General features: G+C 45.5%; 7 protein-coding genes across 7 annotated transcripts; 3 read left to right on the top strand and 4 right to left on the bottom strand.

The window, feature by feature from the left end:
* Positions 1 to 36,967: 36,967 nt before the first annotated feature.
* On the bottom strand, positions 36,968 to 37,348 carry LOC309562479 (histone H2B 1.1; the record flags this gene model as incomplete). The annotated part of the gene is made up of 1 exon (XM_082266710.1): positions 36,968 to 37,348. One exon carries the CDS (start codon positions 37,346 to 37,348, stop codon positions 36,968 to 36,970), a length of 381 nt encoding a protein of 126 aa, XP_082122836.1.
* A 324-nt stretch (positions 37,349 to 37,672) lies between these two features.
* LOC309564868 (histone H2A type 1-like) lies at positions 37,673 to 38,065 on the top strand (the record flags this gene model as incomplete). The annotated part of the gene is made up of 1 exon (XM_082269555.1): positions 37,673 to 38,065. One exon carries the CDS (start codon positions 37,673 to 37,675, stop codon positions 38,063 to 38,065), a length of 393 nt encoding a protein of 130 aa, XP_082125681.1.
* Positions 38,066 to 39,573: 1,508 nt separating this feature from the next.
* On the bottom strand, positions 39,574 to 53,868 carry LOC309564688 (histone H2B 1.1-like; the record flags this gene model as incomplete). The annotated part of the gene is made up of 2 exons (XM_082269353.1): positions 39,574 to 39,897; positions 53,515 to 53,868. 2 exons carry the CDS (start codon positions 53,866 to 53,868, stop codon positions 39,574 to 39,576), a joined length of 678 nt encoding a protein of 225 aa, XP_082125479.1.
* A 324-nt stretch (positions 53,869 to 54,192) lies between these two features.
* LOC309564585 (histone H2A type 1-like) lies at positions 54,193 to 54,585 on the top strand (the record flags this gene model as incomplete). The annotated part of the gene is made up of 1 exon (XM_082269234.1): positions 54,193 to 54,585. The coding sequence occupies one exon, from the start codon at positions 54,193 to 54,195 to the stop codon at positions 54,583 to 54,585; it is 393 nt and encodes a 130-aa protein (XP_082125360.1).
* Positions 54,586 to 55,991: 1,406 nt separating this feature from the next.
* On the bottom strand, positions 55,992 to 56,303 carry LOC309564562 (histone H4; the record flags this gene model as incomplete). Its single annotated transcript, XM_082269208.1, has 1 exon — positions 55,992 to 56,303. One exon carries the CDS (start codon positions 56,301 to 56,303, stop codon positions 55,992 to 55,994), a length of 312 nt encoding a protein of 103 aa, XP_082125334.1.
* A 2,956-nt stretch (positions 56,304 to 59,259) lies between these two features.
* LOC309564521 (histone H3.2) lies at positions 59,260 to 59,675 on the top strand (the record flags this gene model as incomplete). The annotated part of the gene is made up of 1 exon (XM_082269152.1): positions 59,260 to 59,675. Exon 1 carries the CDS (start codon positions 59,265 to 59,267, stop codon positions 59,673 to 59,675), a length of 411 nt encoding a protein of 136 aa, XP_082125278.1. The 5' UTR covers positions 59,260 to 59,264.
* Positions 59,676 to 61,737: 2,062 nt separating this feature from the next.
* On the bottom strand, positions 61,738 to 62,382 carry LOC309563099 (histone H1B-like; the record flags this gene model as incomplete). The annotated part of the gene is made up of 1 exon (XM_082267414.1): positions 61,738 to 62,382. The coding sequence occupies one exon, from the start codon at positions 62,380 to 62,382 to the stop codon at positions 61,738 to 61,740; it is 645 nt and encodes a 214-aa protein (XP_082123540.1).
* Between the last annotated feature and the right edge of the window lie 9,707 nt (positions 62,383 to 72,089).

Below are 72,089 nucleotides of genomic sequence, written 5' to 3'. Positions count from 1 at the left end.
CAGCAGTCCAGACTTCTCGCTATTCGGCAGTTCTTAAGTCAACATTCCCCTTCTCCCCTTGCGGACGATGTGCTTGTGGCTCTGGATGCTCCCATTAAATCGCAGGAGGTCCTCCTGGCACTGAAGCAATCTAAGCCGGGCAAATCCCCGAGCCCGGATGGCCTCCCAGTAGGCTATTACAAGACCTTCCAGGATCTCCTGGTGCCACACATGGTGAACGCGTTCAACGCTTTCCCTGACATGGATTCCCTTGGTCCGGATTTCCTGGAGGCACACATTGCAGTTATCCCTAAACCGGACAGGGATGCCTCCCTAGTCCCCAATTATCGACCTATATCCCTCCTTAACGTGGACGTCAAATTGTATGCTAAAGTCCTAGCCAATCGCCTCCTCCCTTCTGTCCCTGGTGTTATCTCTCTTAACCAAGTTGGGTTCGTCCCCGGTCGAGAAGCAAGAGATAACACCACCAAAGCCCTTCATCTCCATCACTGGCTCACCACTACCAACACCCCTGGCTTTTTCCTCTCGTTCGACGCGGAGAAAGCGTTCGACAGGGTTGCCTGGGATTATATGACGGAAACTCTCAAGGCTCTGGGCTTGACAGGCCGATTTTTACAATATGTCTCGATCCTTTATTCTAATCCTACGGCCAGAGTTCGAGTGAATGGCACCCTCTCGGACGCCTTCTCCGTGTCGAATGGGACAAGACAGGGCTGTCCCCTGTCCCCCTTGATTTATATTCTCACCCTGGAACCTTTGCTACGCCAAATCCAGGAGGACCCAAACATCAAGGGAGTTTCTCTCCATGGGAAAAACTACAAACTAGCAGCATACGTGAATGATGTCCTTTTGTTCATCACTGAGCCCTTAGTGTCCATCCCCAATCTCCTCTTGGCCCTTACATGATTTCGCACTCTTTCCAACTTAAAAATTAATTACTCCAAATCCCGTGCCCTTAATATTTCCTTGCCCCCATCGCTCTTGCGACTCTGCCAAACCAACTTCCCCTTTCAATGGGACCCCCGTGCCATCACATACCTAGGTGTCAGACTACCCAGTAACCTTGCAGACTTGTACGCTCAGAACCACCTAGCAATTCTACAATCGGTCAAAAGTGACCTCTTGTCTTGGTCGCCGGGCTCTTTCTCTTGGTTTGGCAGGGTCGCAATCGTGAAAATGAACATCCTCCCCCGTCTACTCTACATCCTGCAAGCTCTCCCTATACATGTCCCCCCAGCCTTCTTTAAATCCTACCAACGTCTCTGCTCTGACTTTGTCTGGGGTTCCCAGAAATCGAGGCTTCGATGGGACACGCTTACCCGCCCCAAATTAGAGGGAGGAGCGGGACTACCTCACCTGCTCAAATATTACTGGGCATGCCACCTTTCTCGCATAATCGACTGGCACGCCCATGCGAAATCCAAAGATTGGGTAAACTTAGAGTCTGCGATTGCCACTCTACCTGCACGTAACCTCCCTTGGGTGACTCCCTCTAACACGCCAGGCCCGATCCTACTTCATCCTGTTACCGGAGCAACTCTACGCCTCTTCCAAGTGATTCGTAAAAAACTAGACCTCTCACCGAAGTTTAGCCCGCTCTTATCATTATGCTCTTCCCCTGATTTCCGTCCGGATCTTCCGTACGTCCCCTCCACTGGTCCTTCCTCTGAGATACCCTTTCAAGCACGCCACTTTTTCACGGATTCCCGACCCCTTTCTTACCAGGACCTCCGCCTTAAGTACCCTTCAGCCAATATTCCTTTCTATAGCTTCTTACAAATAAGACACTTCCTTCACAACACGCAGCCCGTAGGGGATTGGACCCGATCCCTCACAGCTTTTGAACGACTTTGTGATGTTCCGGGTCCGCATCGCCATTTAGTGTCGATACTTTACACCATGCTCTTCCCGACTGCCCACGCCCACACTGATTTACTCCGCTCTCGTTGGGAGGGGGACCTGGGGCTGACCCTCTCCTCGGAGGACTGGGATAACATATATTATCACATGCACAAGGGATCCTTGAACGTACTTGCCCAAGAAACGGGGTTCAAACTTTACACCAAATGGTACAGAACACCTGAACTACTACACAGGTTTTCGACAACCAACTCTCCCAATTGTTGGAGATGTGGCTTGCATAGAGGCTCCCTTCTGCATGTATGGTGGGAGTGTCCCCTCATCCAGCCATTCTGCGCGGAGGTACACTCCATAATTCCCCGCATTACTACCTACACACCTGACTTTACCCCGGCGCAATATTTGCTTCACCACACCTCTTTATCCTTCTCCAGCTACAAAAAATCCCTTACTTTACACCTCATAAACGCAGCCAGGATGTGTGTACCCTGCCGCTGGTTATCCACCGCCCCTCCCACAGTCGCCCAATGGCTGAATCGAGTGAAAAGGGTTGCAGAGATGGAAGACATTGTTGCCCAGGCCAAAGACACCACTGACAAATACTACAAATCGTGGGCACCTTGGATACATTTTACGACCCTACCAGAATTTCAGAGTCTTAGTGCTGCCCCATAACCCGACACCACCGCCTGCTGCTTGCTTCCCTAAATCGGTATTTGGTATTCTCCCCTCAGGGTTAGCTGCTACAATTTTCTATATTTCACTGTCAGCTCCTCTGTAACCCTTTATTCCTTCACACCCCTTTTCAACCTCCCCCCACCCAGTTCTCCCTCCCTCAGTTCCCCCCTCCCATCTCCCCTCTCTCCTTTCCTCCCCCTCCTCCCTCTCCCCGCCCCTCACTGACAGACCCGTATCGCTTATGGGCCGCCAAGCTTTACCCTCACTGATGGTCCCTACCGGCCGGTTCTTGCCGATCAGCACTAGCTTGGGTACTATACCTGAATGGTGACTGCCCCCTGTGCTCTGACACAGCAAGTTCCCCGTTGGGGGTGTCGGTACACAGGTGGCACCGCCGCCGCCCGCATTTGCTCTAATACCCACTGCCTCCATGTTCCTGCGGAGGTTGTCGCTGCTGTGGCCCAGGGGACAAACCCTTAGCCCCAATCAGTACTACAGTCACCCACATGACTTCAGTACGATTGTGGTCGTACCATTGCAAACTCATAACCGTCATGTATGTTTCTGTGGTTTTGTAAGCGACCGAGTTCGGGTCTGTTTCACCCCGTCTCGTCTAGCACCATGTTCTTCTAACTCATGTTATTGTTCCTTCATTTAATGTGTGCTTTCCGACTGTCCGATTATCTGATGTTTTGTACATTTGCTTTACTGAGATTTCAATAAAATGTTTTTCCCTGCCTTCCTTCCCCTCCCCATGTTGTCCTTTCCCCCCCGTCCCCCCTAGACCTAACCTCATATTAGTGCTTTTGGGGCAACTCCCCATATTCTACACTTAGGGGTGATTTTCGTGCTCAAATTTTGCTATCTTTTGTTTTTTGTTATGAGGGTGCCGGGCTGGTGCCCTATGGCCGGAGAGGCTTTAATGTGCCTCCTCCTGTCAGACGTTAGATGATTTCATCTGGCCTCCCTCAGGGAATGTGTCCTGACTAGTTCAGGACGCATCCTTACACGTGATGCGGCTTTCTCATCCCTTGGCAAGTCTATGGACTTGCTACTTTCTTCTTCCTCTGGTGTCTTCTTTTTTCTCTTTTTCTCCCTTTACTGGTGTCTTTTTCTTCCCCTTAGGTTCCTGCGGTCCTTCTGGTTCCCTGTTGCTCCTGACAAGCCTGCTGACGCTGTGAATAGTCTCCTCCGAGGATGCTCTCGGGATCCCGCCGGATCACCTACACCAGCGTGCCTCCTCCCCGCGCAACATGCAGCCTAATGTGAGTACGGTCTCTTCTCTACAGGTGGCATCACACAACACCCAGGGCTTAAATTCACCTGTTAAGCATAGAAAGGCATTTCAACATTACCATTCTCAAGGATTGGGGGTCCTCCTGCTTCAGGAGACTCACTTCCCGGAATCCTACCAACCGACATATGTCCACCATAGATACCCCTTGTTTTACCTAGCCAATGCCCCCTCCAAACAGAGAGGGGTGGCCATATTTTTTGCTAAATCCCTTCCCTTCTCGCACCTGCACACCGTAAGGGACCCTCAGGGTCGATTTATTCTGGCCACATACAAGGAGTGTTATACACATTTATTTCTTACTATGCCCCTAACAAAGGTCAGGCGAAATTCCTCTCTGAGATGTTTCTCCTTCTCTCTCCCCACTTCGAGGGCCGCGTTCTCATTGGAGGGGATTCTAACTTAGCCCTCGACTGCTCCCTTGATAAATCCCAATCCTCCGGTGGTAAGCTTCGCCGACCATCGAAGCAAAGCCTTCGGGTGGCTAGATCGCTCCATGCATTGGGTCTGATAGATATTTGGCAGGAGTTGAACCCATCTACTCGAGATTACACACATTTCTCGGCCCCTCATGAAACGTTTGCGCGGATTGACCACATTTTCATCCCCACGACTGATATCCCTTCTGCCTAGAAGTCTAAAATTAGAGACGTCCCTTGGTCGGACCATTCCATGGTCACACTTCAGCTCTCCTGCTCTCTATTTCCCTGAGGCCCCTCTCCATGGAGAATTAATGAATCTATTCTGAGCGATCCGGCTAGATGCTCCATGATAGACACTGCACTTCGCGAATACTTCACGCTTAATGATCTCCCAGACACGTCCCCTACTACCTTATGGGGGGCCCACAAGGCTGTCCTGCGAGGCTACCTCATCCAGCTGGGGGCGAAAATTAAAAAGGAAAGACTAGTTGATGTCACCCACTTGGAGTCAGAATATACTCGCCTCCGTAGAGCCCACAAGCGCTCCCCTAATCCTTCCTCTTGCCAAACTGGATGCGATTAAATTGTCACTTAACCTGGCCCTAACTTCCAGGGCCGAAAAGGCCTTGCGCTGGAAAGGGGCTCGCGCTTATGCTTTTAGAGATAAAATGGGTACGAAATTGGCATCGAAGCTCTCCCCTCAGTTTCGGGCGATTTCCATGCCCAAAATAAAATCCCCCTCTGGTGTTCTTTCGAGCAACCCTACATCCATCATGGATTCCTTCCACTCCTTCTATTCCCGACTTTATGCGGCCCCCACCCCCCATAAGGGGGACGATCCTGACTCGTTCCTAGATAACGTGCCTCTCCCCCGCCTCACGGATACGCATATATCCCTTTTGGAATCCCCTGTTGACGAACGGGAGGTGCTGGAAGTGATCAAGTCTCTTCGACCCAATTCCACCCCAGGTCCTGACGGTTTTTCCAATTCCTATTATAAGACATTTGCGTCGTTCCTGTCTCCTTATCTGGTCAGGTTCTTCAATGCCCACAGGGGCGGAGCTCGCCTGGATGAAGCCTCTAATAAAGCTTACATTTCAGTTATCCCCAAGCCGGGGAAGGATCCCTCCGATGTGGGCAATTACAGACCTATATCTCTCATTAATAATGATCTCAAGATATTGACCAAAATTTATGCTAATCGCTTATCCAGCTTTATTGCCAAATACATTCATAAGGATCAGGTGGGGTTCATTCCGGGTAGGCAGGGACCTGACCAGATAAGGAGGGTAGTTGATGTCATCTCTCTGCTAAATTCAGGGTGGGACGGCGGCCCTTCCCAACCTGGTTTTCTCCTGTCATTGGACCTACAAAAAGCCTTTGACTCCTTTTCATGGCCGTTCCTCTTCCGTACCCTCGAACAATGGGGTTTTGGTCCCTCTTTCATTACTACACTACGAGCCCTTTACTCCCAGCCGGCAGCTCAGGTCAGAATGCAGGGATACTACTCTGCAGACATTCAGATCCAGAGGGGAACGAGACAGGGATGCCCCCTCTCCCCGCTCCTTTTCGCTGTAGCCCTTGAATCTCTTGCTTCGGCGATCCGTCTTCACCCTGATATACATGGCATACAGTGCGGGTCCAAGTTCCACAAATGCGCGTTGTTCGTGGATGATATAATGCTCTTTGTTACGGCCCCTATTGATCTCTCTTCCCAATATTGTTTCCCTCTTGGACACCTTTGGGGCGGCTTCTGGCTTGCGAGTAAACATAACTAAGTCACTGGCCCTTAATATCACTCTCCCTGGGCCACTGGTGGATCGTCTGAAAGACCATTTCCCCTTCTCCTGGCAATCAAATTATATTCCTTTTTTTTTTTTTTTTTCCAAAAAATTTTTATTTAGAAATTGTCAGAAAGTATACAGAACATACAATCTCTTCTTATAAGAAACAAGAATTTGTCAACAACTTTAACTTTAACTAGCATGGTTTCCATGAGAAAGACAACATGTCATACAAAGAAAAGCAGTATATCATGAATATTGCTTAACGAGCTGAAACAAAGTAGGTAACAATAATATTCTGCCCTCCATAACTCTTTAAGCCTACAAAACGGAGGATCATGAAACCATTCTTTCAAGGGCTGATTTCCCGTTCAGTTTTTAAACAGAACAAAACAAAAAGGGTGAGTATAGGCATTCGGTGTCACGTCTAAGCGAAATTGTTGCGGGGGTGATTCATCCAATAGGCGTATAAAAGTAACGTACTTATTTTAAACAGAGATTCCTGATGGAATTGGGTGTGTGGGGTTTGGAAAGGTTAGAATCGTAAAGAAAAAAAAAAAGAAATCATTAATATGATCACATGAGAGAAAGTATGTTCCCATAGGGAGTTGGAGTCTCCTATGATCAGGGTCCAACTTCCTACCAGAAATGGGAAGTGTTGTGTGAATTGATGAGGAGAGGGGGAAGAAGAGTGGGGGGGAGGGAGGAGGGGTAGGTAGAAGAGGATGAGGGAGTAGTTGGGTAGGGTAAAGGGGGAGGGAGGGAAGGCATCGGCGGTCCCTGCCTCCGAACCAAAGCGGTTGATAAATCTGAGGATGACCAAATCAAGCAACTGGTGAATATCAAGGTTAGTAAATTATCAACTGAAGACGGATCCGAGATCCACTCCCACTACTTCCCTTGTGTAGGGGCGGGAGGGATCCACGGGCCCGAGTCCAGTCGGACAAAAAGGGTTAGCCACATGTTTTCCTAAGGATCCCTATGAGATGTGGAGCAATCTTGAAGGGTTAACAGCAGGAGTATCATTAGTTATTATTCATAGGCTGGGTCGGTATTCCATGTATGTTGGAAGAAGAAGCTTGAGAATAAGACCCACGGAACAAGGTCCAGGGAGCCCATATTTTAGCATATAAATCTGTTCTATCACGGGCAATAGCTATCAACTCTTCTAATTTAGCAATTTTATCCATTCTATTTAGCCATTCCTGTTTTGTAGGCAGATTGGTTGATTTCCAATGGGGCGGGATACATGCCTTGGCTGCATTAAGCAGATGAGGTATGAGGGATTTGCAGTATCTATGAGGAGGGGTTTCAGTACAGTGTAGTAGAAACTGGGCGGGTGAGAAGGTGATATCTATATTCAGATCTTTAGTGATTGTGTCACGGATTGAGTTCCAGAAAGGACGGATCTTTGGACAGGTCCAAAAGATATGGAGGAGGGTTCCCGTGTCGGAACGACACCTCCAGCATGTGTCTGGGATGTTAGGATTAAATTTGTGGAGGAGCGCTGGGGTTCGGTACCACCTAGTTAATAGTTTGTAGCAGTTCTCCTGTGTGGAAACATTAAGTGAGGCTTTATGTGTGATCTGAGACATGTTTTCCCATTCTTTATCAGAGAAGGAGATGTTGAGTTCTGTTTCCCATCTTGGTTTTGCTTTGTTGATATTACCTTGTGGATCTGTAATCAGGAGATTATATGTGATAGAGATGAGATGGCGCTTGGGTGAATTGTGTAGACATAACTTTTCAAATGTAGAAAGGTCTCTCGACAGTTCACCAGATTGGTTATGTGAGTTGAGGAAATGTCTGATCTGAAAATAAGACCAACTGGGGATGGGGGCGGATAATGCATTAGATTTAATTTGAGCGCGGTCCAAAAATGTTCCCTTCTCGAAGAAGTGAAAAGCAGCAATGTGTTCATCATGCCATATATTATTCAAAAATGAAGGAGACATCCCTGGGAGGAAGTCCGGGTTTAGTTTAATCGGGGTTAAAGGACCAGGAGCCGAAGAGATCGTTGTTAGCTTACAAGCGTCCCTGAAGGAAGATAGAGTTGCATGTATGAGGGGGTGTTTTTTTAGTGATAGGGGGGCGTGATCTTTTGCAGACCAGAGAATAGTACGAAGGGGTAGAGTACAAAAGGATTTTTCCAGAACTACCCAGTCCTTGTTGGGTTCGTGTAGGATCCAGTCTAGAACTCTTGTCATATGACAGGCCCAATGATACTTCTGGAGGTCCGGAAGACCTATACCACCCTCTGCTTTCGATTTAGACAGAAGGGCGAGAAAGAAAGCCTGGGATTTTTCTGAAACCACAGGAATTTAGTGCAGAGGGATTTGAATGAATTAAAAAAAGTTTTGGGAATTTTAATTGGGATGGCCTGGAGAAGGAAGAGTAAACGTGGGAGAATATTCATCTTAATGATGGCAGCACGGCCAAACCAAGAAAAATGCGGTTTGGACCATCTCTTAATATCATCTCTAATCGTTTGCAGTACTGGGAGAAAATTTGTGGGGAAGAGGTCAGTCAAATTGTTAGTAAGATGGATACCAAGATATTTAATTGAAGAATGTGTCCATTGGAAGGGGAAGTTGGATTTACATTGGTCTACCAGGGTTTTGGGTAAGGATATGTTGAGGGCATTCGATTTCGAGAAGTTGATTTTAAAATTAGAAATTTTTTGGAAGAGTTTGAATTCCTGCAGGAGGGAAGGGATGGATATAAGAGGATTACTAAGAAATAAGAGAATGTCATCGGCGAAAGCCGCTATTTTATATGTGCGATGTGAAACAGTTATTCCTGATATGTTTGGGTTTAACGCAAGGGATCGTAAAAAGGGTTCCAGGGTTAAAACAAATAGGATCGGGGACAAGGGGCACCCCTGTCTCGTCCCATTTCCAATGGAGAAGGCGCCCGACAGGCTCCCGTTGACCCTCACACAGGCCGAGGGTGTAGAGTACAAGGCAAGAATGAGGGTGAGCAAGCGGTCAGGAATGCCTACATGTTTTAAAACACCTGCCATATAGTTCCAGTCGAGCCTGTCGAACGCCTTCTCGGCATCGAGAGAGAGCATGAAACCCTTTAACTTGTTTGAAGTTATCCAATGGTGGATATTGATGGCTTTAATCGTGTTATCACGAGCCTCACGTCCAGGGACAAAGCCCACCTGGTCTTTATCTATCAACTGGGGGATCAGGGGGAGAAGTCTGTTTGCTATGATTTTGGCAAAGAGTTTTATGTCGACATTTAATAAAGAGATAGGCCTGTAATTGGACACACAGGATGGGTCTTTGTTTTCTTTGGGTATCACGGAGATGTGAGCGTCTAATAGTCTATTGTGAGGATAAGGGGGAGAAGCCAGTGCGTTGAACGCTTTCAGCAGTGGTGTGGAAAGTAAGGTTGCGAAAGTCTTATAATAAGGGGCTGTGAATCCATCCGGGCCTGGGCTCTTGCCCGCTTTAAGTTGGGAGATTGCTAGCTTGAGTTCTTCTTCCGATAAGGGGTTTTCTAAATCACTAGTTTGTGAGGAATTAAGGGTTTTAGGGCACGCATTCTGGAGGAAGTCATGAATGAGGGAATTTTGTGTCTGCTCGGGGATTGCGCGGTCTAGGTTGTATAATTGGGCGTAATACTTCTCAAACTGGTAAGCAATGTCAGGAGTTTTAACGTAGGTATTTCCATGTTTGTCTCTAATTGAATGAATAGAGGTCTTGGCTTTTTTCTCTTGAAGGGCTTTGGCCAGGAATTTGCTACTTTTATTCCCGAATTCATAAAATAGTTTCTGTTGAAGAATGAATTTGCGTTTAACTTTAATATGTAACTCATCAAGTAGTAGCTGTCTATTGTGGACTAGTTCTAGATACGTGTGCTGGGCTTTAGTGCTTTTATGTGCTTTTTCTAAATCTCGGATTTTGTCGATTAGGGATCGGGTGTGGGCTTCGAGGGCTTTCTTCTTAGACGATTTAAGAGAGATAAGTGAGCCTCTCATGACACATTTGTGCGCCTCCCAGATAGTTATGGGGGATACTTCATCGTCATTGTTAACCGAGAAATATTCAGTAAGTTTGTGCCTTATGTATTGGATGTCTGGTTCGTGGGTAAGAAGTGAGGAATCCAATCTCCAGAATTTGTTATGTGAAAAATCTTTGGGGATTGATATTGTCAAGGATACGGGGTGGTGGTCTGAGATCAACATTGGCTCAATTGTTGGCTTCCTGATCAGGGGTAGATCTTTTTGAGAGAGGAAAATATAATCTAGTCTAGAATATTTTTGGTGGGGCGGGGAGAAGAAAGTGAAATCTTTGGCCGAGGGATTCAGCGTTCTCCAGGTGTCATGGAGAAGTAGATCATGGAGGGACTGTCTAATCTGTTTAAGAGCCTTGTATGGGAGAGATGTTGTTCCGGAAGACGAGTCTAAGATTGGATCTAGTGCCACATTAAAGTCTCCACCAAGTATCGTGATTCCTTGCTGGAAGCCTGCTAGTAAGGATGATATTTTCCTGAAAAACGGAACTTGTGCCGAGTTGGGACTGTAAATGTTTGCTAATGTGAACGGTTTTTGCGAAATGGTACCCTTTAGGAGGATATATCTACCGTCAGGGTCAACAATAGAATCAATGCATTTCCAGTCTAGGTGTTTGGACAGGAGAACTGCTACTCCTTTAGTCTTACCTAGTGGGTTGGTGGCCAGGTAGGATGTGGGATAACGAAGGTTGCCAAGTTTAGGAGTGTTTTGTGCGTGGAAGTGCGTCTCTTGGAGGAATATGATATCAGCTTTTAGCTTGTGCATTATGTCTAGTACTTGGCTGCGCTTCGCTGGTTTATTTAAACCCTTGACATTCAAAGATACGATCTTGAGTGGAGAAGATTTGGGGGAGTCTGAAGAGGACGTCATCACAAGAAAAGTTGCTGGTCCCTCAAAACGGGGGACGTAAATGTGGTGGTTTTGAGAATATAACCAAGTTAGCACAGGAGGCAGAGACCGCCGGGAATGGAGAGGATTAAGGGGTACGAGAAGGTTGGGGGAATGTAGGAGGGGGCAGTAAGAAAAAGGAAGGGTAAGGTAAGGGTAAGTAAGAGGAGTTAAAAACCGAAAAATAGGGTATGAAAACGATTCACACCCTAACTGGATTTACAATAGTCGGAAGAGTTGACAGGAAGAGTGTTGAATACACTCAACCTATCCTGTGGGGTAAGTGGTAAGTATCAGAACGAGATAACAAATATATTAAAAGGTACTGCCGGCCGGCATGTGGAGGGTGATTGTGGTGGGGTTAAGTGCCCCTCCAATCGTGACAATTAGTGTGAGAGGATTGGATGATTGAGGAGATAGTTAGGGAGCATAGCTGATGTATGTGGTTGTGAGATAGGCTAGGGATAATGATCTACAGCTAAGGAATATGGGAAGAGTATATCCTACCTTAATGGGATGTTCGGGCTATGGTTTAGAAGCGAAGAGCAACAGAGGTTTCCGGGGAATGAGGTAAATCAGGTATGAGAATAGGACGGTGAATATTGAACATACAACATAAAGTTAAATGTAAGAAGGTACGTTGTTTAGGGATAGATTGATATTGGAGTGGTGAAAAGCAGGGTCGGAGGATACATGTTAAACATTACGTATACGTAGATAATGCTTTGGTCGGGCTGACCGGATCTTCCCCATAAGAGTTGAAAGGGGTCTAGAGATCCCAGAGTAAATCCAAGCTATATTTTGGAGAGACATCACATTGTATCAATCTGGATTGGGGTAGTAATTTCGCTTGTTTCTTAATTGGAATGTTGTGTATAGAAGATCTCAATCTTAAAATCATTCTTCCCTGTCCTCCCTCTCCCCCCCCCCCCCCCGTTTCCTCCCATAACAAGATTGATTGCAACCATGGGGGAAGAAGGTATAGATAGATCCGGGCAGCCCGCCAGAATTTGTAAAGGCGTTAGAGGGTATATCCAATACTTTTTACGTTGGTATCAAGGGGGAGGAAAAAAAAAAATAAAAAAAAGAAAAGTCCAAGTGTCTCTGGTTGCTCAGTCAAAGTAGTTGGTGCGAAACTACTCTGAGGGAGGGTTGCATATGTGGTGCTAGATACATTACCCAACCAGGTGAGAAACGAGTCCTGTCCTCGGGGGGACGACCAGTGGAGAGGTTCAGTTCGGTTCATCAGCAAGATCTTCACCTGTGACCAGGGATGTAGAAGTCCGGAAATCTGTGAGCTTGGAAAGGGTGATGTATTCTAGCATATGGGAAGACATCAATGTAGATCAGAGTCTGTGGGAAAAAAAAAACATAAGGGGGCAGGTGGAGGAATGTCTTGTGGGGGGGATACAGTGAGACAGCGAAAAAGTAAGAGAAAAGGGGGAGAGGGGATGCAGAAGTATATTCAGCACTTGAGGAGTGTAGGACTTGAGATATCAATCTTGTCTCGGACGCCGGTGAACCGGGGAAGCGGTTGGACTTTGTCTATCTTGCATCGTGCTTCGGGTGGGTATTGCAGGTCCAGGAGATGCGGATCTTGGACGTCTTATATGGAACTCATCTCTCTCCGGAATTGCGTCGGTGGAGTTGGATCTACGGAGGGACCGAGAGTTGAGCGGCCTGTACCAATCTGGAAGCTCTATATAAGGTATGTTAAGTGTATTGCAGAAGTTGTGCAATTCTTCTGGGATCTTCAGATTGGCTGTGCGTCCGTTCGCCGAGGCAGACAGGCAGAACGGGAATTTCCACCGATACTGGATGTTTCTTGCTCGTAATAGATCAAGTAGGGGTCTCATGTCCCGTCTACGTTGCAGAGTTATTGGGGACAGGTCTTGGAAGATCTTAATATCAGATCCCTGATACAAGAGGGTGTGACGGTCTCTTGTCCTCCTTAATATATCTTCCTTCAATTTAAAGTTGACTAAACAACAGACAATATCCCTAGGGGGATCAGTGTCTCTCGGTTTAGGCCTGAGGGCCCTATGAAGGCGTTCAACCTCGATTGGTGCTTCAGGTGGCCTGCCTAATGCATCATTAAAAATGGCAATGGTAGCTTTTGTCACCTGAGCTTGTTCCACTGACTCTGGGATGCCTCTCACGCGCAGGTTATGGCGACGGCCTCTATTATCCAAATCCTCGAGTTGCCTTTGCATATCCCTGAATTGCGAGTCATGGGACTGTACTGAGTGGGATAAGGTTTGGATAGAATCTTCCTGGGAGAGTACTTTGTCTTCTACTTCAGTAACTCTGGTGTTGATAGAGTTAAAGTCCCTCCTAAGATCAGCTATAGCCATAGCCCAAGAGGCCTTTAGCTCATCTGCTATGGAGCGCATTTCAGGGAAGGTGACTGGCCTCAAATGTGAGGGATTTTGTGGTGGGGCAAGCGTATCCATAGCTGAGTTTGGGTCACCTTGCTGCATGGAGCTAGGATGGTCAATTACAGACTGCGGGGCGGAGGTACCTCGGAGCACTTCCGAGTAGGCCTTGGTCTGAGCCGGGGCCTCGCGTACCTGCTGAGGCTGCCGGAAGAGTTCCGGAATGCTGCGGGTGCTACCGGAGTGCTTACCGCGGGGTGAGCGCGATCTGGAGGGTGATGAGTGGGTACTAGCTCTCCCCGTCATCTTTGCTAGGCTGTCGATGGAGGGGAAAGGCTAAAAATCAGCTTCAATCTCACACGCCGGCCGGGAGCTGAGAGATCAAGCGGCCATCCACGTTCCGCGCCAAGCCACGCCCCCTATATTCCTTACCTTGGAGTCTCCTTGACTCCCACCATAGATAAAATCTATTCGACCAACTATCCGCCCCTGATACAACGACTAAAACGGGATCTCTCTGACTGGTCTCGCTGTCACATTTCCTGGTTAGGGAGAATCAATGCAGTTAAGATGACCCTCTTGCCACGTATTCTTTATTTTTTCCGGTCGCTCCCAATCCCGGTGCGGAAATCCCACATCCAAAACTTACAAGGACACATCTTTAAATGTATCTGGGGAGCGAAGGGATATAGAATTAATAGACTTACGCTTCTACGCTCCCGGAAACAGGGGGGCTTAGGAGTTCCGGACCTTTGGAAATATTATCTGGCAGCACAGTTGACTCAGTTTTCCGTCATTTATTCCAGAGGGGGGAAGCCTGACTGGTACTTTATGGAACGCCAAGCAGTCCCTCGACACACCATTGACTACCTGCTTTGGAGACCTGCTCAAGCCCGCCCCCCAGTGCTGGCCCCTACCCTTTCACATTCTTTATCCATCTGTGATCGCATACACAAAACACATAAAGTCACTTCGCCTTGGGCTCCCCTCACTCACCTATTCCATAATCCGGCCTTTCCTCCAGGTGAAGACATAGGGGCATTTAAATGGTGGACTGACAAAGGCATGTACAGAATTGGCCACTTTTTGGATAGCTCGGGTCCTATCACTCTTTCTCATTGTACCACAAAGTTGAAGATGCCGCCTGTAGAGAAATTCCGTCTTACCCAAATTTCACACTTTATTAACTCTCTTAGGTCCAAATTCTCTGAACCCCTACGGGTAACGCCTTATGAACAGTGGTGTGCTCAAATTTCTGATGTCAAGGGGGGAATCTCCCTCATTTACGCTCTACTGAACGATGCACAAACCAAATCTGCCTATATGTTTAAATGGGAGCAGGACCTCAAATTAGACTGGGACCTCTCTAACTGGCACGCTAATGTTGGGCGCTCTTTCCGGGGTATTCATAATATTGGTCTCATGGAAGCTAATCTTAAAGTTCTCTTGAGGTGGTACATGGTGCCGGCCAGATTGGCCACCATCTTTCCCTACCTGCTTCCGGGGATGTGACCTGGCTGCCACCATTCTCCACATCTTTTGGGAATGCCCCAAACTAAGGTCGTTTTGGCAGCGCATTTACGGTATTGTTCGTCGGATTTCTGGTCTCACGGTGCATCCATCCCCTGCTCAAGCCCTGTTGAGCCAACGCATCCCTAAGCTCCCTAAACACACCCAATCCCTCATATTCTACATCTTCCTCGGTGCCAAGATGGCGATAGCCAGGCAGTGGAAGATGCCTTTTGGTCCACTCCACTTGGCTAAGTGTAAGATTTCGTGGATAATGGCACAGGAGAAGATGTATAGTATCCTGGACGACTCCAGAGAGAAGTTTGAAAGTATCTGGGAACCCTGGGCAGCATACATGAATGTTAGTATTTGATGTTTTCTTTGCACTGGACTGTGGGGTAACAATTATTTCCTTTTCCCTCCCATTACCCTTTTACCAATATGTCTCACAGTGTCTTCAGGAACTGGTCCGCAGGAACCTCCGTCCCCCCTTTTTGCATTCCCTTCTCTTTTCTTTCTTCTTTCTTCGTATGCTGTCTGCCTTCTTTCTTCTCTCTTTTTCTTTTTCCTATTCTTTGCCTGTTCAACTCTTGGTTTTACTGTACTTATAGCCAACTGTTGACAATCCGAATTGTTTAGGACTCTAAGTGATTTGGAGACTATGTTTTTTTATTTCGGTGGAGCTTTCATCGTACCTTTACACACCTGAAGTTGGGGCCCCGTGCCTCTTTCATCTAGGGTTGGTAGATGGCATTCTTGTAGGTTGTTCTCCCTTGCAGTTTATTTTTTTTTTTGGGTCACTATACGATTTTGCAGTTCACACGTGGTGTGCCTCCTCCGAGACACAGTTTGCTCCCTTTAGGGGTGTCTTGGGTGGGGGCTCCCTACGGTTTTGGGGGCTATCCCCTGCACTTACTAGATGGTGACCACTTTTTGTTCTCTTATAGCATGTAGGTTTGTCTACTTTTCTCATGACTTAACCCTAGATGTTTTCATAGCATTGAGGGCTGGGTATCCACCTGCTACAGTTGACCTCCATTTTTCAACCATTATTTGTTGTAAAATAGCCTTCACTATTGTATCACTTCCATTGTTATTTGTCTTTGTTACTCTCTAATAAAAATGTATTGAAATTAAAAACTTGGAAAGGTGGATCTCACACGTACCAACACAAACTATCCCGCAATTTAATTGATCCCCAAAGGTTTTTATTGAATAGCGGAATAGGAAATATGATCAAAAAAAGTGTATGTATCTCACACGTACAGAAGCACACTAGGCCCCAATTACTATTGTTTGTACCCCTAAAAGGCTGAATGAGGAGTAGGAGGAGTATGGAACAGGCAGCACCCTGAAATCTTAAGAAGTATGAGATGAACCCCAAAAACTTGGAAAGGTGGATCTCACACGTACCAACACAGACTATCCCGCAATTTAATTGATCCCCAAAGGTTTTTATTGAATAGCGGAATAGGAAATATGATCAAAAAAAGTGTATGTATCTCACACGTACAGAAGCACACTAGGCCCCAATTACTATTGTTTGTACCCCTAAAAGGCTGAATGAGGAGTAGGAGGAGTATGGAACAGGCAGCACCCTCAAATCTTCAGAAGTATGAGATGAACCCCAAAAAGATTGTGTTCACTGCAGCCCACACACAGCAAAATGGATATGGACCACTGACACCTGCCTATCTCCTATCCCAACCCACACAGCAATATCGATTGTAGTTTGTAGAACACACTGTCTGACCCTAAAAATCAGCAGACTCTGTCTCTAAAAGGATTGCTAAGATCGTAGATCGGTCACTGCAAACCCCACCCCACACAGCAATATCGATTGTAGTTTGTAGAACACACTGTCTGACCCTAAAAATCAGCAGACTCTGTCCCTAAAAGGATTGCTAAGATCGTAGATCGGTCACTGCAAACCCCACCCCACACAGCAATATCGATTGTAGTTTGTAGAACGCACTGTCTGGCCCTAAAAATCAGCAGACTCTGTCCCTAAAAGGATTGCTAAGATCGTAGATCGGTCACTGCAAACCCCACCCCACACAACAATATTGATTGTAGTTTGTAGAACACACTGACCCTAAAAATCAGCAGACTCTCTCCCTAAAATGCCTACAACTCGCCCTGCCTAACACACTCCGACCTGTCCCTCAATTCTATCCGGACACAAATGTTTTTTTTTTTTTTTTCCTGTCTGTCCCTAATCAGCAGGCAGCACGTTGATGTGTGCTCTCTCCCTGAACTAAACAGCAGAATGACGCCGCAGCGGCGCTGCCTCAAACTTATAAAGACTTGGTCACATGCTTCAGACGGCCAATCACAGCTACTGATACATTTGTAGGCATGGCTGGGATGGCTTAGGCACACCAGTTAAACGCTTGTTGATTGGCTGTTGAAAGCCCGCCATGAAAAAGCGCGCCAAAGAATGCAAAACCCGGAAATAAAACGACCGAACACGGATTTTTTCCCGAATATACAGTAAAGTTTTTGGGTCCGTGTTCGGGTAACAAAAATCCAATTATTCGGTACGAACACGAATAATACAGTCCGTGTTCGCTCAACCCTAGATATGGGACCTACATCTCTCTCTCTCTGAAAATATGTCATTTTCTAGGTTCTTCAAAGTAGCCACCTTTTGCTTTGAATACTGCTTTGCACACTCTTGGCATTCTCTTGATGAGCTTCAAGAGGTAGTCACCTGAAATGGTCTTCCAACTGTCTTGAAGGAGTTCCCAGAGATGCTTAGCACTTGTTGGCCCTTTTGCCTTCACTCTACGATCCAGCTCACCCCAAACCATCTAAATTGGCTTCAGGTCCGGTGACTGTGGAGGCCAGGTCATCTGGCGCAGCACCCCATCACTCTCCTTCTTGGTCAAACAGCCCTTACAAAGCCTGGAGGTGTGTTTGGGGTCATTGTCCTGTTGAAAAATAAATGATGGTCCAACTAAACGCAAACCTGATGGAATAGCATGCCGCTGCAAGATGCTGTGGTAGCCATGCTGGTTCAGTATGCCTTCAATTTTGAATAAATCCCCAACAGTGTCACCAGCAAAGCACCCCCACACCATCACACCTCCTCCATGCTTCACAGTAGGAACCAGGCATGTAGAGTCCATCCGTTCACCTTTTCTGCGTCGCACAAAGACATAGTGGTTGGAACCAAAGATCTCAAATTTGGACTCATCAGACCAAAGAACAGATTTCCACTGGTCTAATGTCCATTCCTTGTGTTCTTTAGCCCAAACAAGTCTCTTCTGCCACTCGTTTTCCTGTACTTAGTTGCTTTTTTCTTGCTATAATACAAATTCTAACCAGGGCCGTCTTTATTCTTAATTGGACCCTGGGCAAAAATTTTCTTGGGCCCTCTTGAATCCACTTATCAACTATTTGGGGACTCAAGGGGCAGCTGCTTTGGGCCCCACAACAATGACTAGACCTGGGGCAGCTTCCCCTTTTGCCCTGTGTTAAAGACAGCCCTGATTCTAACAATCTATTCAGTAGGATTCGCTTCATCCACAGTTGGGATGAGGGGGGATCTCCATCTCCGCAGCACGGTCAGTCTAGCTGCAAGAAGGAAATTGGTGACTACATTCCTTAGAGGGTGGGGTACTTTGTTTATCTCCAGGTTTAGCAATGCCAAGCCTGGGTCAGGGATCATGGGGATTTTCATAATTTGACTTAGGAGATGAAATAAAGTGCGCCAGAATTGAATCATCTGTCTGCATGCCCATAATAGGTGGTGTAGAGTTCCCACCTGTGCACAACCTCTCCAACATAAGTTAGATGTGTGGGGATAAAATGTAGATATCCTAAAGGGGGTCAGGTACCATCTATGGGTTATTTTGTACATTTCCCAGTGGTTGGCATTTCTCGTGTATTTGTAAATGGAGGAAGCGGCCTCCCTCCACTGGTCTATAGAATAAGTCACCCTCAAGTCTTCCTCCCATGCATGCATGGTGTTGGACTTGACAAAGTCTAGTTTGCTACCTAGTATTGAGTCGGCAAGGGAAATACCACCCCTCACCTCCCCCACTCGTTGGAGATATTGTAAGAGTTTGGAGGGAATTTTGTAGGTTGTGGGCGTGGAAGGGCGCATGAGGGAAGTTATTCGCATATATGCAAACAATTCGCCGTCTGGCAGGTTCAATTCATTTTGGAGTGAGGCAAAGGATTTAACTCGACTAGTGGAGAACAATTGCCGAAGCCAGTGAATGCCTCGTGCATGCCAGTTAAGCAGGGAGAGATCTGGTGTAAGAACATTACACACTGCTAGTGGTATGGGAACATCACTCAGAGGGCCCATTTGTCGGTGTTGAAGGACGTGTTTCCACACGTTCAGGGTTGCCATGACTGTGAAGGGGATGTTCCCCAATGTAGTGGAGGGCATAGCCTGCGATACCAGGAGAGCCAATAGGTCTTTCCCAGGAGTCGCCCCCGTCTCCAAAGATGGCCATCGGTTAGGTTGGATTGGGAGAAACCAGTATCTGATTTGTGCTAGCAAGGAAGCAATATAATAATCCTGGATAACTACGTGTCCCAAGCCTCCTGCTTTCCTGTGTTTAATTAGTTTGGCAAAAGCACACCGGGATCTTCTGTTGTTCCACAGGAATGCGTTTACCATAGATTGTGTTTTGCGGAAAAAGTGGATTGGGATAGGAATAGGGAGGGTTCTAAACAAATATAATAGCTTAGGAAGGACTACCATCTTGAAGGCTGCCAGTCTACCCAGCCACAAGAACTCAGATTTAGATATTGCCGCTAGGGCGGAAGGGAGAGACTGTAGAAAAGGGGCAAATTTGATCTATAGAGGCCATGTGCATTACTTGTAAGTGTAATGCCTAGATATTTAATACCATCATTCTGCCAGCTGAAGGGGAACCTGCTCGATAGTGATCTTCTAGTGGGAATCGCAACACCTAAATCCAAAATATAGGACTTAGCGGAATTCACCTTGTAGTATGACACAACTTGAAATGTGGATAACGACTCGGAGACAGCCGGCAAGGAGGAGGCCACATTGGACAACATCAATAGAATGTCATCAGCAAAAAGACTGATAACGTGCTGAGAACGATCCACCTCCACCCCTGAGATGGCTGGGTGCGTGCGGATGGATGCCGCCAGCGGTTCCACTGCCAGGTTAAATATTAGCGGGGATAAAGGACACCCCTGTCTGGTGCCATTGGAAATCTTGAATGGTTGCGAGAGCAAACCATCCACATACACCCTAGCCGAAGGGCCGGAGTATAGGGCCATGATTGCAGAAAGTATGCTACCCTGGAAGCCAAACCTCCAAAGCACCTCGTACAGATATCCTCAGTGCACCCAGGTCAAACGCCTCCAAAAGCTAGGAGCAGAGAAGGTTGGTTTGACCGGGTGGCATGGTGGATGACGTTCAGCACCCGCCTAGTTGCATCAGAGGTCTGTCTGCCTTTTGTAAATCCGGAGTGATCCGGGTGCAGCAGTGTAGGCAGGATATCCACTAATCGCATAGCAATTAATTTGGCATAGATCTTCAAATGGATATTGAGCAGGGATATTGGCCTAAAGTTTTGCGGGACAAATCCGGAGGCTTCCCCGGTTTTCGGGAGAGTGATAACCAGAGCATTCAACATTTCCTGGGGAAAAGAAGAGGAGGCAGCCGCAGCACCGAACACATCTAATAGGAAGGGAGCCAGGATATCGCTAAATTGCCTATAATATTCCCCACAAAAACCATCGGGCCCTGGCACCTTGTTGTGAGGGAGAGATCTAATAACCGATTGAATTTCAGGAATAGAAAATGGGGAGTTGAGAAGATAAAGTTGCTTTGTGGACAGCTTAGGCAAGGAAACTGCATCTAAAAACTCTGCTATGGCTCTAGGGGAAGGTTGCTGAGTGGATGGGTCATCCCTTAAGTTATATAGTGCACCATAGTAGGAGCTAAAAGCATCTGCTATTTCCTATGGATTAAAGAGCTTAGCGCCCGTAACCGGGTGCATGATATGGGGGTATCTTGAATTTGGTCCTATGGCCCCGTAGCCTACTGGCGAGGAGCTTTCCTGCTTTATTACCACTTGTGTAGTAATGCATTCTAGTTTTCCTAAGGGCCCTTTCATGTATCTCCAAGAGCAAGGCTCGTAAGTCTGACCTTAGAGATAGTAATTTGGAGCCCAGGGATGGGGAAGGGTCTGACTTGTTTACAGCCTCAAGTGTATGGATCTCAGAGAGCAATGCGTCGATGTGCCGCTGCCTCCTCCTCTTAACCCTGGCTCCCTGCTGTATAAAAATACCCCTTATAAAAAAAAAACTTGTGTGCATTCCAGAGAGTGTGAGGATCAGACACTGAGCCTGAATTCAATTGGAAGAAGTCCTTTAGGTGCTGTTCCAGAATAGGCCTAGTTTCAGGGTTTTGGAGTAGGGCTGCATTGGTTTTCCAAACATAGGTGGTCTGGGGGGCTAAGGAGTCTGCAAGTGACAATAACACAGGGGCATGATCTGACCAGGTGATGCCTTTGATGGTCACGTCCTGAATCTTTTGTAGTAGCCACTGGTCAGAAAGAAACAGGTCAATCCTGGTATACGATCCATGGGGGGCAGAAAAGAAAGTATAGTCCCTCTCCGTAGGGTGCAGGCACCTCCATGAATCATACAGATGGTTGGTGTGTAAGAAAGGTTGCAAGGACGGTGTCGATTTGCGATGGGTAGACATAGAGTCAATATCAGGGTCCGGGAGTAGATTGAAGTCCCCACACATTACAAGCAGCCCCTGTTTAAGGGATTCCAGTCTCCTGGCAAGTTTGTGGAGGAAAGAAATTTGATGATGGTTCGGTGCATACACATTAACCAGTGTGTATCTAGTAGAGTTGATGTCGCAGACAAGGATGAGAAACCTGCCCACAGGGTCTTTAATTTCCTGGATGAGTTGGAATGCCAAAGTGTCCCTGATGACCACCATAACTCCACGCTTCTTTTTGGTAAATGATGCTGTAAAGATATGTGGGAATTTAGGATGGGAACACTGCGGAGCTTGTAGATCTGCAAAGTGGGTCTCCTGCACGCAAACCACATCCAATTTAAACTGTATAGCATCACGCCAAAGAGAGCGGCGTTTGGCTGGGTGATTCAGCCCCTTCGCATTGTAGGACAGGACGTTAACGGCCATGGTAAGTACGGGAGTGAAGCATGGTGTAGCTCAGCTTGCACAAGAATGTGTTACACAGCATGTAATCCGCTTGAGGCAGAGTTGTGGGTGAACGGCATAACAATAACAATTTGGTGGTCTTTGTAGGCATCAGCATGTGAATGGTTAAACCTCCAGAATCGACAAACTGAAACAAGTGATCAAGGGGGAGGGTAAACGTCAGGTAAGACTAAACAGAAGAATGGATATGACATCCAGAAGCAGAATCATGAGTCTCAGCATCAGTGGAGGGGGGTAACAGTTCACTGAACAGCGGCATAAATGTAAGGCACTAAGCCTGGGTTCCAAGATCGGTAACGTTGGAAGATCAAGGCACCTTTAATGGCGGTGGTTAGAGTGCGCACACTACAGGTAATGGATACACTCAGGTGGACGCTTAGGTGTTGCCCGCATCCGTGCTCCTAGGAGGTTCCGGTATGATGCCCCATTTTTTTCAGAAGCTGTAGGCCTGACTCCAAAGTGGTGTTATCTGAGTAAACTTTTTCAAGTGTATTTGTGTCATGCAACAATATTGCCTAGTTTGCTGAGTGAAGTCTGGTACACACAGCGCCTAACTCACTGGCCAATTTTTTAAACTGGTGTGCTACACCAATGCCACATACTGAAGTGGGGTGTTATTTAACAGTATAATTTCCTAAGAGTGTATTTTAGTCCTGCAAAAATGCGGCCTCTCGCTGTGTAAACAGTGCTACACACAGTGACAACAGTTACTGGCCAATTATTTGTAGAACTGGTGTAATAAACCTGTGCCCCCCTCCCCCCCTCCCAATGCCACATATTGAATTGAGGTGTTATGCAACAGTATACTTTTCTAAGATTGTATTTTAGAACTGCAAACATTTGGCCTCTTTTGCTGTGTTCACTCTGCTACACAAAGTGACAACAGTTACTGGCCAATTATTTGTAGAACTGGCGGACTGACGGACCGGCAGATAGGGAGGAGAGGCAGGCAGAACTTGCATTGCAGAAGAGGTAGAAAGAAGACTGGAAATGTATCAGGAGCGAGCCATCAACCATTTACAGTCACATCTGGCACTCCCAGGACGCCGGAACATGGCTCTGCAGTGTGGGCTTTTATTAATGTGTCCGTTGCGGACACCAGTGTTGCCATCTGCAGCCTTTGCAGTCAACGCATAAGTCGCGGTAAGCCCAACACCCACCTAGGGACAACCGCCTTAAGAAGGCACCTGAAATCCCATCACCAAGCCCAGTGGGTGCAAAACTGTCAGAACCCACAAAGCCACACTCCATGCTCTCACCATCCAGCCTCTTCTCCTTTTCCTCCCTATCAACAGGAGTCAAGACAGGAATTATCCGCTCTGGGAAGGGGGAGGGGGCATGGGTAGGGAGGGGAGGGAGTGAGATAGAGTAGGGAGGCCCGCGGCGGAGGCAACAAGAGGGCCGCGGCCCTTGTACCACCTACGCCACGGGTCCCAACTCCCTTCAAAGGTTTCGTAGGATGGAGTTCTCAGAGCCAGGAGCCTTTCATATTGGTAGTTGAGCTGTACCTGTGAGATCACTTCGGACGGGTTGGGGGGTGAGGAGGTGCGCCAGTGTCTAGCAATGGCCAGCGTGGAGGCTAGTAGAATGTGGGAGACTAACGCGCGTTGTGCTGGTGGAAAAGCGTCAATCCCCAAGAGCAGCAGGGCAAGAGCAGAGTCCGGGTTTGTGTTAGTACCCGTGATTTGTGATACAATGGAAAAAATTTTGTGCCAGTAACTGGTGAGTGACTTACAAGTCCAAAAGATGTGGAAAATAGAACCCAGTTGTCCACAGTCCCTCCAGCAGCAGGGCGATAGAGACGAATAGAACCGGGCCAGTAATTGGGGGGTCCTGTACCATCTGGTCAGTAGTTTCTGGTAGGTTTCCCAGTGGTTAATACAGTGGGATGAGGCGTATGCCGACTTAAGTGCACAGGCCCACTGGTGTAAAGAGAATTCCTTGGCGAGGTCCGACTCCCAAGCAGTCATCAGGGGGGTCTTGGACAACTGGGTTTTTTGGTGTAGGAGAGAGTAGAAGAGGGTAATGCCTTTATTACGTGAGTTTGGGTTGGTCATGTGGTTCCAAGCTTGAGAGTCTAGTTTTATGTCAGGGGGAGGGTATTTGAGCAGGAAGGACGAGATTTGGGTGTAGGAGAAGAGGGCCTTAGCTGGAAGGTGATGATTCAGGGAGAGAGTTTTGTAGGGTATTAGACCTCTGCCAGCATAAAGCTGGTCGATCCACAAGATGTCTGCTGACCTAAAGAGGGTAAGGGACAAATGAGGGATGAGGATCTCTAACGTCCGTAGAGGAAGCCTAACTTTGGTGCTGTTAGTATTCGGAGTCGAGTGGAAGAGCAGGGAACGCCATGCCAGGATGGAGGCATGTGTAGGGGGAGAAAGATTAGTGAGGTTAAGTGGCTTCCAAGCATCCGCTAGGAGCAACAGTGAGAGGTCGGACGTATAGGAACAGGACGCTTCCAGGGAGGTCCAGCATGAGAGGTCTGGGTCTGCAAACCAGTGGGGCAGTTGTGCTAGAATCGAGGCTGTGTAGTAGTCCCCAATGTCAGGCAGGCCGAGACCTCCTGCACGTCTATGTAGTGTGAGATATTTAAGGGCACATCTGGCCTTTTTACTCTGCCACAAGAAGCGTTTCATGCAAGCAGTCAATTTGTTGAGTCGGTGAGCGGAAATAGGGATGGGAAGGGTCCTGAACAGGTACAGGACTTTGGGTAATAGGAGCATTTTAAAGGTGGCGACCCTGCCCACCCACGAAAGTTCATGTCTGGCCAGGGCCGCCAGATCCTTGTTGAGCTGGAGCAGCAGGCGATACAAATTTAAGGAGGACATTTTGGGGATGGAAGGGGCTAGGGAGATTCCTAAATATGATATGCTGTGGTCAGTCCAAATGTAGGGGAGGGAGGAGGAGAGGTGTGACTTGGCATGAGGGTTGACACCCAAATTCAGAATGATCGATTTAGAAAAGTTCACCTTGTAAAAGGACACAGCACTGAACTGTTGGAGAAGGTCATGGGCGAAGGGGAGGGACACCGTTGGGCGAGTGAGGGAGAGGATGATATCATCCGCAAAGAGGTTAATGGTGTGGGAACGTTGGTTTAATTTAAAACCTGTGATGTGTGGATGCGACCGAACAGCTTCGGCAAGTGGTTCTATGGCCAAATTGAATATAGAAGGGGATAGGGGGCAGCCCTGACGGGTACCGTTTGTAATCCTGAACAATTTGGAGAGCATACCATTAGTAAGTACTTTGGCCGAGGGGCACGAGTACAACGCTAATATAGAGGAGAGGATGAGGCCTTGGAAACCAAATTTGTGAAGGGTTGCTTTTAGATAGCCCCAGTGAACCCTGTCGAACGCCTTCTCCGCATCAATAGAGAGAAGGAGAGAAGGCGTCCGACAGGACTTGGCGTGGTGGATAAGATTGATCATCCGGGGGGTGTGGCTTGGTCCCGATCCAAGATGGCTGCTTAGCTCCGAGCTCCTGCACCTCACGGCCCGATCTTCTCTCTTTGCTGCCCAAAATCACCCCTTACCCGCTACCTAACCATGGGGAGTACGTCACGGAGCTCTTCGGCTACCCGATCCCGGTCCTCGCGGGAACCGGAGTCCCAGCCCAGCCGGAATATACCCGAAATCTTCCGCACCCAGAACAGGGATCCTCAGCGGCCTACTACCTCTCCCTCCAGCCTACCTCGTTCCCGCTCGCCGAGTAGGGCCCCCCCGAGTGTTGATGCCTCACCGCCTGAAGCGAGCGCTCCCAGACCAGTGGCTTCCCTGTCGTTTGCTGACCTGCAGCTGGTGGCCACGGATATCAAAATGGACATTAAAGCCACCTTCTCTGCGGCCATTGCGGACCTCCGGAGTGACTTTCAGGCCATGGCCATGCGTGTGGATGAGGTGGAATCTACAACTGTCCGCCATGATGCCTCACTGTGTCATGTTCAGCAGGTCACGGAATCCCACGCAGTACTCTTGAGGGATTTGAATCGCCACGTGGAGGACCTGGATAATAGGGGTCGGCGAAAGAACTTGCGGGTTCGGGGTGTCCCGGAGAGTGTAGAACACCAGAACCTTCCACAAGCTGTGGCGGCCATATGCAACGATCTGCTGGGGAGACCCCCTGAAATGCCGGTCGTCCTGGAGCGGATCCACCGTGCCTTACGCCCTCGGGGCAGGGACAATGATCCACCTAGAGACGTGGTCTGCTGCCTGGCGAACTTCCAGGTGAAGGAAGACGTTCTAAGGAATGCCAGAGTCCGACAACATCTTACATATAATGGCGCCGAAATTAAGATGTTCCAAGACCTCTCTAACATCACTTTGCAGCGACGGAGAGAACTGCGCCCCCTGCTGGAGGAGCTCCGCTCTAGAGCCATCGTCTACCGCTGGAAGTTTCCCTTCGGGCTCTCGGCCACCTCTCAGGGTCGCACCGCTCTGCTTCGGGTCCCGGAGGACCTGGAACACTTTTGCTCCATGCTGGACATCCCCTACGTCCACTTACCGGATTGGTACAGTGAATTTCGTCTCTCGCCACTTCACCGTGATGCTCCGATGGAGGGAGTGCATCCTGCAGGCAACTTCCACTTCGGCGTCGGCAGACGCAGAGCTCACCCGCCTTCTTCTCCTCCGGCTGAGGGAGCTGGCCCACCCCGCAATGGCAGTCCGATGGCTTCCCCTGACCACCGCCGAGCACGATACACGCCGTGATCTGTGCGGCGTCTTGGTGTGAGTACCTGATGTCCCCTGTGTCCGTTGCCCTGGATTCTCCTACGTTTCTCTGGCTGTAGCCTGGCTGCCTAATGTATGTTTCCATCACCCACGCACTGTGACTGCCCTTTACATAGCCTGGACACTGAGAAGCCGCTTTGATCGACGGGGCCCCCCGTCCACTTAATCCCCCCCCCCCCCTCCTGAACGCTATGCTGAGCTGTACCCCTGTTGGTCTCTTCCATGGATTCATTGCTCCCTGGGGCGTTCGTCCCCCCCCCCCGCCCTGCTTTATCTTCGACAGACGTTACATGTCGGTACTGTGGCGGTGGCCCTCCCCCCCCCTCCTCTGCCAGACTCTGTCACCGTTCCCTGTGCTGTGCTTAGAGGGATTAGGTATATACTGTTTTGCACGATACCCTATGCAGTCACCTCCTGGGATTTGTACTTGCCTTCTGACTTTGCTTGCCCCGCAGCCTCCTGCTTTTTTGGACTTGGAGTTTCGCCCTGGGCCACTAGCACCACATCTTTCAGCATGCCTCTGCTCATACAGCGGCCCTCTCGGATGATACTGGCTGCTGATATCGCTGACTTTCCCTGGGTGTGATGCTGGTCATGTTTGCTCCGGAAGGATTTGCTTTTTCACTGTCATTGCGGTGTCGTGCACTGAGGGCTGCGGGCTGTGTCTTGCATTGCCATGCCGGCTGGCTCCCTCGGTGTATGACCCCTATTTGACAGTCTTTTGGGTGGCACTGTTCTGTAGTGATCGAGATCTTCTGGTGGGGTTGGAGGGGTGGGGTGGGGGATGTTGGTGGGGAGGGGGGGGGGGGGCTGGGGGTCTCGAACTGGGCCTATTCTGTTGTTACCTTTTCATGATCCACTATGTCTCTTAACCCTCTGTCCTCCTGCCGTTCCCTTGGCGGTGTTGATGTTTCCACCGCCTGGGAATTGCCTGAGTGCAGACTAGCTCTGTGGAAGTGCCTTACTGGCTCCTTGGTGGGAAACAATTTTGTGATGTTGTGATTTTCATGCACACTAATGGTCTTATCTCTACAGGTGTTATGCTTTAAGGTTGGGGCACAGGCTTCTCTCTCCCTTGTTTTAGGGTGACATTAGGTACTCCATGGGTTTCTCCTTCCCTTCCCCCATCCCCTTTTGTCTAGACCCTGATACACGGCTCACGGTTACTTTGGGTTGGGTTATGTTGTTTTTTTGGCCAAATTTGTCCAGACTGTTGCATATTTTGCTGTGTTCTACCCCCTCCTCCGTTCTCTACCTCTGTACTCCTATATTTCGGGCTGCCCCCTCGCCCTTTCCTTATGGGACTGGGCTGTATGCCCCTGTATTTAGGCTTGTATGCCAGAACTGCTCCCCTGGTTTCCTTGCGTTTATAGGGCTCTTTTTTCAGCTTTCAGGGCCTTCCAGGTGCCTGGTGCTGACTCCCATTTTTGGATACTCTACCTTCCACACTCGCCAACGGCTGAGGTGATTTACCTCTCCCGAACTTGATCCGATATTTTTTCTCCCCTCCCTTCCCTAGTTGGGTAAGGTAGCAGGTCTACTTACACCCTCGGTTTTTGTCCCCTATCTGCTCCCCCCCCCTCCCTGCTTGTTCCCCTCCCTTACCTCTTAGCCCTTTCTCTTTCCACTCTCTTCTCCCCCCCCCTCTTTTTTTTTTTTTTTCCTAGGGTTTTGGCTCCTACCAGTTGCTAACATGACACGTGCCCCTTCGTTGGGCCCCGACGCCCAAACACTGAAAATAGTTTCCTTTAACGCTAAGGGTCGTAACACCCCACAGAAGCGGTCAACGGTTCTAACATACATGCGCAGACTCAGAGCGGACGTGGTCTTTCTTCAGGAGACGCACTTTCGCTCTGATGCTATTCCCCACTGCCACAACAAGTATTATCCTACCGTTTTTCATGCTACGTCGGCAGACTCTAAGACTAAGGGGGTTTTGATTCTGATTGCCAAGTCTGTTCCTTTCACCATCTCGGCCTCTTTAGCGGACCCCTTGGGTCGCTACCTCTTTTTGACTGGATCTATTCGTGACCAGCCTCTCACTCTGGTGAATGTTTATAGTCCGAATTGCTCCCAAGTTTCTTTTTTCCGTGCTGTGGTTGCTGAACTGATTCCCTTCCAGAAGGGCACTCTCATTTTTGGGGGTGATTTCAATGTCCCTTTGGACCCTCTGTTGGACACTTCCACGGGTTCCTCTTGCCTTCCCTACAAGGCTCTGAAACAAATTAAATTGGGCCTTCAGGAATTGTCCCTGCACGATTCTTGGCGCACTATGCATGCACGTGATAAAGATTTTACTTTTTTCTCCCCGCTGCACCGGAAGTATTCCAGGATAGATTATATCTTTCTATCCCAAAAGGATTTGATTTATCTTGTGGATGCTACAATTGAACCATCTATTATCTCCGATCATAACCCGATTACGATGACACTGTCTCTGCCTATCTCTGTCCCACGGGACAGAATCTGGAGGCTGGACGCCTCCCTGCTGACGGACCCTACCCGACTGTCCGAAATCCGCTCCTGCCTAGTGGATTACTTTCGCTGTAATTCGACTCCCGATACGTCTCTGGTCACTCAGTGGGCTGCACACAAGTGTGTGGTCCGAGGTAAACTCTTGGCGCTAGCCTCTGCGCTGCGGAAGCAGAGGGAGGCGACCATCTCTGAGTACTTGTCTCAAATCTCTGCCCTGGAGAGGGCTCACAAGAAGACGCTGGCTCAGGCCACGCATGACACTCTCATGGACACTAGAGAAAAGCTTCAGTTGGAGTTAGACAGGAGGACACGCAGGAGCTTTTTGCTTTCCCAGAAGCTTTTTTTATGAGCATGGCAATAAGAGTGGCCGCCTCCTTGCGAGAGCCTTGCATGCCCGGAAAGCCAAAACGGTCGTCCACCACCTTCGCTCGGATTCTGGCTCGCGTATCTCTAACAATAGGGATATAGCTGGCGCATTTGAGAGGTTCTATTGTCAGCTATATAACTTACCACGTGAGAAATCTCCCTCCTCTACCCCTGAATCGAGAGTGCGTGCTCTCGACGACTTCCTCTCCAGGAATCTGACTCAGGGGATTTCGTCGGATTCCAGGGCTTCTCTTGACACCCCCATCACCCTTCTTGAATGGACGTCGGCACTCAAGCAGCTTAAGCCAAACAGGAGTCCGGGCCCGGATGGCCTGTCTGCGGCTTACTATAAATCTTTTGCCGATGTTCTATCCACCCCATTTCTGGCGGCGTTTAATTCTCTTTCGGCTGATCAGCCCCTATCCCCATGTATGCTTGAAGCGCACATAGTTGTTATCCCGAAGGAGGGGAAGGACTCGACTGCTCCGTCCAATTATAGACCGATTTCGTTGTTGAACGTGGATATAAAAATCTTTGCTCGAATCATGGCTAACAGGTTGCTTCCTCTCCTCTCTAAAGGGATACATCTTGATCAAGTTGGCTTTATCCCTGGCCGGGAGGCCAGGGATAACACCATTAAAGCTATTAACCTTCACCACGTCCTTTCAATGTCTCGGCAGAGGGGGTTCCTCCTTTCCCTGGATGCCGAGAAGGCGTTTGACGGGGTGTCGTGGGACTATATGGAGGCTGCCCTTCGCGCTTGGGGGTTGGGCCCGCGCATGTTGTGCTTCCTTATGTCTCTCTACGCTAATCCGAGTGCCCGGGTCCGGGTAAACGACACCCTGTCAAATGCCTTCCCTGTCCGCAATGGAACTAGACAGGGGTGCCCTTTGTCCCCCCTACTTTTTGTTATGACATTGGAACCTTTCTTGAACAGTATTAGAAGTAATCCATCTATTCGCGGGGTCAAGTCTGCTTCCAAGGAATACAAGGTGGCCGCTTACGCAGACGATCTCTTGCTGTTTTTGACTGAACCTGTTACTACTCTGCCTTCGGTCATGCGGGAGTTTCGTCAATTTTCCTCTTTGTCTAACATGAAAATCAATTTTGCCAAATCTTTTGCACTGAATGTCTCCTTATCCCCTCAAGAGGTGCAAATGTGCAAGACCAACTTCCGCTTTGTTTGGAAGCAAGACTCCTTGACATATTTGGGCATACAGATTCCGGCTGATCTGCGTAATTTGTTCCTTCGGAACTTTCCCCCGATTCTCTCCAAAATTAAACAGGATCTCCTCGCTTGGACTCGTTTGCCTCTATCTTGGTTTGGGCGAGCTGCGGTCTTAAAAATGAATGTTCTACCCAGGCTGCTATATGTTCTCCAAACAGTTCCCGTGGCAATTCCGCGGTCCTTCTTTGGGGACTATAAACGTCTTGTGTCCGCGTTCTTATGGAATAATAAACATCCCTGTATACATTACAACCTCCTCTGCTTGCCCAAACACAAAGGAGGTATTGGTCTTCCTGACGCTCGGAATTATCACATGGCGTGTCACTTAACTAGAATCATTGATTGGAACGTTCATGAGCCGTATAAGGACTGGGTGTCCCTGGAAGGTGGCTTCACTACACTTGATTTGGCTACGTCCCCGTGGTTGAGTCCCACTCACTTGCCGCCCTCTCTTCGGCTTCACCCTTTGATCGGCCCTACTCTCCTATCTTTCCGCACAACGTGCAAAACGCATGGTGTTTCGAGGGCTCAGGGTCCGATGACCCCGCTCAAACTCAATCCTGACTTTCCCCCCGGCATGCACCAACATTACTTACTTGACCACTGGCCGCAGGCACGACTGCGCATTCACCATGTCAGCGACGGAGAGGAGGTCTTTTCGGCCTCTTCTATTGCTCAGAAAGCAAAGAAACCCCTTGTTCCACCTTGGTCCTATCTTTTGCTGGCCCACTATGTGCGAACATTCATTAGAAAGTTCCCCTGTCGGGATTCCCCGACCACGTTTGACGGGCTCTGTCAGCAGGAAGGCCCCCTCCGTAGGCTTATCTCCGTCACGCACTCTCTCCTGTTTGAGGACACGGGTCAGCTTGTTCGGACCCGCTGTGCTGCCTGGGAGAGGGAACTGGCCTGTTCGTTCTCTGAAGACGAATGGGAGCAGATCTTCTTGAAAAACCATAAATGTTCGCGGAACGTTACGACCCAAGAAAACGGTTATAAAATTGTTTCTCGGTGGTACCGCACCCCGACGCTCCTTCACAAGATTACACCTTCCATACCCTCCACTTGCTGGAGGTGTCTGGCGGACACTGGCTCTCTCCTCCATATTCTGTGGTCTTGCCCTCGATTGACGGCCTTTCTGGCGGAGGTCCACCGAATCATCAAACAGGTGACTACGGATGATCTGGACTTCTCACCGGCTCAATTCCTACTGCACCACTCCCCCTCCTCACATGCTTCCTACACAAAATCGCTTACTGTCCAGATGATCAACGCGGCGCGCCAATGCGTTCCTGTTCTGTGGAATTCAATGCAGGCACCTACGATTAAACAGTGGCTGCGTAGAATTGCTGTTATCGCGGAGATGGAGGAGCTCATCCATGTTGCCAATGACACCCCCACTAAACATCACAAGAAATGGGCATGCTGGGCTCACTTCACAACCACACCGGAATTTGCTACACTTAACGCTTAAGCTACGCTTATTTCTTTGGTGATACACCTTGGTTTGGTATCATATTTTGGGGCTACTTAGATGGTACATTGGTTTTCCGAATCGACACCCTCTTTCCCAATGTTTCTATTATTGTTGGCTATCATTACATACGAATTGGCATTAGCTCCCCCCCCCCTTTTTTTTTTTTTTTTTTTTTCTCTCTCTCTCTCTCCTCTCTTTCTCCTGTCTCCCCCTTCCTTTCCCCGCCTTCCCCTTCCCCCTCCTTGCCCTGCCTCCCTCCTTCTTCCTCCCTGCCCCGACCTCCTTTAGGTGCTCTGACCTGTCTGGCTGGTCCACACGGCTCGCACCTTTCCTCAGCCCTTCCTGATGACCATTTTTTGTTCTTTCTTTTATTTTCTCCCTCTTTTTGATTCCCCCCTCCCTACCGTTGCTGTGCCTGGGCCGGTTGGGCCCGGAGCGCGCTCATGTGCAAGGTCATGACCCTTTTGGCTTAGAGTGCCTCACAGTGGTTCTCCTTTTCTTTTGTGTTCCTAAGCTGTACGGGTTTGTTACTGGTTTTCTGTACCCCCTCACATTGTTGGATATGGGGATTCTGGATCTGAACCTTCCCCTCTCGGGGTTTGGTATATCATTACAGGTTACACATTCTATGCCAGATTTGACAGATGCTCCTGGACCGATGCGCATAGCTTTGAGCTTGCGACGCCTTACGTTGGTCCTGGGTCTTATTGGCCTTTTTATGTCTGCAACTGTGGGTGGGGAACTCAATTGTTTTGATATATACTGTATATGTATATTTACTTGCATATGGTTGTCATTTTTGCTGTATTGTATCTTTATTATTCAATAAAACGTTTGGAAAAAAAAAAAAAAGATTGATCATCCGACGTGTGGCATCCGAGGGTTGGCGTCCTAACATAAAGCCGGACTGATCTAGGGCAATGAGGGAGGGGAGGACATGATGGAGTCTATTTGCCAGGAGTTTGGCGTAGATCTTTACATCCACATTAAGAAGGGATATTGGGCGGAAATTTGAGGGGGTATCTGGTGTTTTCCCCGGTTTCGGGATGGTCACCACATGGGCCAGCAGCATCTCCTCTGGAAAGGAACCCTTGGCAGCCGAGGATAGGAAAACAGCAAGGAGTTGGGGGGACAGAACGGGGAGATATGTTTTAAAGTACTCTGAAGGAAGGCCGTCTGGGTTGGTGTCCTCGAAGAGTCCTACGAGATAAGCCTCGGAGGCTTCCTGCAGAGCCATGACGGCGGAGCTCTGGAAGCGCAGGTCGGTCTTGAAGTCCTGGGCGATCTCTCGGACTAGGCGCTGGAAGGGCAGCTTGCGGATGAGCAGCTCGGTGGATTTCTGGTAGCGGCGGATCTCCCGGAGAGCCACGGTGCCGGGCCTGTAGCGGTGAGGCTTCTTGACTCCGCCGGTAGCCGGGGCGCTCTTGCGGGCGGCTTTGGTGGCCAGCTGCTTGCGGGGAGCTTTCCCTCCGGTGGACTTACGAGCGGTCTGCTTGGTTCTTGCCATGGCGGAGAAACTCTTCTAATCTCCAGACGGAACAGAAGTGTGAGAACACGGGCTGTGCGGCGTCTATTTATACAGACCGCGCTCCGCGTTTATTGGTTAGTGCTGACCACGCCTTCTTAGGTTTAATTGGACTATTTCTTAGAGCTCTAATCAGCCAATGACTGAGTTGTGTGATTCAGCCTTCAGTAGGGCGGGGCTTTCCCAGCTAGAGGTCACATGGGACAGATTAACCCGAACCTGCCCGGAAAGCTGTGCGCGCCATTCCTGAAATAGGAGACATTAGAAATATTGTGAAGATGAAATGCTTTGTGAAATCCACTAAAGGACAATTTTACTATAAACTGCCCAGGAAGGATCATCGGGAAATGTTTTATTGAATCGGAAATAATTTCTGGCTTTATAAAGTCGTTTTTTTCTTAGTGATCAGTAAGGTGTCAGAGTTTAGATTTGATTTTCAGGTAAAATCTCTAATGAAGGTTTCTATGAAACGTGTAATACTTCCTATCCTATCATATAGAAAGGTAGAGATCTATGAGAAAAGTCATCTCACTATCATATTCTGTATGTAGCAATGGGGGAGGGGATTCTGCATTCTGAGGACTTGGAATAAAAGAGAAGATATGGAAATGTTTTACATTATTCAATCATCTTCACATTCCATTTCTATTCATCTTCTTGATAATAAAGAATTGATGAGATTTCTCGGTTAAATGTCTCATCTGATGATCTCAGGTTTCAGTGTCGGATTTGGCGGTATAATAGGGCTGATTATTTCTCTGTAACGTTCTTTACAATTCAGGCGGCAAATTTAAAAAGGAGCAATTTGAAATCTGAGCCAATCACAGCTGTGGGCGTTTCCTTCTTCAGTCAATAATATCTTTCTTATAAGGATTTTAAAGAAATGCATTCTGAAATCTTTAATCGTTTCCCCCCCCCCCCCCCCCCCCCCCAAAAAATACTTGTTCAGTAGACTTTTCATTAATTTCTATAGGAAACCTTCTCTAGCAGGGCGAATTCTGGATTGTGAAGTAAAAGAAAAGACTGGAAGAAATGAACATTTATATTTCTAACGTATTTATTATTCTTGGTTAGATAAACTGCCCGACAATTCAGAGGACGGTTGATCGATGTTCCCGAAGGAAGAGATGTCAAATTTTAGTGTCGGATTATTCTATTTGAGATAATTGCAACGTTCCATAGAATTACGGCGGGAAATTTGAATTATATAATGTAAAAATTTCACCAATCACAGTTCTCTGTCTCTAATTCTGCTGAATATCTTCTGGAGATCAAAGGATGGAGGGAAATGTCAGCCAGTCCCTGTAAGGAGATCACATCCTTCCTTCACATTAAATACGATATAAACAAATATAATAACTAAATAAATATATAGCACGTTGTTCCCTCAGCGGGGTCACAATCTTAGGTGAGGAAATCTACAATCAGATCTCCTAAACATCTATATGCCGCACTCACACATTCTTACAATAAAACATCCTCCACAATCTCCCGCCTTACATTGTTACTTTATCTCAAATCACACGTTGGGAAGATCGCGGAGCTTTTATCCCACAACACAATGGAGGAGAGAAGCAAGAGAAACGATACATTGTATCTATTCAATCAGCCCAGCCAAATCTTTGTCTATTTGTATCTATTTCCATCACCAACAGCAGATCGATGTCCATAGATAAAGCCATAAGCTGCCTGATAGGTAAATGACACAAAATATGTACAAAGTATCAGCTACATACAAATCTGATCACAATATCACCTCAGACAGCACACAGTCCTTTATAAAAGTTAGAAATAGAAAAATGTTCCTACGTCATTCCACATGTTTAACACAATTACTAATATCTACACATTTATAGATGAATCATCATTAGCAGATTAAAAACTTAAAGTGTTAGTAATAAAGGAGCTAGGGAATAAAGGCCTCCTCACAGGGTGGTGCTGTGAATGCGAGCATAAAAAGGTGCCACATCCCAAATATAATAGTAAATTGATCAGTGAACTCTTATGGACTTTTTAGGCACCAAACTACACAAAATGTTTTAAAAATTATACCTGTTGTTACATTTTGTTCTTAAAACTAGTGATCGACCGTTATAGTTTTTTTTTTTTTTTTTTTATTGCCGATACCGATAGTTTGGTCATCGCATATCGGTAAATATCAACCGATATTTTCTAAAATTAAAATAAATTAAAAAAAAATAATATATATATATACATATATGTTTTATTATTATTTTTTTTACAGGTACTCTTGTGGAGGGATCTGGGGGTCTAAAAGACCCCAAACCCCTCCTCTGCGCTTGGAAACATTCAAAACGCCACGTTTGGCTGTTTTATATGCTGTAATTTATTAGAATTTTGCGCAGAATGTGGGGAAGTCCCCTCCCCCTCCTTGTAATGGCAGGCTGTCCAATGACTTCATTGGAGAATTGTCTTCTTCTATAAAGGACTGTGTGCTGTCCGAGGTGATATTGTGATCAGATTTTTGTGTAGCTGATACTTTGTACATATTTTGTGTCATTTACCTATCAGGTAGCTTATGGCTTTATCTATGGACATCGATTTGCTGTTGGTGATGGAAATATATACAAATAGACAAAGATTTGGCTGGGCTGATTGAATAGATAAATGTTTCATTTTTCTTGTTTCTCTCCCCCATTGTGTTGTGGGATAAAAGCTCCGCGATCTTCCCAACGTGTGATTTGAGATAAAGTAACAATGTAAGGCGGAGGATGTTTTATTGTAAGAATGTGTGAGTTCGGCATATACATGTTTATTCAGCTCTGCCGCCTTGTGGTGATTCCTGGTAGAACAGTCGGGTGTGTGTGCATTACGAGGCGATGAATAGGGAATGTATAGAGGCGAGTATATAGTATAGAGTGGAGATAGATCTCCGCAATAAATCTAGAATCAGGATGGGAATAGAAGGAAGGTTCGATCCACTCCCCTCCCAGTCTAGGCGATCTACAGTACTTATCTAAAGATAATTTAAAGAGAAAAGTTTTCTATTTTCTAAAAATTAATTAACTTCCTAAATGACAAAACACATAAAGATCGGAGTAGAGCTCTGCTGTGATGTCTGTGGGTGGCTCTTAGAAGAGCCTTTGTGTGTTGTTGGGGTGATGGGTGGGGGAGGGGTATTACTTGGCGCTGGTGTACTTGGTGACAGCCTTGGTGCCCTCGGAGACGGCGTGCTTGGCCAGCTCTCCGGGCAGGAGGAGGCGGACAGCGGTCTGTATCTCCCGGGAGGTGATGGTGGAGCGCTTGTTGTAATGAGCCAGGCGGGAAGCTTCGCCGGCGATGCGCTCGAAGATGTCATTGACGAAGGAGTTCATGATGCTCATGGCCTTGGAGGAGATGCCGGTGTCGGGGTGGACCTGCTTGAGCACCTTGTAGACGTAGATGGCATAACTCTCCTTCCTGCTCTTCCTCCGCTTCTTGCCGTCCTTCTTCTGGCTCTTGGTCACGGCTTTCTTGGAGCCCTTCTTGGGCGCCGGGGCGGACTTGGCTGGTTCAGGCATGATCAAGGATAAGAATGTTTTCTCCGCTCTGAGAAGAGAAAGTGTACTGGCGCCGCCCTCATGTGCTGCTTATATAGGCGGTCCTATGCAAATGAGCCTCCTCCCTCCTCACTCTTCTATTGGAGGACTCAGCCATGTGATGGGGAGTGACGTCATGCTTTCCTACCTCTTTTACCGATTGGTCTAGATACAAACCTAGAGGTTATTGGCTGGCTTCAAACGTGGCCAATCACAGGGCGAGACGTCATATCATTCAGAGTATAACAGGAAAGGGAGCGGCTCCAGCCATTCACATCTCTTTGAGAACTCCATTATCACAGAATCATGTCTGGCCGCGGTAAACAAGGAGGAAAGGTTCGGGCTAAGGCCAAGACCCGATCATCCCGGGCTGGTCTGCAGTTCCCAGTCGGTCGTGTTCACCGCCTGCTCAGGAAGGGTAACTATGCCGAGCGGGTCGGGGCCGGAGCTCCCGTCTATCTCGCCGCTGTTCTCGAGTATCTCACCGCTGAAATCCTCGAGCTGGCCGGCAACGCCGCCCGCGACAACAAGAAGACCCGCATCATCCCCCGACACCTCCAGCTCGCCGTCCGCAACGACGAGGAGCTCAACAAGCTGCTCGGGGGCGTCACCATCGCCCAGGGAGGAGTCCTGCCCAACATCCAGGCCGTGCTGCTGCCCAAGAAGACCGAGAGCCACAAGGCTGCCAAGACCAAGTAATCCTCTTCCTCACCAAACACAAAGGCTCTTCTCAGAGCCACCCACAACTACATACAAAGAGCCTCATACCTCATTCTGTGTCTTACAACAAATCACATCTATCACTCAGTAGGAAAAGTTTTTCATTCCTACAAATACCTCTAAAAAGCAAACAACTTGCTTATTAACCCTTCTAATACCGGGGACTTGTAGTGAGAACATTTCCTACATCTAAAGAGAGCCTTCCACTCATTATTGGAGAATCTCCTTTCTAAAGTTCTCATCTCCCTCCAGGAACTCCTCGTCATTCCCCATCCTTTATTCCTGCTGAATGGATTCTACAAATCAGCAATTACCAAACAAAACATCTTCCCAAGGATCTCCAATATCATCCAAGTCAGGATTCTCCTGTAAAGGAAGAAAAAACGTTCAGAACTGTGATTGGCTCAAATTTCCCGCAGGAATAGCATGGAAAGTTACAATCCTCTCTGATTGGCTGATCTGACATAAAATCTCCCTTCCGGGGAAAATTCATCAACGGTCACCCTCTGCTTCCAGGCAGTTTTATAAGCATTGAAATGTTACATTGTTTTAGGGTTTGATTTTACTACAGAATCCTCAGCCATTACTGGCGGATGAAAGGAACGCCCACAGCTCTGATTGGCTCAGATTTTAAATTTGCCCGCCTGAATTGTGGAGAACGTTACAGAGAAATAATCAGCCCTATTATACCGCCAAATCCGACATTTATCCGAGAAATATCAACACTTCATAGTTTTATTTTCACCGCTTAGTGAGGAATGACTACAAATGGAATCTGAAGATGAAAGAAAAGAGAACATATGAAAATGTTTTACATTATTTAAAGTCCTCAGAATCCCCCTCCCCCACACACAACATGAGAGGACTTCTCTCATAGATCTCTACCTTTCTATATGATGGGAAATAAAGGATTGCATGTTTCATTATCAGATCTGTGTAGAACTATATCTCCCCTCTGCCTGATATACAATTTGTACATATAGCAGATGCACAGATTTCTTCTTCCTGTATTACAATCGGAATGTTCACAAAAATTCCATCTTTGAAACATTCTATTTCTAGAATCATCTCAGTATTAGTGATCTCCATTCTTTTCATAATGAAATATACATTTGTAGGTTCAGTTCCAGGATAAACTATGATCTATTCTCCTGACTCAGCAATCGGCTCCACCACCCTGAGTGCTGACTGTACAATCTCCTATAGATCTACTGACCGCCCAATAAGATTCCACATATAATATTGTCCTGTTCTAACATCTATTGTTCAATCTGCTTTATGTTTAGCAGAGTGTATGGGCAGCCAGACATCGCTCCATTCAATTTCTTACTGAAACAATTAGCGGAAGTTCTTATTGTTACACGATAAATATATAGAAATTACATTTCTGAGTTATGAATCATCATCAGCCCTTTGTGTGAGAAGGTGGGTGGCCCTGAGAAGGACCTTTGTTGGGGTGAAGTGGGGTAAGCGGTGGGTGTCAGGGTTTAGCCTCCGAATCCGTAGAGAGTGCGGCCCTGGCGTTTTAGGGCATAGACGACATCCATGGCGGTGACGGTCTTCCTCTTGGCGTGCTCGGTGTAGGTGACGGCATCGCGGATGACATTCTCCAGGAAGACTTTGAGCACTCCGCGGGTCTCCTCATAGATGAGTCCGGAGATGCGCTTGACACCCCCTCTGCGGGCCAAACGTCGGATGGCGGGTTTGGTGATGCCCTGGATGTTGTCCCGGAGCACCTTCCTGTGGCGCTTAGCGCCTCCTTTCCCCAGACCCTTTCCTCCTTTACCGCGCCCAGACATGATGATTCTCTGCTACAAAGACAGACTGAGATCAGCTGTCTGCCCGCCCTCCTTATATACAGCCTGAGCGGACCAGATGGAAACCTTCCTGCGAAAGAGGCGGAGTCACACCATTCATACAAAATAAAGATAATCTTATTCATTTATAAGGCTCCTAATCATTATATTATATTCAGATACATTAATGTTGCATTACATACACAGCAATACATTTCCAGAAGATTCATGTATTCCTTCTTCTCATTTATTTTCGATTTATTCCTGGAGATTACACGAACAGGAAACTTAACACTTTATTACCAGAAACAAAGTAACCAGTTTCATGAAATTGTTCATAGTAATTTCATATAATTTAAATTTATAAATATTGTGAAAAGGAAACAAAGACACACATCTTCAGACATTTCACAGGCTGAGCGGACCTGATGGGAGACATGCTGAGAAGGGGGCGGGGTTCAGTCATTTATTACACTGCAGAGAAGTTAATTTATTTAGAAGCTTTTAAATGTTTTACTGAATAGAAACGGGTGTAATTTATCAGAAGCGCAATGTTTCCTTTATTGATCCACTGTACATTTTTTTCTGACATATCATGATGATATATATATATATATATATATATATATATATATATATATATGTATGTATATTTATTTATTTATTTCCCTTACTTAGAAACATTGTCAATATTTTGCTATTTCTATTTACAAAACGGGACCGATAAAATAGAAACATTTGTTTTATTAATTCATTGTACATATGTATCTGGCAGTGTCATTATTACTACATATTTCTACCAACACTTTCACTTTTTTATTCTGGTTTTAATATGAGGGAAATCTGTAACTACTTCATCTCTGAAAGACAGAACACTAATTATCGACCAGTTCCACGATCATATACAGAAGTGTATATGTTAATTTTCTCGGATATATGTCTCATCTGATGATCTCAGTGTCGGATTTGGCGGTACAATAGAGCTGATTATTTCTCTGTAACGTTCTTCACAATTCAGGCGGCAAATTCAAAACAGAGCAATATAAAATCTGAGCCAATCAGAGATGTGGGCGTTTCCTTCTTTAGCCAGTAATGTCTTTCTTATAAGGATTTCAAAGAAATGTATTCTGAGATCTTTCTCCGTTTCCCCCCCAGAAAATACTTGTTCAGTAGACTTTTCTTTGATCTCTATAGGAAACATTCTCTAGCCGGGCGGATTCTGTATTGTGAAGTAAAAAAAAAAAGACTGAAAGAAATGTGACATTTATATTTCTAACGTATTTATTATTCATGGTTAGATAAACTGCCCGACAATTCAGAGGACGGTTGATCGATGTTCCCGGAGGAAGAGATATGAGATTTTAGTGTGGGATTATTCTATCTGAGATAATTGGAACGTTCCATAGAATTCCGGCGGGAAATATGAGTTATACAATGCGAACATTGCACCAATCACAGTTCTGGGCGTTTTCTTCCGATAATAAAATGTATTTTTCCTTCCAAGGAGTGTGAAGGGGGATCTGAGATCTGTGTTCCTTTTCAGATGGGGGATGTTTGTTTGGTATTTAATATTCAATGATCTCTAATGCTGTTGAATATCTTCTGGAGATCAAAGGATGGAGGAAAATGACAGCCAGTCCCTGTAAGGAGACCACATCCTTCCTTCACACATAAATACGATATAAACAAATATAAATAAATAAATATATAGCACGTTGTTCCCTCACCCGGATCACAATAGGAAACCTACAATCAGATCTCCTAAACATCTATATGCCGCACTCACACATTCTTACAATAAAACATCCTCCACAATCTCCCGCCTTACATTGTTACTTTATCTCAAATCACACGTTGGGAAGATCACGGAGCTTTTATCCCACAACACAATGGGGGAGAGAAGCAAGAAAAACTAAACATTGTATCTTTGTCTATTGGTATCTATTTCCATCATCAACAGCAGATCGATGTCCATAGATAAAGGCATAAGCTGCCTGATAGGTAAATGACACAAAATATGTACAAAGTATCAGCTACATACAAATCTGATCACAATATCACCTCGGACAGCACACAGTCCTTTATAGAAGTTAGAAGTAGGAAATTGTCCAATAAAGTCATTTGACATGTTTACTAACATCTACATATCTGCATCTACATGCATTTCTTGTTTTGGATAAAATGTCACTTCTCCTGCAGTGAGATAGTCTTGCGGTCTCACTACTGCTTTATTTTTCTCTGTTCTTGTTATTTTGAATTACCTTTTTATTCACAATAAAATATATTGAGGAGAAAAAAAAGGCCTGCATTCTTGCTTATAAGAAAAAACTGACCTGATGGAAGACTGATGGAAGGGGCGGGGTCACAGCCATTCAATGATCTGCAGAGAATTTAATTTACTTAGACACATTGTTAAAATGTTTCCGATTTCTATTTACAAATAAGAGACTGAAATGAAACAACTGTGTTTATTGATTCGTTGTATATATATTTATCTGGCAGTGTCATGATTACTACAGATTTCTACCAGCCCTTTCACTTTTTGTTTATTTTAGGATGTAGGGGGGAATCCGTAACGGCTACATGTCATGTCTGAAAGATGAAACATTAATTATCGGTCAGTTCCCCGATCATATACAGATCTGATAATGAAACATGTAATACTTTATTTCCCATCATATAGAAAGGTAGAGATCTATGAGAGGAGTCATCTCACTATCATGTTCTGTATGTAGCAGTGGAAGGGGGGGGGGGGGGGGGTTCTGCATTCTGAGATCATATGGAAATGCTTTACACTATTCAATAATCTTCCAATTTTATTTCTGTTTATTCCGTACTAATCAATTAATCTGCCTGAAAATAAAGTGTTACAGATATTTATTGGATACATATCTCATCTGATTATCTCAGTTCTCAGTGTGGGATTTGGTGTTATAATGGGACTGGTTATTTGTCTGTAACGTTTTTCACAATTCAAGCGGGAAGATTTGAAAATGGCTAATTCAGATCTGAGCCAATCAGAACTGTGAGCGGTTTCATTATCAGCCTTCATTGGTCAGCGATGTCTTTATGAGGAATCCAAAGAATTGTATTCAGAGATTTTTCTCGGTTTTCAGCCCAGAAAAGATTTGTTCCATAGACTTTTTATAGATCTCTATAACAAACTATCTCTATAACAGAGCAAATTCTGTATTCTGATGTGCAAAATCAAACCTTAAAACAGAACAATAATATTTCTACATATATATTTCCTGGAAGTGAAGGGACAGTCCCGGAAAGAGTGATATTTTCTATGAATAATTTTCAGTGTCGGATTAGCCGATCTGAGATGATTGAGCAGATACAATGTTTCACTTTTCTTGCTTCTATCCTCCATTGTGTTGTGGAATAAAAGCTCCTTTTCAAAAAAGTTTTTTTTCAGCAAAAACATGCCCCCCTTCTCCTGGGCACCCAGTTCTTCCATGACATATTTGGGCATTCAACTCACCTCCCAGTCCTGGGCAGCACCCTCAAATCTTCAGAAGTATGAGATGAACCCCAAAAACTTGGAAAGGTGGATCTCACACGTACCAACACAGACTATCCCCCAATTTAACTGATCCCCAAAGGTTTTTGATTAAATAGCGGAATAGAAAATATAATCCAAAAAAGTGTATGTATCTCACACGTACACAACCACACTAGGCCCCAATTACTATTGTTTGTACCCCTAAAAGGCTGGATGAGGAGTAGGGGGAGTATGGAACAGGCAGCACCCTCAAATCTTCAGAAGTATGAGATGAACCCCAAAAACTTGGAAAGGTGGATCTCACACGTACCAACACAGACTATCCCCCAATTTAACTGATCCCCAAAGGTTTTTGATTAAATAGCGGAATAGAAAATATAATCCAAAAAAGTGTATGTATCTCACACGTACACAACCACACTAGGCCCCAATTACTATTGTTTGTACCCCTAAAAGGCTGGATGAGGAGTAGGGGGAGTATGGAACAGGCAGCACCCTCAAATCTTCAGAAGTATGAGATGAACCCCAAAAACTTGGAAAGGTGGATCTCACACGTACCAACACAGACTATCCCCCAATTTAACTGATCCCAAAAGGTTTTTGATTAAATAGCGGAATAGAAAATATGATCCAAAAAAGTGTATGTATCTCACACGTACACAACCACACTAGGCCCCAATTACTATTGTTTGTACCCCTAAAAGGCTGGATGAGGAGTAGGGGGAGTATGGAACAGGCAGCACCCTCAAATCTTCAGAAGTATGAGATGAACCCCAAAAACTTGGAAAGGTGGATCTCACACGTACCAAAACAGACTATCCCCCAATTTAACTGATCTCCAAAGGTTTTTGATTAAATAGCGGAATAGAAAATATGATCCAAAAAAGTGTATGTATCTCACACGTACACAACCACACTAGGCCCCAATTACTATTGTTTGTACCCCTAAAACGCTGGATGAGGAGTAGGGGGAGTATGGAACAGGCAGCACCCTCAAATCTTCAGAAGTATGAGATGAACCCCAAAAACTTGGAAAGGTGGATCTCACACGTACCAACACAGACTATCCCCCAATTTAGGGGAAAAAATATATAATAGACAGATAGAGGGAGAGCCGAGACTCAGGAGGATTAGCACAATGTATTTTGGGGTGTCATTTTTGCTATGTGCATACTATGTGTTTGAAATATCTTATAAATCAGGGGTCTTCAAACTATGGCCATCCAGTTGTTTAGGAACTACAATTCCCATCATGCCTAGTCATGTCTGTGAATATCAGAGTTTTACAATGCTTCATGGGACATGTAGTTCCGCAACAGCTGGAGGGCCATCGTTTGAGGATCCCTGTTATAAATGAACAACTTTGTGTAAAAAAAATGCACTTTAATTTTCTTTTCATATTTTCCAAAAACTTGAAAAGAAATTACATGTTCAAAAGACTCATTATGCTTAACAGAATATACGTTTGGGTGTTTACTTTGCTAAATGGGGTAATTTTGTGGGCGTTTCATTTGCACTGGTGCTCAAGGGCCTTCTTTTTTTTTTAAACATCAATTTTTATTGAAAGTTTTTCAGATAATACAGTAATAACAAAGTATTGGGTAAGGCCGTGATTACATAAACAGAAGCATTAACATCAGCTTCAAATGTGCAAATACAGGAAAAATTGTCAATGAGCAAAAAAAGGCATGTTGAGAGCCCCTAACATAGGGAACCCCCAACCATAATTGCATTATAGGCATACCAGTAAGAGTAGTACCTCAATAAACCATGGGCGAGGGCGGACCTAGAACCCGAACGGAGTGGGAAGATGAAAAGAGGAGTACCTGTCCCCCCCAATGGGAACACACTGTGAACAGGTAGTCCCCAGCGTCGCTTACTGGACAAAGCGGGCTTCCACTACCCGCCCCCTCACTCCGGGGTCCAGGCCGCCAGCGTGTGGTGAGCCCATTACGAAGCAAATGGTGAGCACCATTTACTACTAGCAGACAATTGGAAACCTCAAAACATGCCAGACTTGTTGATTACAATGAGAATCGCCATCGCAGCCTGGAGGGAACTACATAAACACACAAATGTAGGAGATGCCCATTGTAAACAAAGACTACCTATCCGACTACTAGACATCTTGATCCCATGTCTATCTACCCTAAAATGGAAGGACAGTGACATCCACTGGATTGACGACCTCTTTAGCGACATCGACTGAAACCATTTACTTCCCTCACTCAACAATACCAAATCCCTCGTTCGGAACTATAGACTTACACTCGTATCTCCACGTTCCTGACTAAAAACCCACCAGCACCCATCACTATTCCATACCCAGTATACCAGTTCCTCACAACCCCTCCTGGGTCGATAAAAGGCATCACCTTCTTCTATAACATATTCCATGCCAAAAAAAACTTTTCAAAAATGAAATCCCATGATTAAGTGGGAGGGCGACCTCCAACGACCTTTCTCACCACAACAGTGGACCCACACCTTCCGGCACTCGTACGGGGTGTCGAAATGCACCAACCACTGGGAACTGTCGTAGAAAATTCTCTCCCGCTGGTACCTTACACCATATAGGCTGTCTCAATTCTACCCAGCACACTCCCCGCTCTGCTGGCGAGGGTGTGGCCAGGTTGGCAACTTATACCACATCTTGTGGACATGTAAAAACCTTACAAGCTTCTGGAACCAGGTCTTTGGCCTCATCTCCTCTGTAACACAATCGCCCATTAAGCTAAATCCGGCTTTGGCACTCAATACCCTGGCCATCGATCTGCTTCCTAGTAAGGTCAGATGGGTTGTTTCACACATTTTGCTGGCCGCTAGGGCCACCATTACTAGGAGATGGAAAAAAAAAAAGAAGCACCAAACCTATTGGAGGTTGTAGCCTCAGTGACACTCACGTTTGAATTTAAGAAATCACTAGCATTACAGTCCCATTCTCTTAGGACACATACCAAACACTGGGAACCATGGATCACTTGGAATGATAAATGAGTGTTAATTGTTTCTGACTATATCTCTCGAATAACAATACCTTGTATTACTTGTTGTTTATGTAAATTTATTTTTTCTGTTGTGTCTTTTGACACCTTGAATGCATTTCTTGTATCTGCTGTTTAAAACCAATAAAAATCTGTTTGGAAAAAAAAAAGAAGTAAGTGTCGGCCATAAAAGGCCCCAAAAATTAGCCCACATGGGTTTAACTGACAGCAAAGAACTTAGTATTTGATGGCTAGAGGTACAGTAGGCATTCACAGTATACAGAAGTAAGTGTCGGCCTGTATAGGCTCCAAAAAAATTAGCTCACATGGTTTGAACTGACAGCAAATAACTTAGTATTTGATGGCTAGAGGTACAGTAGGCATGCACAGTATACAGAAGTAAGTGTTGGCCTGTATAGGCTCCAAAAATTAGCTCACATGGGTTTAACTGACAGACCATTGTTAGACCATGTGTCTGTGGTCAGATGTATCTTGGCACCAACACTGTGTGCCAGAGATATATTCACTTGCCGCTGAACATGGCCATACAGCTCTGGAATGCCCTTTTGCGAGAAATATTTCCTGCTTGGGACCTCCCATTGTGTTGTTCCAATGGCCACAAATTTACAAAAGGCCTCCGAGTCCCACAGTTGATATGGCAGTAGTTTGCGGGCTATCAGTTCCGACAAGCCAGCAGTCAAACGTTGGGCAAGAGGGTTATCCGGCATCATTATTTATTTCCGCTCCAACATTTGGACCACAGAAGCCTGCCTTTTTCCAGAACAACGTGATGACGGCATCATGGAAGGGGGAGTGGAGGGCAAATGTGAGGAGAGATGAGAAGGAGAAGGGGCTGGACGATGAGAGCCTGGAGTGTTGCTTTGTGGGTTCTGATGGTGTTGCTCCCACTGGGCTCGGTTATGGGAGTTCAGGTGCCTTCTTAAGGCGGTGGTCCCTAGGTGAGTGTTGGGCTTACCGCGACTTATGCATGGACTGCAAAGGCTGCAGATGACAACACTGTTGTCAGCAACGGACACATTAAAAAAAACCCACACTGCGGAGCCATGTGCCGGCGTCCTGCTAATGCCAGATGTGACTGTACATGGTTGATGGCTCACTCCTGATACATTTGCAGTCTGCTTTCTACCTCTTGTGCAATGCAAATTCTGCCTGCCTCTCCTCCCTATCTGCCGGCCCGTCTCCCCCTCTGAACTCCCTTCCTCTTTCTCTCTTGTGGACTCCCACGTGATGTCCATAGGCTCGTCATCATCCACGTCACCTTCCCCACTACTAACATTCAAGATCTCTGAGTAGGCAGCAACAGCGGGGACCAACCTCCTTGGGCTGATCTGGGTACTGTCGTCAGACTGCTGAGTGGCGGCTGTTGCTACCTCCTCTTCCTGATCCAATGCCAACAATGGCTGTGCATCGCAAACGTCTTGTGATGGATTGGAAAATAATTCCAGTGACTCAAGTGGAGGGTATGTGGTGGTGGTGTCTTTGGGGGTGCACACAGCAGAGCGTGAAGAGGGTGCAGATAGAGAGGATGAGGAGGGTGCAGAAGAGGAAGGCTGAGTGACCCACTCAACCAAGTCTGGTGCGTCCTTTGCCGTAATTGCACGCGCCTTTTGAAACTTCACAGTTAGGCTCCGGCCTATTGCTCCTGCCCTACCACTACCACCCCTGCATACATCTCTGTCTCTTCCTCTGCCTGTCATGTTTTTTAATTACCCTGTGACAAAAGTCTCTAGAGAATTGCATTATATCTGGAAAAAGGTAGATAACACCCCACTTCAATATGTGGTATTGGGGTATCTATCACACCAGTTCTACAAATAATTGGCCAGTAACTGTTGTCACTTTGTGTAGCACAGTCAACACAGCAAGAGAGGACAATTTTTTGCAGGACTAAAGTACACTCTTAGAAAAGTATACTGTTAAAAAACACCCCACTTCAATATGTGGTATTGTGGGGCCACTGGTCTATCACACCAGTTGTTGAAAAAAATGGTCAGGGAGTTTATCGCTGTGTGTATCAGACTTAACTCAGCAAAAGAGGCAATATTGTTGCAGGACACAAATGCACTTGTAAAAGTATACTCAGATAACACCCCACTTCAATATGTGGTATTGGGGGGCCACTGGTCTATCACACCAGTTCTACAAATAATTGGCTAGGGAGTTTGTCACTGTGTGTAGTATTGCTGCAGCAATGCTCAGTCAGCACACCTGTCACAATGCTGCACAGTGCACAATACTACTACTAATCCACTATAATATGCTTTCTACAAAGTATATTATACTGTAGATTAACCCCCCTCCCCCACCCCCTTTTTAGTGCACTGCACAGCAATACCAAAAAAATTGCAGCCCTTTAAATGACTGTTGTGGACATTAACAGAGCAATTTGTGTCACTGCTGACGATCTCTAACTGCCCCTACAGCACAGACTGGATACCTGCCCCCAATACTAAAGAGACTGTAATAGACCCTATACCGACATTGCAGCACTTTAAATGACTTTTGTGGACATTAACAGAGCGATTTGTGTCACTGCAGATGACGATCTCTAACTGCCCCTACAGCACAGACTGGATAACATGTCCCTATACTGAAGAAAGACTGGACCTATACCGATATACCAGCCCTGAAAAGCACTATTGTGGACATTAACATAGCAATTTGTGTGACTGCAGCCAATCTCTAACTACCCCTAAAGCAACCCCTGGATACCTGTCCCTAACCTGAAAAGAGACTGTAGAAGGCCTATACGGAAATACCAGCCCTGAAAAGGACTTTTGTGGATCTTCACAGTGCTATATGTGTCTAGCAAACTCTCACTGATGAGCACAGCAGACCTCTCCCTACACTGGCAAAAAGAGGAACGTGAAATGGCCGCCAGGTCAGGTCTATTTATAGGGTAGGGGGACTGTCCATGTGCTGAAATGTTTCAATTGGCTGTCCTGTTCCACCTGACGGCTGTGTCATGGGTCAAAGTTCTCCCCAATGTAAACTAATATGGCCGTCGCAAACTACGCCATGTGTTTGCAAATTTGTCGGGTAGCGAACAAGCAAAATTTGCCGTGAACCGACCGCCGGGCGAACCGCAAGGCCATCTCTATTAAGTGGTTAATGTTAGCAGCAATATACTGTTTGAACCAATAATGTGTTAGTTTATAGACAATATTTGAGCAGCAAACACCACTTGTTGAAGATTTCATTGCTTGGTGGGTGAACCTTCTCGAAAGGGGCAAACTTGATCTTTGGACACATTTGTGTGTGTGTGTGTGTGTGTGTGGGGGGGGGGGGGGTGATTTTTGTATAATTTTCAGGTCATTAATCTCTTTTCTTGTGCTTTTCGGGGGTTTTATTGCTCTAGTTGACTAAATTCAAATTTCCATATTTACTCTGTAACACTTAAAACCCTAACTAAAAAAAAAACAAAAACAAAAAAACAAAAAAACATAAATTATAATACATTTAAAAAAGAGCACTTTTTATTTTTTTTATTTTCCCAGCCTTGTTCCCAGAGACTTTAATGACGTTCGTTTTTCAGCTCCGAAGTTATGTGATGTTCGGAAGTTATGGAACGATGGGGGGGTCCAGGATTGGAGATTATATGTAACTTCACCAATAAATGAGCTAAACATTTCAGTGAAACAATTTTCTACTTCTAACTTATATAAAGGACTGTTATCCGAGGTGATATTATTGTAATCAGATTTGTATGTAGCAGATACTTTGTACATATTTTTGTCATTTACATATCAGGCAGCTCATTGATTTAGCTATGTACAATGATCTGTTGCTTATTCATTAAATAGATACAGATAGACAAAGATTTGACTGGGCTGACCGAGTAGATACAATGTTTCGTTTTTCTTGCTTCTATTCCCCATTGTGTTGCGAGTTAAAAGCTCCACGATCTTCCTAAATACAAAGTAACAAATTTATGGCGGTAGATTGTTGAGAATCTGTTATTGTAACAATGTTTGAGTGAGGCATAAAAGTTTAGTAACCTCTGCCACCTTGTGGTCATTCCAGGTACAACACCTCGGTGTGTGCAGTACAAGGAGATGAATAGGAAATGGCTAGAAAGTGGAGATGATCTCCGCAAAAAAATATAGAATATATAGAAATAAATTATTATGACTATTATATATTTATTGAAGCCTCACAAACATGTCACCCACATCTCTGTACAAAGAGCCGGACATACGCAGCATTTATTCCTATTCTTAAATAAGGATATATTTTATTAATGTGATAAATTGTATTATTACTGTCAGATGAAGTGCACTCTAAAGGCAAACACTTTGTCTTCTTATCGCACTCAGACTTGTAATACAGGTGAATAGTAATGAGGGGAAATGTGATCACAGGACATCATTCTCTCATCTCTTTTGCTTCCAATCTTTTCTATGCTGATCGTCTACTCACCGCTAAACTCCTCCAACCAAAACCATGCACACCTACATAGAGCTCCAATGTCAGAACACATTGTACTCCATATTTCCAGAAATTATTTCCCCAATTTGCTATTAATAGACCACGCCTATGATGGCTCCGAGTTGCTATATTTAAATCTCCCGCCATAATTCTACTGGCCGTTAGGAAGATTCAGCCGCATTATACCGCTAAAGCCGACATTGTAGAAGTTCTATTCATAGATCTGTTCATCTTCCTCCAAAATGACGTCACTTGTGTCGGTTTTCAGCTTTCAAATATTTTCTCCAAAGCGGTAAAATCATCGAATATTACTGCCACAAGCCCGCCAAGTAAACCCAATCTTTTTTTTTTTTTTTTTTTTTTTTTAATTACCAAACCCAACGGATCTTCTCAGAGTCACCCACTTCTATCTAAGAAGGAGCCGGACATACATGTGTGGGAGATCTGATTGTATAATTAGACACCGAAAATTGTGATCCGGGTGGGGGGACAATGTGCTATAATGACACCTGTCAGTCCTAACAGCAATTAAGTTTTTTTTTTTTTATATGATTTTAAAGTCTAATATAACACATTGAATTGATGTGAGTTTAGATAAGCAGGTGATCTCCTTGGTGTCCATTGCCCTCCATCCTTTAGATTAGACACATTGTTGGGATATGGGACCCATAATCCAATGATAAGGTGCAGAGAACCGTTTGATGGATCAGTAGATGACTCCGGGGTGACATAGTCGGAGCTCAGCACTAACTGCAATACATTTTGCTGTTTTTAAACATATTTGTGATGATCTGATAGAGACAACATTGATTGATTTTCCTTCCACCTATTCTGGAGCTGTTGTAGGGTCAGGAAAATTTGCATTACCCTAATTCTATTTTTCACATTATATGGGGGAGGGGGTGGGACTACAACAATAAATAGAAGACTTTACTTGCACAAGTAATAGAAATGAAGGAAACAGTGAATTGTACAGAAATCCTCTCTTCATCCATTCCCTGTTCATATTTGGCGCTATTCTTCCTTTACTGCGGTTTCCTCGTTCTTCCTTGGAGATTACACAGAAAACATTCATCTGTCACACATCATAACAATTTCATATTTATACAATATTACTGTAAAAAAAAAAAAAAAAAGGCCTGCATTCTTGCTTATAAGAAAAAGCTGACCTGATGGAAGACTGATGGAAGGGGCGGGGTCACAGCCATTCAATACTCTGCAGAGAATTTCACTTACTTAGACACATTGTTAACATTTTTCTGATATCTAGTTACAAAAACTGTGTTTATTGATTATTTGTATATATTTATCTGGCAGTGTTGTGATTACTACAGATTTTTACCAGCCCTTTCACTTTTCCTTTATTTTAGGATGTAGGGGGGAAATCCGTAACGGCTACATGTCATGTCTGAAAAATGAAACATTAATTATCGGCCAGTTCCCCGATCATATACAGATCTGATAATGAAACATGTAATACTTTATTTCCAATCACATAGAAAGGTAGAGATCTATGAGAGAAGTAATCTCACTATCATGTTCTGTATGTAGCAGTGTGTGTGTGTGTGTGTGTGTGTGTGTGTGTGTGTGTGTGTGTGTGTGTGTGTGTGTGTGTGGGGGGGGGGGGGGGGGGGTAGGGATTCTGCATTTTGAACATATGGAAATGTTTTACATTATTCAATAATCTTTCATTTCTATTTCTGTTTATTCCATATTAATCGAATCTGCCTGAAAATAAAGTGTTAAAGATATTTATCGGATAAATATCTCCTCTGATGATCTCAGTGTGGGATTTGGTGTTATAATGGGGTTGATTATTTCTCTGTAACGTTTTCACAATTCAGGCGGGAAATTTGAAAATAGCTATTTCAGATCTGAGCCAATCAGAACTGTGAGCGGTTTCATTATCAGTCTTATTTAGGCAGCGATGTCTTTATGAGGAATCCAAAGAATTTTATTAGGAGATTTATCTCCGTTTTCAGCCTAGAAAAGATTTGTTCCGTAGACTTCTCATAGTTCTCTATAACAAACATCCAATAACAGAGCAACTTCTGTATTCTGATGTGCAAAATCAAACCTTAAAACAGAACAATAATATTTCTACATATATATTTCCTGGAATTGAAGGGACTGTCCGGGAAAGAGTGATATTTTCTATGAATAATTGTCAGTGTCGGATTAGCCGATCTGAGATGACTGAGCAGATATAATGTTTCACTTTTCTTGCTTCTATCCCCCATTGTGTTGCGGAATAAAAGCTCCAGGATCTTCCCAGATAAAGGAACAATGTAAGGCGGGAGATTGCGGAGAATCTCTCATTGTAACAATGCAGCAGAGGTGATTAGAGCAGTTGGGTGTGTGCAGTACAAGGCGAGGAATAGGAAATGTATACAGCCAGAAAGGGGAGACGATCTCTGCAATAAAGAAGGATGAGATTAGAAGGTTTTATTCATTCCCCTTCCAGTCTGACCGACCTACTTCTCATCTCAAGATTATTAATGATGCTATTTTGAGTTCATTTTAAATTATCCGAAGAGCTAAAACTTGTAAAAGTAATAAATTGTACGATACATAAAAATTGTATGACAGCTCGGTTGTGTAGTATGTGGGTGGCTCTTAGAAGAGCCTTTGTGTGTTGTTGGGGTGATGGATGGGGGAGGGGTATTACTTGGCGCTGGTGTACTTGGTGACAGCCTTGGTGCCCTCGGAGACGGCGTGCTTGGCCAGCTCTCCGGGCAGGAGGAGGCGGACAGCGGTCTGTATCTCCCGGGAGGTGATGGTGGAGCGCTTGTTGTAATGAGCCAGGCGGGAAGCTTCGCCGGCGATGCGCTCGAAGATGTCATTGACGAAGGAGTTCATGATGCTCATGGCCTTGGAGGAGATGCCGGTGTCGGGGTGGACCTGCTTGAGCACCTTGTAGACGTAGATGGCATAACTCTCCTTCCTGCTCTTCCTCCGCTTCTTGCCGTCCTTCTTCTGGCTCTTGGTCACGGCTTTCTTGGAGCCCTTCTTGGGCGCCGGGGCGGACTTGGCTGGTTCAGGCATGATAAGGGATAAGAATGTTTTCTCCGCTCTGAGAAGATAAAGTGTACTGGCGCCGCCCTCATGTGCTGCTTATATAGGCTGTCCTATGCAAATGAGCTTCCTTCCTCCTCACTCTTCTATTGGAAGACATGGTCATGTGATGGGGAGTGACGTCATGCTTTCCTTCCTCGTTTACCGATTGGTCTAGATGCAAACCTAGAGAGCATTGGCTGGCTTCAAACGTGGCCAATCATAGAGCGAGACGTCATATCATTCAAAGTATAACAGGAAAGGGAGCGGCTGCAGCCATTCATATCTCTTTGAGAACTCCAATATCACAGAGACATGTCTGGCCGCGGCAAACAAGGAGGAAAGGTTCGGGCTAAGGCCAAGACCCGATCATCCCGGGCTGGTCTGCAGTTCCCAGTCGGTCGTGTTCACCGTCTGCTCAGGAAGGGTAACTATGCCGAGCGGGTTGGGGCCGGAGCTCCCGTTTATCTGGCCGCCGTCCTCGAGTATCTCACCGCTGAGATCCTCGAGCTGGCCGGTAACGCCGCCCGCGACAACAAGAAGACCCGCATCATCCCCCGACACCTCCAGCTGGCAGTCCGCAACGACGAGGAGCTCAACAAGCTGCTCGGGGGCGTCACCATCGCCCAGGGAGGAGTCCTACCCAACATCCAGGCCGTGCTGCTGCCCAAGAAGACCGAGAGCCACAAGGCCGCCAAGACCAAGTAATCCCCACCGGTTCATCCACGTCACCCAACACAACGGCTCTTTTCAGAGCCACCCACCCATCCATACATAGAGCTGCATACATCTACATTGTTGTTCGGAGATCTAATTGTAACAATGAAAGATTGCATTTATTTTCCAGGTAGGAAATAAAATACTTACTATGACTAGAAGGTGTGATTCCCCATGGGGGGGAACAATGTCTTAGGATGACACGTGGCAGTAATAAGAAATGATGATAGATGTTTATATTGGAACGCTTTCAGTGTCCCTTTTTATAGAGCAATGTCCTCTCATTACAGGGACTCCTCTTCATTCTCCTCCATCCTTTACTTCAAATCATTCTAGAAATAACAATCCCCCCCCCCCCCCTCCTTCACTCTCACCGCAACACAAATATACATTGTCATGTCATCTCTCATGGAATCTCACAGTTCTGATTGCTGCAATCTTCATGTTTCCCGCCACAATTCTCTTTACACTTCCCATCTACCATCACGATGAAACAGCAGCTTCTATTGTGGAACATTCATCAACGGTCCCTTTATTTCACAACGATAATCCATACATTGATAAACGTCCGTTTTGTTTGATACTTCAGAGTCCGCCCTGCTGTAGAGATGATTAGAAAGTCACTGAACACGTGACCTCTACTCTGAGAAAGGAGAGGGAGCGCACACTTTCTTTGTACTCATAGGAAAGACATTAGTGGCTGGCTGTGGGATCTCCCACAACTCTGATTGGCCAATATTTCAAATTTCACCCGCCTGAATTGTGTAAATCGTTACACAAAAATCCATTTCTTTTATACCGCCAAATCCGACCCTGAATACTGAGATCAGCAGAGGAGAACTTTGATTGGAAAAACATCAACACTTTAATTTCAATCAGATTAGAGAGGGGTGACCGGATTATTACTGACCAAAAAATGTCCTTTATTGCAATTGCTCGGAATCCACCGCTATACACAGAACACGACAGTCACATGACTTCTACCTTTCTTTATGATGAGAAAATAGAGTAATGATCATCTAGAAATGTCACTGAGCGATATTTATTGTCCCCTTATCCCACCCCGAATTTTTCTATAAAGAAATGTGAGGTGACTGGAAATAATGCCTAAGAAAGGGGTTTATCGGTGTCTCAACAAGCTAGCTGAAAAATAATAAAGTGATCTAACGATATTGTAAACGGAGAGAATATAAACACTAGATCGCTTCGATCTGTTGTATTCCAAGTAAAATAAAGTTGTACAATCGGATTAATATGTGTTTAGCTAAAAAGCTTTCATTCCGACGTGATAAAAGTTGATCTAAGAGAAATAAATGGTTACAGCTCTTTGTAGGAGAAGGTGGGTGGCCCTGAGAAGGACCTTTGTTGGGGTGAAGTGGGTCGGTGGATGTTGGGGTTTAGCCTCCGAATCCGTAGAGAGTGCGGCCCTGGCGTTTGAGCGCATAGACGACATCCATGGCGGTGACGGTCTTCCTCTTGGCGTGCTCGGTGTAGGTGACGGCATCGCGGATGACATTCTCTAGGAAGACTTTGAGCACTCCGCGGGTCTCCTCATAGATGAGTCCGGAGATGCGCTTGACACCCCCTCTGCGGGCCAAACGTCGGATGGCGGGTTTGGTGATGCCCTGGATGTTGTCCCGGAGCACCTTCCTGTGGCGCTTAGCGCCTCCTTTCCCCAGACCCTTTCCTCCTTTACCGCGACCAGACATCTCCAAGCTCTTCGTGTATCAGACGAATGTGAAGTAAAAGCACCCAGCCTCGCTTTATATGCAGCATATGCGGACCTGATGGAGAATAAGGGGGAGGGGTTGGAGGAGGGCGCGTCCAGACGTCACAATAAGTCCGCCTCTCTGTGCTCTCAATCATCCAATCCTCAGCAGTTCCGTGATTTGAATTTCCCGCTCGATGATGCTCTTTGTTCAATAGAAAGAACAACATTTCACTCCTTTTGGGTGACCATTGGATGTTACCTGATCATCATTACTGGTGAGGTCATGTCTCTGACGTCACCCAGGATCCTCCAAATAAATGTCCTCACTACATACTCAGACATCGGAATATTCACATTCAGTGAATAAAATATAATAGTATCCTAATATAAAAAAAGAATATATAAAATAATATATTATGAAGTACATAGAAATCGCAAAAATACCATAAAATGCAGCATTTGTAACACCCCCACCCCACCCAAAACGAGACATAATACCTCCCAGCTTTTAGTAGAGTGCAGATCTCCTAGATAAATGACCCCAACCGGAAAAAAGAAAGAAGAATACCAGAGATGTGAGCGCACTCAAATGTCCATACAACTGCCCTCCCCCTTTTTTTTCTATCAATATGGAAACTAAAATTCTTCTAGCCACCCCAACATTTAGCCAATTGTCTTATGAAGAATTATCAGTTTTCCAATATTTTCTAGAAATCCATTTCCTTCCCAATAATTATCACAAACGTTTAGCCGACTTTTTATTACATATTTTGACCAGAGAAGACTTCATAGACCATTAACGCTTCCTGCATATAAAGTTCTCCCCTCAATCCATCCTCCTGTTTATAACAGATGTTCTAACACCTTCCACTGGTGACCTTCCTATCCAGATTACTATATAAAGTCCCCACAATGAACGCTCGGCTCTGGGTTCCTTCAGGTCATACACTGCACGGATAGATTGTGACATCTAGAACCCTTTGCTGATCTCTCACAAGTCATGTTCCCCCAGAGTCCTGGAACAGATGAGATGTCACACAATGTATTATGTCTCCAGAATCCCGGATCTCTCATCATCTTCTATTAGAATGGGATAGGACCCTGCACAGCTGCTGCACATAACCAGAGGGGTACAAACCAATTCCATCCCTCAGTGCTCATACACCAACCAATCTCACCACATCATTGCACTGTATCAGTTAATGTGTTATTCTGCAGCAATACACCCTGGATCAAACATGCCCCATTCTCAGCAATCAGATCTTTTAGCCTACTTTTTTAATTAGAGGTGTACCACTGTATAGACAAATTGATCATTCATTACAGATCGATCTTAGATCCACATAAGATGACAGATAGATAGATAGATAGATAGATAGATAGATAGATAGATAGATAGATAGATAGATAGATAGATAGATAGATAGATAGATAGATAGATAGATAGATAGATAGATAGATAGACCGAAAATCTATCTATCTATGTGTGAAAGGTGCAGTAGCGGCACACCTATTATAATTATTACACAGGGATTTGATTGAAAGGGGAATTCAGCAATAGGTGTTAGGATTTAATACTGATCCACATGGGACATCTAGAAATAATGATCGCACCGAGCGATCCCTCATCTGCCGACTTCTAAAGGTTTTATCTGACACAAAAAAAAACATGCAAAATAATCCGATAAATTTTGCAGTCTGGATGCCATTTCCTCAGATCTTCAGCTATGAATTGTAATTCTGTTATCAAACTGCACACACTAATCCGTTTTATTCTGTTCCTATGGATTCGGAAAGGAAGCCATGAAATTACATTGTATCTCTTCACAGATCCCCGCACGGAAGTCATTCCTCTTTTTACCAGCAGGTGTCAGTGTTTCTCCTCCATAGAGAATACATTGGAGCAGTTTAGTTCAATTTCATTCAAATGGATCTGATAGAAAACTTCCTGAGCGCTGATCCATCTGGAAACAATGACACCGACTGATCCCAGATCTGCCCGGAGCAGGGAGGGCAATGCTGGGGGGACGATTCATTGTCTGCTCAGAGATCTGTCCCTCCATGTTAGTACAGAATTGTGCTGGATGGAATAAGCTGTGCAAGTCAACTTTCTACTTGTTATTCACTAAGAACGGAATAATCAGATCAGTGAGATCGGAGGAGGATTTTCTGTCATCTCATTTACTGTATTATGGAGAAAAACTGTCCAATCTCAGATCTTCTAATTCTTACACCGATTAGGAATCTCCGATCTTTTTTATTTTATATCATATTTCTGATGAATATTTTCTCATTTGGCAGGAAGGAAAACTGATAGAAAGGATCCTCAGCCATTCAATACTCCGAAGAGAATTTCATTTACTTTGTAACTAGAAACCAGCAACATGTTTACAATGTTTCTAAGAGGGGACAGATCTGCTTCTTCAGACATGAAATATTTGTGTTATTGATTCATTGTACATATCTGGCAGTGCCATGATTTCTACCAGTCATTTCACTTTTTTCTTATTCTAGTTTTAATATGAGGAAATCTATAACTGCTACATGTCTGATAGAGGTCAGTTCCATGATCCTACACAGATCTGATAATGAAACATGGAATCCTTTATTTCCCATCATATAGAAAGGTAGAGATCTACCGCCAGTCCATTCTCACAGTCTATAATTCCTAAATCTATAAAGATATGTATGATGAATGTTTTCTCTTTTTGAGAATAGAGATCGCTTGTATGATGTAAAGTAACTCCCCTCCCCCATCCCACACAAAGATGGTGACTCTACTTACAAAGATAACGTGCAGATTTTGGCGGGCATTTTAAAAATGCCGCTTTTTTTAAGAAAACCAATCATTGAAAGGCGTGTGAGTTACTTGTCCAATCGGAAGGCAGTGCTGTGTATAAATGGCTCCGCAGAGCGGCAATGCCTCACATTCACTGTTCCAGCAGAGAGTTGAGTAAAGATGGCGAGAACCAAGCAGACCGCCCGGAAGTCCACCGGAGGGAAAGCTCCCCGCAAGCAGCTGGCCACCAAAGCCGCCCGCAAGAGCGCCCCGGCCACCGGCGGAGTCAAGAAGCCTCACCGCTACAGGCCCGGCACCGTGGCTCTCCGAGAGATCCGCCGCTACCAGAAATCCACCGAGCTGCTCATCCGCAAGCTGCCCTTCCAGCGCCTCGTCCGAGAGATCGCCCAGGACTTCAAGACCGACCTGCGCTTCCAGAGCTCCGCCGTCATGGCTCTGCAAGAGGCTTCAGAGGCTTATCTCGTCGGACTCTTCGAGGACACCAACCTCTGCGCCATCCACGCCAAGAGAGTCACCATCATGCCCAAAGACATACAGCTGGCACGCCGCATCCGCGGAGAGAGGGCATAGAAGGGGAGGGCACCACCACTCCTACTACTACTCCCATCATCCCAACACAAAGGCTCTTTTCAGAGCCACCACATCCTCCTATATACAGAGCTCTATATATATATACTACCTCATCACACCGACTACATGCTGGAAAATACCGGCTACTACATTCCTATACATTCCCCGGGATCACCTTCACCACATCTTTCTTTTCTCTCCCTTCTCTGCGCTCCGAAGCTCAGTGTGGAAGTAAAGCTCACCTCTAATATAATTACACAGAAAACATTCCCATTTCTCATCTAGAAGGGACATCCTTTCTCTTGCCGATTTATTGTAATAAATACAATGGAACTCATCTGTAACACAATTCACACTTCCTCTATATCTTCCCTAATAGATACAATGTTACAATATTTAACGGTAAAACACACTTTCCTAGGAACAGATTAAACAATCTTTGTCTCTTTGGTTCCCATTCTCTCAGGAGACACATAGTTGCATTTTCTAGAAACGTAATTATTTCTTATTTCAAACAATGGAATCGATTTCGAGTCATTAGGAATCGTGCTTAGAGAGCTGATGACCAATCAGCCCATTTAATTTGTGGGGGAGGGGGGTAAACCTTACACAGTCCACATGGAGATGTCACTATGGGGATCAGGAGGGATTTTCCTCTATCTCCCCTCCCCCCATACTAGAACTGTGTCATCACAGGAGATCACACACGGACACATTACAGGGAAGAATACATCCGGGATTGGAGAGGAAAACAATTCATCTGTATGGAGATTCATTTTCCTGCCCATCCCTCACTCAGCACTATTGTGTACGGATATGAGGATAGGGGGGGGGGGGGGGGGGTTACGAGCAGTAGTTTCTCTTTACTTATTATCGCACGACGCCCATGTTGGGGGTTCCACTGTTACTGCAAATATTTTAAACCATTAAAATATTGGCAGGCAATTGAATATAAATTATATATATATCAGCCAATAGGAGCTTTTAGGTAATCATACAGATTTATCTTCTCAAAAAGTTATAACATTCTCAACACAGGAGACTTCCTAATCATTGTAAGATGAGCGGAGGATGAGATCTCCCGATCATTAGAATGATTCTCCTTTAAACTTTTACATACTAAAACAAGTGAATGATCTAGAAGAGGAAATATTGATCAGCGCCCATCTCTGATGTCTGTGTGCTATTAGATGTGTAGAAGAGATGCGGAGCACTGTGTGCCGTGGGTGTAGGTAGGTATGTGTGGCTCAGTTAGGAGGAGGTGGGTGTAGGTAGGTATGTGTGGCTCTGTTAGGAGGAGGTGGGTGTAGGTAGGTATGTGTGGCTCTGTTAGGATGAGGTGAGTGTAGGTAGGTATGTGTGGCTCAGTTAGGAGGAGGTGGGTGTAGGTAGGTATGTGTGGCTCAGTTAGGAGGAGGTGGGTGTAGGTAGGTATGTGTGGCTCAGTTAGGAGGAGGTGGGTGTAGGTAGGTATGTGTGGCTCAGTTAGGAGGTGGGTGTAGGTAGGTATGTGTGGCTCAGTTAGGATGAGGTGAGTGTAGGTAGGTATGTGTGGCTCAGTTAGGAGGAGGTGGGTGTAGGTAGGTATGTGTGGCTCAGTTAGGAGGAGGTGGGTGTAGGTAGGTATGTGTGGCTCAGTTAGGAGGAGGTGGGTGTAGGTAGGTATGTGTGGCTCAGTTAGGAGGAGGTGGGTGTAGGTAGGTATGTGTGGCTCTGTTAGGAGGAGGTGGGTGTAGGTAGGTATGTGTGGCTCTGTTAGGATGAGGTGGGTGTAGGTAGGTATGTGTGGCTCTGTTAGGAGGAGGTGGGTGTAGGTAGGTATGTGTGGCTCTGTTAGGAGGAGATGGGTGTAGGTAGGTATGTGTGGCTCTGTTAGGAGGAGGTGGGTGTAGGTAGGTATGTGTGGCTCTGTTAGGATGAGGTGAGTGTAGGTAGGTATGTGTGGCTCAGTTAGGAGGAGGTGGGTGTAGGTAGGTATGTGTAGCTCTGTTAGGAGGAGGTGGGTGGCTCTGAGAAGAGCCTTTGGGGGGTGTAGATGAAGGAGGCCTCCGGCTGCTTGTATTTATTTCTTCTTCGGAGCGGCCTTCTTGGGCTTGGCTGCTGCCTTGGGTTTGGCCGCCTTCTTAGCCGGACTCTTGGCGGCTTTTTTGGGCTTGGGTGCAGCTTTGGGCTTCTTGGGGCTCTTTGTCACCTTCTTGGCAGCTGCAGCCTTTGCCGGTTTCTTGGGGCTCTTGGCCGACTTCTTGGGGGATTTTACTGCCTTCTTGGGGGACTTGGCCGCCGGTTTCTTAGGGGACTTGGCTGGCTTTTTGGCCGCAGCTGATGGCTTCTTTTTGGGGGCTTTCTTGGCCTTGTCGCCCTCTTGCTGCTTCTTGTTGATCTTGAAGGATCCGGAGGCTCCATGTCCTTTCACCTGGACGAGGCTCCCCTTAGTCACCAGCGCCCTGATGGCGACCTTGAGGCGGTTGTTGTTCTTCTCCACATCGTATCCTGAGGCGGCCAGGAGCTTCTTGAGGGCGGCCAGGGAGACCCCGCTGCGCTCTTTGGAAGCGGCCACGGCTGTGACGATGAGATCGGACACACTGGGACCGGACGGCTTCTTGCTGCCTTTCTTCACTCCTCCGGCTGCCGCCTTCTTAGTCGCCTTCTTCTTGGCGGCGGGCTCCGCTGGAGGAGCGGCGGCTGGGGCGCTCTCAGTCTCAGACATGATTCTAGAAAGTCTATTGGACAGATAAACTTCCCCACTCACCTCTTCTGGGATTATATAGTTAAACGTCCTGCACTGCTATTGGTCGGTACACAACAATCCTCCTGCTCTGCTATTGGTTACACATCAGACACGCCCACTCAGTATCATGGAGTAGTTGGAGAATCTTCTCTCTCTTGTTGTGTTTCCCCAGTAGATAGAAAACCGACTTTTATGAGAAATAGAACGCTGTCCGATCTTCATCGGGGACCCGATCTGCTCACTGGACTGTCACTTATCGGGGGTCACTTACAGCTGCCAGGAGCTGCTGAGGAGGCTGAACACAGAGGCTGCAAACACCTCCATCCTCCTGAGTGTGTGTCCCATTCTTCCTTCTATCTTCTTTTCTACACAAATTCTACACAGAAAACAATCTTCTCACATCTCCCTCTAGAATGATCTTCACATTAGATGAGTAAAGAGTGACCACCAGGAAACATTTCCCTCTAATACAGAACTCTGCTCATTTATAGCTGAGTAGAAGGAGCCTGGAAGAAAAACATCAGCCGGTGACATGAGATCCTTGTGTGATGTGATGGGAGAGATTGTTATACATACAAATGTCTCAGCTGATTACACAATGTCATGTTTAATATACAATGTATCATTATCTGCTCACCATGATAAACATGTTTTTATACAAATACTCTGAGTATGTTTATTGTCACATATTGCTGCAAATCTATACTGGCGGCTACTCAGGTATAATGTCATATAGAGGTAAAGAAGTCACTCTGGAAGACCTCGCCTCTATTAAAATGTAATCTGCCCCCCTCCATTCCAAGCACCGCTCTTCTAGTGTTAATCAATTCCGGCTAATCCGGAAAATATACAGCGCCAAGAAAAAAGCTTTCCATGATCCTAATCACATCAAAAGTCCATGTATCTCATAATTCAACAAATTTCCAAATTTACAGTGAAAGGAGGAAAATAGTCAAATACGATATATTTATCGAAGCATCACAAACGTGTCACCCACATCTCTGTACAAAGAGCCGGACATATGCAGTTTTTATTCCTATTCTTCAAAAAGGATATATTTTATCAATGTGATAAATTGTATTATTACTGTCAGATGAAGTGCACTCTAAAGGCAAACACTTTGTCTTCTTATCGCACTCAGACTTGTAATGCAGGTGAATAGTAATGAGGGGAAATGTGATCACAGGACATCATTCTCTCATCTCTTTTCATTCCAATCTTTCTATGCTGATCGTCTACTCCCCGCTAAACTCATCCAACCAAAACCATGCACACCTACATAGAGCTCCAATGTCAGAACACATTGTACTCCATATTTCCAGAAATTATTTCCCCTCTTGGCTATTAATAGACCACGTCTATGATGGCTCCTAGTTGCTATATTTAAATCTCCCGCCATAATTCTACTGGCCGTTAGGAAGATTCAGCCGCATTATACCGCTAAATCCGACATTGTAGAAGTTCTATTCATAAATCTGTTCATCTTCCTCCAAATGACATCACTTGTGTCGGTTTTCAGCTTCCAAATATTTCCTCCAAAGCGGTAAAATCCTCGAAGATTCCTTCCACAAGCCCGCCAAGTAAACCCAATCAATTATTTTCTATTACCAAACCCAATGGATCTTCTCAGAGCCACCCACTTCTATCTAAGAAGGAGCCGGACATGCATGTTTGGGAGATCTGATTGTATAATTAGACACCGAAGATTGTGATCCGGGTGGGGGCAATGTGTTATAATGACACCTGTCTGTCCTAACAGCAATTATGAGTCTCTATGATTTTATTGTCTAATATAACACATTGAATTGATGTGAATTTAGATAAGCAGATGATCTCCTTATAGGGACTGGTTTCCATTGTCCTCCATCCTTTGGATTAGACACATTGCTAGGATATGGGACCCAAATCCAGGTTCAGGATTCAGAGTAAAGCTGGATACACACTATCCAACTTTTGTGGTTAGATTTCCTTCAGATTCACCTTTTCTATGTAGTGCAAGGGCCTGCCAGATTGCATACAAATTGAAAGTGTATAGGTATGACCTCATATTATATGGTTTTGGTAAGTCTGAAGGAAAAAAGTCTTCAGAAAATCTTATAGTGTGTATGGCCCTTTAGACGCTGTGCATGCAGATCTTAATTTATATATATATAATTGTCATTGCAGGTGAGAAGGAAATAGTGAGAGAGGGTCGGAAAGCATTGGATCAGATTCCTCTTTCTGCATTTTGATGAAAATGCATCCAATCAATGGGAGGAAAGGAGAGTAAGAGTATCCAGGAGACACCTTCATACCTCAGAAAGGGACTTTGCCACCTCTCCCTCGTCCTCCTGCACAGTGCTGGATGGAGGGCCCAGTCTGGATCCTCACTGCAAATGGCTTCTGAAAAGATAAGTGTGCCTTTATTTGCAGGTTAAGGAAATCTTAACCAACGGAAATCTGCTGCCATTCTAAACACTGGCCACATACTATGCAATCTTTTTTAAAAATCGTTGGTTAGCTATAAAGTGCCTTTTAGTTTTGTACTAAAGAAAAATGTACAATCGGATCTTTTAGTGTATGTTCAGCTAAAAAGAACCTTCTTTCTCCACAAATTTGTTCTAAAATTGCTAGAAACTCACATAACTCCGGTAGCAATGTATAAATATCAACATAGACAGCCCTTTGTATGAGAAGGTGGGTGGCCCTGAGAAGGACCTTTGTTGGGGTGAAGTGGGTAGGTGTTGGCGTTTATCCTCCGAATCACCAGATATTATTGTCAAAAACGATGTCATATTTATAGAATATTACTCTAAAAAAGAAATTATATATACGAATAACACCTCTTCCCTGATTAAACCTGAGCGGACCTGATAGGAGACTAATCAAAAGGGGCGTGGCCACAACATATTCGTATTCTGTAGAGAATTTTACGTTCTTAGAACCTTGTAACATTTGGCGGATTGTGTGATACAAAGAGGAAACCGATCTGGTTCTTAAGGCATGAAATAGTTTCTTTATTCATTCATTGTACATATTTATGTGTCATGGTTACTACCAGACATTTCTTGTTATACATATTCTGCTTGTGATATGAGGACAATCTTTCACTGATAAATGTCTGAAAGAGACATAAATTGATGATCAGATCTGTATGTGATGATTTCCCCATCATATATAGAAAAGTAGAGATCTATAATAGAATACATTTCTCTATCATGCTGTGTGTGTAGCAGTGGTGAGATCCTGGATTCTGAGAACATATTGAAGTGTTTTCTCATGGTTTAGTAACAGAGAATCCTTCTGTACGAATGGCATTGGAGTAATAATGGGATTTAGCCGATAAATGTCTCATCTGATGATCTCCTCCGTGTCGGATTTGGCGGTATAAAAGGGCTGAATATTTCTATGTAACGATCTACACAATTCTGGCGGGCAAATTTGAAAACTGCTATTGGAAATCTGAGCCAATCACAGCTGTGGGCGTCTCCTTCATCAGCCAGTAATAATGTCTTCTTATGAGGAATCCAAAGAAATGTATTGTGAGATCTCTCTGTTCTCAGCCCAGAAAATACTTGTTCTGTAGACTTTCCATTGATCTCTATAGCAGGGCGGATTCTGTATTGTGAAATGAAACATCCTGAAATTATTATTTCCAACGTATTTCTTATTCTCGGTTCATGAATCCCCCTGAGTTGATCAATGTTCCCGGTAAGGTCGGCTGAGTGGATCGGAGATGACTGTAACGGTCTATGGAATTCCTGGGATCCATTTATAGGAAGGAATTGGAAAGTTGATCCAATCGCAGTTGTGGGAGATTCCTTCAGATAGGATTTTGTCTTCTGATGAGTGTGAAGGAGGTGATGAGATTTGTGTTCCTTTTCAGTTGGAAGGATTCTTGTTTGGAATGTATAGAATATGTAATCATCCATCAGAAGTAAAGGATGGAGAGCAATGAGGATCAGTCCCTGTAATGTTGTACAATAAGAAGATCCAATCCCATCCCCCAACAACAATGCTGATATATTGTAATGAAAAGAGATGAGAGATTTCCCCTCATTACTATTCACCTGTATTACAAGTCTGAGTGTGAATAAGAAGACAAAGTGTTTGCCTTTAGAGTGCCCTTTTCCTGACAGTAATAATACAATTTATCACATTAATAAAGAATGAGAGAAACATGTATTGTGGTCGTACTGTTTATTTTTTTTTGTTTTTTTATAAAAGAGAAGGAAAACTTTTCAATAAAATGATATTTGAAAAAAAAAAAAAAGAATGAGACAAAAAAAAAAAACACATATGTGGGGCTCTTTGTATGGTTGGGTGGAAATACATTCTCCTAAAGACTCTTCTAAGCCGATATTTCTACTATCACAGCTCTCATCCCATCCCCATGCACTATAACATTCACTAACTTTCATTGTATGCACATTTGGTAATAATAAATATATTAAATCACTCATCACGATCAGAAAATGACATTCCTGCTAGGAAAAAAAAAAATAATAATGATGAACAAATGTGTAGACACACACTTAAAGGGGGTTGAAACAATCAGATTTTTTTTAATTTTTAAATGGTTTGATCCAATGATTTTTATGTATTTCCTTTGGAGCCGCATTTATTGTCTTTGTTCTACGATTACAGCGTAAAAAAAATAAATCATCCTGTTGCTGTTTGATGAAATGGCCGCACGGTGGCAGTGTTGTGTTGATCTTTTGTGCCAGTATTTCCCCTAAATACTGTAACTGTCCGATCAGAACAATATGGAGCTCAGTATTAGAATTGAGGTATGTTTGGGGGAATAAAAAAAAAAATAATTAAGTTTTTTTTTTTTTTTTTTTATGACATTTAAGTCATTTATTTTTATGGTACGTTTGTGATTTCTGCCTCTTTCACGCCTCAGCTGTGTCCTCTCCTCTGCAGGGCTCTGGATGCCTCCAGATTTTCTTCTAGTCGCATCCTGATTCTCTCTGGATTGTGGAGATCATCTCCACATTCTGACTGTATATATTCCTCTATTCTACTGCAAACACACCAAAGTGTTATACCCCGACTGACCACTAGGTGTCAGCACTGAGTGAACATTTATGCTGCACTCAGAAACATTGTTACAATTTTAAATCCCACAATCACCCACCTTACATTGTTACTTTATATGAAATCACAACCTGGAAAAGATACAAGAGTAGACTAGAGAATACCCCAGGAAGAATGAAGAACAAGAGGACACTTCTCTTTCTCCTAGGCAGTCTCTGTACACTAGAGCAGAAGATTATAACTGAAACAATCCATGTAAGAGAACACCACAAAGCCAGCAAATATAAGGGCCTTCTGGAGTAAAGAGAATCTGCATGTATTCACTGGGGCACAGAATTCTGGTCAGTACTCACAATGTTTTAGGGTCAGCGGTTGCCTCCTTCCAATTTTCAACGGGCACTCTTTAGTCAGGGAGAAACCAAGCTCACAATACTACAAGAGGATAGAGACAGGAAGGAGAGGAGTGAACAGAGTGGACACATCAATATGTGCCCCAAAGATGGGGCACTATTCATTTCACTAACACAAGTGATGGAGCACTATTCCTCTCACTAACACAAGTGATGGAGGGAGGCACTATTCCTTTCATTGATACCAATGATGGGACACTATTCCTCCTACTGATACCAATGATCGGACACTATTCCTCTCATTGATACCAATGATGGGGCATTATTCCTCCCATTGATGTCAATGATGGGGCACTATTCCTCACACTGATACCAATGATGGGGCACTATTCCTCCTGCTGAGACCAAGAATAGAGTACTATTCCTCCCACTGATGTCAATGATGGGGCACTATTCCTCCCACCGATAGCAATGATGGGACACTATTCCTCCTGCTGAGACCAAGAATAGAGTACTATTCCTCCCACTGATGCCAATGACGGGGCACTATTCCTTTCATTGATACCAATGATAGGACACTATTCCTCCCACTGATACCAATGATGGGGCACTATTGCTCTCATTGATACCAATGATGTGGCACTATTTCCTTCCACTCCACTGATACCAATGATGGGGCACTATTTCCCCCACTGATACCAATGATGGGACACTATTCCTCCCACTGATGCCAATGATGGGACACTATTCCTCCCACTGATACCAATGATGGGGCTCTATTCCTCCCACTGACAACAATGATGGGACACTATTCCTCCCACCTACACCAATGATGGGGCACTATTCCTCCAACTGATAAAAATAATGGGGCACTATTCCTGCCACTGATACCAATGATGGGGCACTATTTCTCCCACTAATACCAATGATGGGGTACTGTTCCTCCCACTAATACCAGTGATAGGGCAAGATTCTCCCCATGATAGCAATGATGGGGCACTATTCCTCCCACTGATGCCAATAACGTGGCACTATTCCTCTCACTAACAACAAGGATGGTTCGCTATTCCTCTCGCTGATGCCAATGATAGGAACACTATTCCTGCCCCTGATACCAACGATAGGACACTATTTCTCTCACTGTCAATACTAATGATGGGACACTATTCCTCCCACTGATGCCAATGATGGGGCACTAAACCTCCCACTCACACCAATGATGGAGTACTGTTCTTCTCTCTGATACCAGTGATGGCGCAATAGTCTCCCTCCTACATACTACAGATTCTATGTAATTTGATTTACTCCCATTGACCATCAAGCCTAAGGCAGTGTTTATTTTCAGAGTTGCCAGAGGATTTTCTACTCTTACTGGCCACAATCTAGCCATCTAAAGTCTGAAGGACTTTACATTAGATTACACCACATTGTACAACCCACTACCACCTAGCAGAAAGTACTAAACACAGTTTACCTGAGTACAGTTGTTGCACCTATGTCTGTGTAAACAGCCTGCTAGCACCCATAGATGGCACAAGCGATTACATTCCAGGACCAACAGGCAGGGTATAAAAGAATATTTTTAGAACCAGCAGATGGTATAGGAGGCCAGGCTCCACAACTAAGAAACACCTCATTGTGTACTTTTGGGCCCTTTCCTTACTTTCTTTAGCCCTTCACTTGTACTGCCATTGTTAGCCCTTCACTTGTAGTTTCATGTCAGGACTGCAAATGATAACAGCCAGTCTTAAGATGTAAAATAACAACAGAATACATGCGCAAAACTAGAAAGCTGTCACCAAGATCACCATGTGCTTGAGCTCCAGTCCACTTGAGTGTTAAACTTATTTTTAAATTACAAGAATTCCCAATTCCCAGATTTATTGATTATGAATGAATCATTCTGTTTATTTAGTTATTGTGTTAACTCTGACATCATTCTTCACTTTAAAACTCATAAATCTTATAGCAGAACTCATAAATGTCTGTTTGATGTCCTTGTTTCTGAGAAAGTATATAATGGGGTTGCATATATGTGGTACATAGGAGTATACACAAAGGACAAACACGCTAAAGTCTGCATTAAAAACCAGGTTGAACTCGTTGGCCAGGAACACAAACACCCCGGAAAACCGTCAGGCCCAGGGGCCTTGGTGGGATGTAATCCCTTAATCGCCTGTAGTACCTCCGATTCCGCGATCTGCTCATTCATGAGATCGACGTGGGACTGTAACAGCGAGGGCAGATTCAGGTCGGCAAAAAATGAGTCGGCTAGTCTCCGATCGTAGGTCGTTGGAGCCCGGTAAAGTTTGGAATAGAACCTTGTGAATTCAGATGTAAGCAGGGTAGGATTGCGAGAGAGGACCCCCTGTCCGCAACCGTAACCTGGGTAGGGCAGCCATAAAGGGGCGAGGGGCCAGCTTCCGCGCCAATAGAGTGGTAGGCCTATCTCCCATAGTATAGTATCTATGACGGGACCACCGAAGGTACTTCTCCGCTTGGGTCGTGAGAATCAAATTCAGCGCCAGCCTGGCCACATCAATTTTGTGTCTAATATCTACGTGGGGGTGTGTCCGTTGCTCAAGGAGTAGTGCACTCAGTGTTTGCTCTTGCGCTCTTATTGTGCTCTCCCGGGTACGTTTTAGTCTAGCCGCTATCCGAATCAATTTACCGCGAATAGTAGCCTTATGGACCGCCCAGGTAATGGTTGGGGACGTATCACCCGGCCTATTTTCCTGGAAAAACTGTTTAATATCTAGTTCAATTTCCCCCAGGACCCCAGGGTCATTAAGTAAAGCCGCGTTAAGCCGCCACAGAGAAGGACCCTGAGTGGACCACAAAGCCGAAAACGGCACTAATACCGGTGAATGATCGGACCAAGAAGTCGCCAGAATCTGTGCAGAGCACACGCATGAGGCAAGGGCAGAGCTGGCAAACACGTGATCTATGCGAGAGTAGGTACCATGGACATGAGAAAAATGTGTGTAGTCTCTCTGAGTCGGTTTATATTCCCTCCACAGGTCCAGCAAATCCCAGTCGTGAAGAAGTCGGGCCAATTTGGAACCGCTCTTCGGTGCATGTCTATACCTGGGCACGCCCCGGACGGACTTGTCCAGTGTATTCTCTAGAGGGAGGTTGCTATTCCCCCCTAGGATCACCCTGCCCTGCACTTTGGGAAGCAACGTGAGCAGAATATCCTGAAAAAATGCTATCTGACCTGTGTTAGGGGTATAATAAGAGACACAAGAGACCAGTTGATCATGAACAAGGCCCACCACCATGAGGTACCGACCCTCTCTATCCCCAACCACCGTGACCGGAGTAAATTGGACCCCACGAGAAAAACAGATAGCTACTCCCCGCTTCTTGTCCTGACCCGAGGATAGATAAAATTGGGGATAATGAGCCGAGAGGTATTTAGGCGCAGAAGTTTTAGAAAAATGAGTTTCCTGCAACAGCAAAATGTCCGCTTTCTGGCGTTTGTATTGTAGGAAGGCCTTGGTGCGCTTCAGTGGAGAATTAAAGCCCTGCACATTATGTGATATCAGTGTGAATCTAGAGGAACCCGGGGGTGACATGGTGGTTTGGCAGTGCACTCTTACCTGGTCGCAGCGTAGTAAGTCCCAGCTTGGCAAAATTCAACATCCCTCCGTCCGGGGAGTCTGGGAGCAGCAGCACGGGGCTAGCACACAGAGCCTGGGTCCAAGAGAAGGAAAAAGAAAGTTAGAGAAAGAATAGGAGAGGGCAGGAGGATTTACCCCCCATGCCGATAAGGCACTAATGCAATACACAATAGAAAGTACTTGGGAATTGTGTTCCCCCAGTTCCCAAACCTGAGGCATGTGTCGTGAGGTTGCCCCCATCACAAGAGGAGGGCAAGTTCACAGGAGTGGCACACGGTAACATCCTGATCAACAATCCGAAAAACATATAAAGGCAGGGAGTCAAGGCGGCGCCGCCGGGATTGACAGGGAAGGGAATCAACATTTCAACGAACATAAGTCAGGTAAAATAGAAAAGCTTGGACAAGCAAAAGTAATCCTGGCTACATTTCAGGTCTTGCGCCCCTACCTGCCCCCTTGCTGCCCAGCGGAGGGGGTGCCTCGATGTGACCACACCGGGGATAGCGGGCGATCAGGCTGGGCAGCCGATGGTGACTGTGGAGAACGCGGTTCTCTGGACAAGATGCCTAGTTTCAGAAGCAAATCCTCTCCGGCATGGAAAATGGTGAATGAGTGGTTCTTGCCGTTGAAAGTAAATGACAGCCGAAAGGGGAAGGACCAACGATATTTGATATGATTGTCCATCAAACATTGA

Source organism: Pelophylax lessonae (genome assembly GCF_965119305.1).
Source record: "Pelophylax lessonae genome assembly, chromosome: 9".
Taxonomy (NCBI): Eukaryota; Metazoa; Chordata; class Amphibia; order Anura; family Ranidae; genus Pelophylax; species Pelophylax lessonae.
Note: the sequence above shows the minus strand (reverse complement) of the source record. Positions and strands in the feature narration are given on the sequence as shown.